The 72,089-nt window shown below is 34.8% G+C and overlaps 5 protein-coding genes and 1 long non-coding RNA gene across 13 annotated transcripts in view; 3 read left to right on the forward strand and 3 right to left on the reverse strand.

The window, feature by feature from the left end:
• Positions 1 to 2,507: 2,507 nt before the first annotated feature.
• Positions 2,508 to 11,412, reverse strand: LOC140827597 (serine/threonine-protein kinase CTR1). The gene is made up of 16 exons (XM_073190325.1): positions 11,296 to 11,412; positions 9,908 to 11,151; positions 9,383 to 9,681; positions 9,160 to 9,304; positions 8,496 to 8,611; positions 7,336 to 7,526; positions 6,541 to 6,927; positions 6,403 to 6,443; positions 5,994 to 6,062; positions 5,245 to 5,345; positions 5,064 to 5,148; positions 4,894 to 4,992; positions 4,720 to 4,788; positions 3,929 to 4,060; positions 3,691 to 3,785; positions 2,508 to 2,957 (listed from the first exon to the last, which is right to left on the reverse strand). Exons 2-16 carry the CDS (start codon positions 10,781 to 10,783, stop codon positions 2,861 to 2,863), a joined length of 2,802 nt encoding a protein of 933 aa, XP_073046426.1. The 5' UTR covers positions 10,784 to 11,151; positions 11,296 to 11,412; the 3' UTR covers positions 2,508 to 2,860.
• A 5,580-nt stretch (positions 11,413 to 16,992) lies between these two features.
• On the reverse strand, positions 16,993 to 18,464 carry LOC140827598 (uncharacterized). The gene has a single exon (XM_073190326.1). It carries the CDS (start codon positions 18,366 to 18,368, stop codon positions 17,322 to 17,324), a length of 1,047 nt encoding a protein of 348 aa, XP_073046427.1. The 5' UTR covers positions 18,369 to 18,464; the 3' UTR covers positions 16,993 to 17,321.
• A 3,149-nt stretch (positions 18,465 to 21,613) lies between these two features.
• Positions 21,614 to 23,047, forward strand: LOC140828498 (uncharacterized). Its single transcript, XR_012117241.1, has 3 exons — positions 21,614 to 21,912; positions 22,269 to 22,592; positions 22,902 to 23,047. It is a non-coding gene; the product is annotated as an uncharacterized lncRNA (long non-coding RNA).
• Positions 23,048 to 24,176: 1,129 nt separating this feature from the next.
• On the reverse strand, positions 24,177 to 27,445 carry LOC140827599 (uncharacterized). 2 transcript variants are annotated; one of them, XR_012116995.1, is made up of 5 exons: positions 27,302 to 27,445; positions 25,717 to 26,399; positions 25,501 to 25,643; positions 24,440 to 24,588; positions 24,177 to 24,349 (listed from the first exon to the last, which is right to left on the reverse strand). XR_012116995.1 is itself a non-coding variant. In XM_073190327.1 (5 exons), the coding sequence occupies exon 3, from the start codon at positions 25,455 to 25,457 to the stop codon at positions 24,762 to 24,764; it is 696 nt and encodes a 231-aa protein (XP_073046428.1). In that variant the 5' UTR covers positions 25,458 to 25,643; positions 25,717 to 26,399; positions 27,302 to 27,445; the 3' UTR covers positions 24,177 to 24,349; positions 24,440 to 24,588; positions 24,725 to 24,761. The 2 variants fall into 2 exon arrangements, 1 of the variants encoding a protein (XP_073046428.1); XM_073190327.1 differs by having other exon boundaries at positions 24,725 to 25,643.
• Positions 27,446 to 28,054: 609 nt separating this feature from the next.
• On the forward strand, positions 28,055 to 51,901 carry LOC140827600 (probable ubiquitin-like-specific protease 2B). Of its 7 annotated transcripts, none has more exons than XM_073190331.1 (16): positions 28,055 to 28,439; positions 30,054 to 30,285; positions 30,454 to 30,497; positions 30,667 to 30,716; positions 31,641 to 31,838; positions 31,934 to 32,006; positions 41,776 to 41,893; positions 44,910 to 44,978; positions 45,539 to 45,670; positions 46,106 to 46,306; positions 46,415 to 46,470; positions 46,561 to 46,651; positions 47,184 to 47,274; positions 48,217 to 48,336; positions 49,666 to 50,025; positions 50,743 to 51,898. In XM_073190331.1, exons 1-16 carry the CDS (start codon positions 28,301 to 28,303, stop codon positions 51,460 to 51,462), a joined length of 2,694 nt encoding a protein of 897 aa, XP_073046432.1. In that variant the 5' UTR covers positions 28,055 to 28,300; the 3' UTR covers positions 51,463 to 51,898. The 7 variants fall into 7 exon arrangements, with proteins under 7 accessions (XP_073046432.1, XP_073046430.1, XP_073046429.1 ...); XM_073190330.1 differs by having other exon boundaries at positions 28,056 to 28,439; positions 30,054 to 30,364; positions 30,455 to 30,497; positions 50,743 to 51,897; XM_073190332.1 differs by adding an exon at positions 29,785 to 29,943 and having other exon boundaries at positions 28,301 to 28,439; positions 30,054 to 30,497.
• Positions 51,902 to 66,727: 14,826 nt separating this feature from the next.
• The window catches only part of LOC140827602 (kinesin-like protein KIN-4C), a 9,988-nt gene continuing 4,626 nt past the window's right edge, over positions 66,728 to 72,089 (forward strand). The window contains exons 1-17 of the mRNA XM_073190336.1: positions 66,728 to 66,835; positions 66,919 to 67,059; positions 67,194 to 67,340; positions 67,441 to 67,593; positions 67,675 to 67,925; positions 68,148 to 68,317; positions 68,653 to 68,777; positions 69,430 to 69,466; positions 69,610 to 69,701; positions 69,848 to 69,964; positions 70,215 to 70,415; positions 70,513 to 70,699; positions 70,900 to 71,000; positions 71,292 to 71,390; positions 71,494 to 71,607; positions 71,679 to 71,795; positions 71,875 to 71,955. Coding sequence (XP_073046437.1) covers positions 66,940 to 67,059; positions 67,194 to 67,340; positions 67,441 to 67,593; positions 67,675 to 67,925; positions 68,148 to 68,317; positions 68,653 to 68,777; positions 69,430 to 69,466; positions 69,610 to 69,701; positions 69,848 to 69,964; positions 70,215 to 70,415; positions 70,513 to 70,699; positions 70,900 to 71,000; positions 71,292 to 71,390; positions 71,494 to 71,607; positions 71,679 to 71,795; positions 71,875 to 71,955 — 2,112 coding nt within the window. The 5' untranslated portion in view covers positions 66,728 to 66,835; positions 66,919 to 66,939. The remainder of the gene's footprint in view (positions 66,836 to 66,918; positions 67,060 to 67,193; positions 67,341 to 67,440; positions 67,594 to 67,674; positions 67,926 to 68,147; positions 68,318 to 68,652; positions 68,778 to 69,429; positions 69,467 to 69,609; positions 69,702 to 69,847; positions 69,965 to 70,214; positions 70,416 to 70,512; positions 70,700 to 70,899; positions 71,001 to 71,291; positions 71,391 to 71,493; positions 71,608 to 71,678; positions 71,796 to 71,874; positions 71,956 to 72,089) is intronic.

Consider the following 72,089-nt stretch of genomic DNA (forward strand, 5'->3'; position numbering starts at 1 on the left):
GCAAACGTACGAGCGCGACCTGGGCGCGTCGAATGTCGGACCGATCAAGGCAAAAATCATCTAGCAGTCTATGCCATCTTTTGTTATTTTTTTTGGATGAGACCTTTCACATGCCCTTGAGACTTTTCACATGGCTTTGCTTTTGATGCTTCATCTCACCAACTCTTTGTGTTTCATCTACCATCTTTTAAGGCAACCTTTGGCCTTTCATATGGATGGTATTGACATGTATAAATAGGAGATGTGCTTAGCCAAGAAAGATGAGAGAAAAAAAAACACCTACAGATTCACTTTCCCTTGCATTTTGTTCTCCATCTTGCTGTCATTCTGCTGAATTTCTGGTTCTGCTGAAATTCTGCTACAGTACTTCTGCATTGTTCTGCTACAGTACTTCTGCTTGTTCTGCTACAGTACTTCTGCTCCAGTCCTGCTTCTGCTCCGTCTACTGATAAAGTTCAGGTACTGATTCTGTTCGCATTAGCATAGTGCTTTGTGCTGCAACTCTGCTAGTTTGCCCGTTGTATCCTGGGAAACAGACGTCCGTTGAATCCTCGGAGCACATACCGGAGGGGACGAATCTGTTTTAAGGAAACTGTACAAGCTACAGGCCTCGGTTTGATTTAATTAAGCATTATACTATTGTTTTCTTCAAGATATATTTTGATCAACAGGAGCTGATTCTGGAATGGGCCACTCGGACCAAACTCATCCTCCTATACACTAGATATAAGAAAGGTGTTTAATTATATACAACATATATATTTCCAAACCGATGGATACAAAGAGTAATACAACTCTTTCATTTTCATTCTCTCAAATGAAAGAGAGCATAACAATTTGTCACAACGTATACAACATGTTGTATATAATTGACACGTCATTCTGGCAATAAAGTTTCATCTTTTATTTCGTAATATATACATTTTATATCTTGTATTGTTATAAATGAATATGATGAAATATTATTTTCTTCTATTTAAGGAGCCATAAAACTTTTGAATAAATGGATTGGCCATTTATGTTTCCACGCCTATCTTATTTGATGCTGAATAATTTTAGACATCAGATTATCTTTTTCAATCCATAGTCTAAGTTTAGGATCTCGAGTCTCATTCCGATTTTCTGCTTCCTTCAATGATTTTCTTAAAATTAATATACAAAGTATTGCATTCTTGAGCAAAGAAACTACTTGAATAGATTTATTCAGATTCATACGTTTAACATAATCCTCGTGGTTCATAATTTATAATCCTTGTATTTTCCACAGGAAATTGAACATAGTCGTAATTTTTTTTATCAAATTATTCGAAAGAACATCAAATTAAGGACTATTACAAAAAGAAGCAATTAAAATTTCAAAACCTAGTATTTAAATTCAACGATTCACAAGTCGTGATATTGTATTGTGATACTGTCTAATTTGAAGTCATTCGTATTCATTGTCATACATCTTCAAAGTTGCAAACCAAAAAAGAAGAATCCAAATAATAGCAAAATTCGTCTTAAGATTGTTGGTGGGGATTCTCCTTATCACCTTCATTTGATCAGTAACATATATATAACTAAACTCTTGAAAATATGTTTTAAAGTCGAAGCATGAGAAAACTCTTAGTCCTTAAGACAATTTTGCCCCACACATGGTCTTCACGGGATATGACAGTCATCTCCTGATATTCAGCGATTTCCAACTTGTGATAGTAACACTACAAATCACAAGTTTCATAACCATAAAATGAAACAAACTTCTTTTTGAGAATAAATGCTAAATGATCTTCATTTGTTTGATTATCTCAAAGTTGATGTTATATTGTCTCTCATTATGTTAATTTATTCAGATGGATTGATATATGAGTCACAAATCTCGAAAATTTAACCGATAAACAATTTTTTTTTGTGACAACAATTCCCATGAAAAATCGCAACTCTTGATAAACAACACCTCCGCCTCCGCCTCTACCTAGGAATTTCCAAGGCAACAAAACCTTCCTGTCAGCCTTGGAATTTCCAAGGCAGCAAAGTAATGAAGCGCCTCTTTACAGGTGCCTCAGCACCTCCGAAGGCTAAGATACTTTAAGACTCTTCTTGTTTAGTCGATTTTTCTTTTTGTTTTCTTTTACTTAATTTCTATTCATTAAACTCCAGCATTTAAACAATATCATTTATAATTACTGCACATTTCAATACAATGAGACTTTCAAACTTCCAACCAGAAACAGTAGAGAATATATCACCTGAATGCAGAAATTTTTTGCACGATGTATCCTACACCATATTCAGAACGATTCACCGGACGAAACAGTGACCAGAATTTAACATCAATTATTTGCAAGGTAACCTGCCCATCCGGATCCAATTCGAGGGTAATGGCTCCACCCTACTCGAAAAAAGTATTTACAAAGTATGCCTCTGTCCAAATGTATGGGTTACACTATGAAATCGTGCACCAAAAGTAGTAACAGTAAATAGAGAAAGTGATAACTTCCTGCGGTGTATCCTACAGATGCATATTTCCATAGCAGCAAACTCAGAAATTGTATTAAATATACTGGTGTATCCTCGTATAACATGAAATGAAATCAGAAAACAGAGAATATAGTTGTATTCATATAGTCATATGGTCCATATGCAGTATGCTATTACTGTTCATTCAGGAATCAAAGTTTTTCCTAATGCAACTAGGAGTTGTCCGCAAACAACAATGATTATTTCTAATTATTTCCTTGTACGCCTTTTGCCATGCTATATTAGCAATTTATGTACAAAGATTGCTTAGTAAAAGCTGTAAGCTTGATTGAATCTTCAAATTTGTAAAGAAACGGAAAGGAGAGCGTTCCGGGGTAAAGATATGCTGGATGGAGTTTCATGGTCTTCCCATTCGTATGGACTGTACCGGAGATTTGAGCAACTTCTTCAATGTCCCAACGATATCAGCAAAAGAAGGACGTTGTGCAGGGTCGCTGTAAAGAAAGAAAGTTTGGTTACTAATTTCAAAAGGATGTTGGCTAAGAAAACAGATTCAAAGATGAACTTGCTCATATTGTCCATCTATCTTATTAATTAGCGCAAGGAAACACAAACCTTAATTACACTTGGTGATCATCAAAACAAACGGCGATGTAACTAGTACCGGATCTTAGACACTTGGTGATCATCGGAAGCAAGCAAAACAAACAGCGATGTAACTAGTAACGGATTCATATATCTTACTAACGCCTTCTAGAGTTGCAGTTGAAGAGATACTATTAAATCAGACTTAATACCTCTCATCAGAGAAGGACCATCAGGGACCAAGGGTTAACCGCTCAAATAAAAATATCAATCTTTAACTATAAATTTTCTTCTGCCACCAAACTATGTTATAACACGGACTAAATTCACGAGTTCACCTTTAATCCTATCCCACAAGATTAATGAATATCTGCCTCTACACTCCATCATGCATTTACCATCCTAAAGAACATATCATTTTCTCCAAGATATCAAATCCATTCAAATGTGGTCTTTCATAGCCTAAGCATACATCTATTTAGTTCAATCATCAAATTAGAGCAATTATTGCAACTTCAAGTATTATCCAAGTAATATTTACACAAATCATAGATGACTATAAACCAACTTACTTATACAACATATTTATTGAAATGAATCTTAGAAGGTAAACGATAACTCAAAATGATAGCATTGTCTTACTCAGCCCAACAAGACTCCATCAGGGACGCCAATATCGAGCATGTGTTCTGGGGAATAGAAAGCCTCCTGTTCTGGAAAGCAACCGCTCCAACCACCTACGTGTTTTCAAAGATCATGGAACATAATCATGAAACATAAAGAAGAGCATTAAAATATGGATAACCATTAAAAACGTATGAAAGACAATAAATGTAAAAGTTAGATTATACGTGACTTGTAATACTAAATTGGATGAAACCTGGGCAGGGCTAAGTCCACTCCAAGGCTGTTGCTTTGTGACAAGCTCCCACAAAATCACCCCAAAACTGTACACATCGGATTTTTCATTGGAGGGCTCCCCACGAAGAAATTCAGGGGCCATCCATTCAGGCTGAAAGGAAATGGGGAAGAGTCACATGCAGAATGCATATTATGCAATACAGGAAAATGTTTGAACTTTGAAGTACTAAGAAATAATAACTGATTTGTTGTAGGCATGTCGAAGTCACATTTGAGAGCGTGAATGCATTCAAATATCATCTGGCTGGCACACAACTTTGACTCAATTGTGTTTTATTCATCATTTAACTCTTAGTGATTGACGCAAAAAAAAAAAAAGATGACACAAGTCTTCTGATATATTTTAACCTTTATTATTACATTAACCGGTTCCTAATCATTAAACATTAAAAAAGAAACAATTTGTTTTGGTGAAACAATGAAACAACAAATCATGATAACGAGGGAGTGTATACCACAATGGATAAGGGAATAATTACCTAAGGGCATGTAAAAGTTTTTTCGATGACCAATGAAGCAGCAACTACACAGAGACAGTATGAAGAATGAGAAACCAAAAAAAAATCTTCATTTCCTAAAACAATCACATGATATCGAATTTCCATAATCTTGAAACTTTATTTTATTTACCTAGCTGTCTCTAAATGAAATACACTTGTACCTTATATGATTATATCATACAATTTTAATCCACATTCCTCGGAGTTTGTTTAAGCTGTTAGCAACAGAGGGACGGAAAGATAGACTTACTGTTCCAGCAATGGACTTCGACGATATGAATGTGTTTGCTTTGAACCTTGACAAACCAAAATCACATACCTGAGCCAAGTCATAAGCAATTATTCAGCTATATACTTCTTTTTGTAATATCCAGATATAGGCATGATGGGGTAAAAATTTCCCAGAGCAATAAGAGAATATTACCTTCACAGTCCAATTTTTATCAACCAATAGATTTGGCGATTTGAGGTCCCAATGGACAATAGGCGGCGTCAGACGATGAAGATAATTGATACACTTTGCCTACAATGCAACGTTCATCAGAAAACTAACTGTAAACCACAAAATAATATGAAGAAACAATCAAAACTAACCACGTCTAGAGCCATCCTTAATTGTCTCCTTTGATCTAAAATTTCCCCTGCAGCTGGTCTGTGTATAAGTCTGTATAGACTGCCTCTGCTCAATGGGAATCAATTACACAAAACTTAGCTTATATAAAGTCCCCTTCAATATCATCTTCATTTTGTGTTAGTGGAACCAAAAAAGGTATACCTTGGCAGATACTCGGTTACAATAGACAGATGTGGACGTTTTGTAACTGCGCCCATGAACAGGACTACATTTGGATGACGTATACGTTTCATAATAGCGACCTTCAGACAGTCACAAAATATAATTTTAAGTTTAAATATTACAATACAGGGAAACATAAAATTACATCATACAATGCAATATTGCATAACACAGCGTAAACAAGCAATGGATCCATGAAAATAAAAAGTATGTGCTAGGGTCAATATAACTGGTGAGACTAGAACTTTTAAATCAGAATACATAGTACGATACAACCCACAAGCTATGTTTGTTTTCGTCAAAAACAATTTCTCATCTTTATAAACAAAAATAACATAATTATCTCATTTTGCACTCACATGTTTTAACCATAAAAACAAACAATAAAATACTTGTTCAGGTAGCATTATCCTAGGGGCCAGGTTAATTTTCACAAGGCATTAGTTGTCGAAAACAAGATAATGTTTCCCACAGAGTATCATAGATCCCTTTTCTGCAAAGGTATTGCAAACAGAAAATGGTAAGACAAGAAATCTAGTAAATCTAGCCGACAACTTACCAGCCACAAATTATCATCCAAAGTGTATAAGTAAAGGTTCTAAGGACATTAGTTAAAGGACAAATGCAAACAAAAAATAATCTTGTTATGATTAATAAATCCATTTAGGTAAATAATGTCGAGATAAATATCCAAATGAAAATGCTTAAATCTAGTTTACAATTCATACCTCTCTCAGGAACTCCTTCAACTGATCATCATGAAAATCCTGAATGGTTAGAACCTTAACTGCCACATCCTGCAATGTCAGAAGAATTCATAGGTAAGTAAATGAAAGGAGAACCCAAAAAAAGAAACCGAGTGATTTTCAATTGGCTGTCACCCTGATGAGCAAACATTCGATAATCGGCATTCTAAAACAAATGGGACATTGACAAAGCATAACACACCTAAACCGTGTATCATTTACTCCTTATTTTATTTCTTAATTTATTTGGAGTGTGTGCTAGTGGCAGAACAAACTGACAGATCATGAACATTGACTTTAGAAGTAACATAAGCATAAGCACAATCAAAGTTCAAGAATAAATGCTATAGAATTAACTTAGTCATAAAAGCGAAAGACTTATAAAACTAACCGATCCATGCCATTCCGCTCGATACACAGTGCCAAAAGACCCTATAAGATTAATGACAGATGTATTACAACCCAAAAGTTTAAGAAATCAGCATCATCCAAATAAAAGAAATTCTGACTGCAAAAATCAGAGAAGTACCAGCACCAATACGTTCCTTAATGTGTAAATCATCCCATGAGATCTCAAGCCAATCCATTGCAAGAGAAGGCTCCAGACTCAAGTACCTCGGCATGGTTGTGGCAGAAGGTTTCCCATGATTGCGAAAAGTGTTTTTCATCTCCAACATTTTTTTGCTATCAGAGAAGGTTACATTGGGAGGTTGGCTGTCAGCTTGACTTACAACTGCATTTTTTAATACACTAATCTCCTTCCTGGACGTTTGTCTTGGGACTGTTGTGTCAACCCCTGGTTTAGAATAATCATCTTCATATGTTTTAGTACCAGTAACACCAAAAACTTCTGTTCTGCACCCATTGTCTTTTGCACTTTCCAGCAAACTAATACCCTTCATTTCATCCCCACTACCTGAAAATACATCCTAGATGGTTAAATGGTTCATAATTGAAGAAACATACATTGAAATTCAATTACTCATTCTTCTCCTACTTTTCTCTTTGTTATTTTATTTAACTATTATTTTTTATATGTTTCCCTTTGTTATTTTAGTTTACGAATCAAGTTATTGCATCTGCAGCCTTGAAAGAGACTGATGAACTGATCTCTCAAACGGTCCTTGATTTTCATACAGCAAAATCAAGTAAGATAACACATTCAGCATCAAGGATGACCTTTCTTCATCACCTACTAACACAATCCTCACGTGATTGATACCAATGCCAACATTCACAACACGCCCACCAATTTTAGATAACACTCACTAATTGTACGGAACCTGAATAAAAGTACTGTAAAGACAAGTAAAGTATCATGAACCTGAATATAAAGGATTGTTGGAGCAACATGCATGCTTTGTCTTTACTGATTGGAACTCATTGATTAGATCAGGTCGCTGAAGGTGAGATGCTTGAAATGGTGAAGGCACAGAAGCAAGTATACTTCCATTTATTGATGAATCTGGGCCATGGACATTCCCCGGTTCTCCTACCAGATCAACAACAAATTCCCTGATGAAACATTAATGTGTTAAAACAATAAAATTGAAAAAGATAACTGGAGAAATATATTACTGCTAAAAAATATAACTATGCCAAAACATTAATTAACTTATATGAAGTTCTGGCCTAATATATTTGTGGTGTTGCAGTGTGTGTGACTATGTGCATCACTAAACTAACAGGTGTGAGGAATCAATAATAACAGAAAATGATACAAGAGAACCTAGTTCGATGATAGCCATGCACAAGGAAGAGGAGAAGAAATGCCAATATATGGAGGAGAAAATACAGATAATGGCAGGTTAAAGAGAAAATACGAAGGGGCAAAACGAATTGGGTTCAAATGAGATATAGCCATTTTAAAATATTCCAAGATTAAGGCACGTATGAGATTCTCGCAACCACTCTGACATTTTAGGCCAAAAATATGAATTAAAAAAATTGAGGCGCTCAAGACGTCAAGGTGACGCCAGGTGGCATGTATGAACAACCACCCCCCCCCCCCCCCCCCCCAATGGACCACAATAAAGCATAGCAGTAACCAATTTGAATCATAAAATAAACATAAAAATAACAAATTAGCTCCTGATTATGAGCTATCAATTGCATGCACCACAATAAGTTTTTAAGATGTTGAACTCGTTTTAATTGGAATTCCCTAATGATAAAATGGCATTCAATTCGTTAGAGATGATGATTTCCTCTCCTTGCGGTTAAGTTAACGACTTTGGGCATGTCCAAAGAAGAGTGGTAAATGGTATAAGAAGAATAAGATATCATCACTCAAACATGAATTGGCACCATTCTTTATTATATTTCCATTTTCTTTCTTTCTTTTTTTTTACAATCCAGTGCGGTGATTGTTCTGATAGATACGCAAATCTCAATCACATCAAATAAAAGGTAAGTAGGTCTTTAATCTACTACAACGGCATAGGTTATGAGAGATTATAAATATATAGAACGGAATTATTTTACCTGAGAAGCTTCCTTTCATCCTCAATTTTGACAAGACAAGAAGATCGATGGTCTGAAACACAATACTTGCAACCTTGAGCAATTCGGCATGGCAATCCTACATAGTCTGCTAGTTTCTGAATGCAAAAGTTAGCCTCACGTCAAACACAAAAGTACTGATAATTATTAGCAATTTTATCATGGGCACAAATAAAGATGTTTGCAATGTATCTGAATGGTTCGTCAGCTCACATTCCTTCAAGAAAAGAACCCTTGTACTATCATACCCCAGGGTTATAAACAGAAGGACGCGTCTATTTTTACTTGATTTGTTATACGAAGAATGCCTGTCCATATCACACGATAATTTGGTAAGGCAAGAACCGACAGAGTGTAGACAAGAAAGCTATATGAATCAAGACATAGTCTCTACTTGGTTTTGTAAACATGTCATTTGAAGGTATAATTGGCCGACTTCCCCCTGGAAGAAATTCTAACCTAAAGAACACATAGTTGAGAACACGTAGGTGTCTTAGAAACTGGAAGCTTCGTCCCCTGAAATTACAATAAATCCCTAGTGGCTGATACACAACACCTTTAGATCACACGCTTCTGAAAAGATTTAACGCTAAATAAGATTGCGAGGAGGGTTATGCTTGTATACTGGAGTTGGATATACAATAACCTTGAACAGTATAGCACGGTGCCTGCAAAGACCCATGGAGAGGTTACCAATTGGAATCACTATGCATTTGTAAAACTCTTTGAATCTCTGGGTGACTGATGTCCATCCAAGGTGGAGGTCACCTTGCTCTAATGGAAAAGATCCCCTGAAAGTTCACAAACTTGATTAGCATTAGAATAAGTATACAATGTACAAACTTTTAGAACTCTATGGTTAATCCCACCCCATGTAGAGAGCAACAAGTTTTCCAAGTTTTTCTGCCAGAACTAGTGTACTCTCCGCAGAAAAATAAATCTCTTGAGCTTTATCTTCAAGCTCTCTGAGCTGTGAGTCTCCTTGTCGATCAACCAGAATTACCTCCAGTGAAGCATCATTTTGTTCGACAGTTTTTAGCGCCGCCAAGGAAGGCATCCTTCTACCTTCCACGGAGTCATTGCACATCAGCCATAGATACGGCTTCATTCCCAAAATATTGTAGAACCCATCTGAAATTTTGTCAGAGTAAGACAAGCAACCAGTTACCTGAAACGAAGAGATAAAAAAAAAACACAAAATTATATTGAAGTCGTTGTTTTTCCACACTAGAACCTTAGAAACTTATTTCTATACACTGTGACAAAGGACTAACTTATAGTACCTTTAAGAACATCAATAAACAAATCATCCATGAAACATAATTTCGTTAACTTGAAGTAGTTTCAATACGAGTAATCAATTTCTTGTCAAAAAGAAAGCAGTATAATAATACCCAGAGCCGATAGGAGACTCTTTCCATATCAGAAGACCCTCCAACAGTTACTTCACTTGTGCGTTCTTGCGGAAGTAAAGGCTCCGCAGCAAGCGTCGCCTGCTCAATAATCCGTTTGGCCAGCTTAAGCTGCAAGCAGTAGCCTTCTTTGTACATTTGCACCAATCCACTATCGGTGTTTTCCTTCCTCCTACCACCCTCGATCTCCCCCTCCGCATTCTCCTCCTTACCTGTATTTGAATCCTGAGGGGGTAGTACTGCAGAAGTCAATGACCAATCCCCGTCCAAAGTAGTCCCCGAAAACAAGCTCCCGCTGTAGCTTGTGCTCCCAAAACTAGACAATCTCTGCAATGAAACCTGCCTCTCATAGTCCCTTCCCTTCCCTTGCACACGATCATTACTATAGCTACTAGCATCACTCAACTGCCTCTGCAATGACAACCGCCGCCAGCCATAGTCCCCTATAGGTTGAGCTGGCTCAGGCTGCAAAAGTAGCTCCCTCTCATCATCTTCAGTCAATCTGATCTCCACAGGATCGACGTGAAATGATGATTTTTTAATCTTTTTCTTCTCAGAAAGCCAATCCACGAAGGCTGCCGACTGTTTCCCGTGAATCTTATCACCCGTGAATCCATGAGAAAGTCCTACTTTGCAGTCCTTATCACCGTAATTTTTATCAGCACCACGCTTGTCATTACTACTATTATCATCTTTATGAATTTCTTCGTTGACGCTGACCTCTACGAGCTCACAGGCATCTGACTTTCCGCCACCAATCACACATTTCTTCCCGTGATCCGAAACCAACTTTGAAGAGTCGTTAAAATTGCGGTCAGGAAACTGCCTCGGGAAAAAGTAAGTAGTTCGATGCGGCATCTTTTCTCACGTGAAAACAAAACACACGAAGTTTTCACAAAAATCCCAACCCCCAACAAATTTCTGCTTCTCTTTTACTCTATTTCTCTTTCTATACATCCACATCAAACTTCATCAACTCGACCCCGACTTCCGTGAAAGCGATAATACCTTAAAAAGTCCCATCGTCAAAAAACGAACCGAAACCCATTTCAACCATAGACACAACGACGTAGATCAATCATCGGAACCGCCATCAACCGAAATCCAAGCTCGAATCACTACTGCCCTCAAATAAAACACATGAAACGAAACGAAACGAAACGAAGAACATATACTACAACACAAGGTACGCAGGAAGCGGTCTTCTTCTTTTTCAGTGGACCATTCTGAAACCCATAAAGCACCGAAAATGAAACAGAGAACATGCGCGTGTTCCACGCAGAACATAAAATAATAAAATTAGTGACAGTTTAACGCCATTACAACATAAAAATCAGCAAAAAGAAAAGAAAAAGTATCGAATATCGTACGAGGAACAAAGCTTTTCTTGATTTAGTACGAGAGATGGAAGAACAACCAAACATAAAAAAAAGAAAAAAAGTGCTGTATTATTTTAAGCAGCAGTGGGAAATAACAGTCAAATGATCTGCGGGAAAAAGATTGGAAATTTATACGTGCGGCACGAATATCTAACGTGCGCTGGTGGCCGTGGCGTTGCATGCCCACCTCTTGGCTGACGCCACGTGGACTTTTATTTAGCTCCCTGGTCGACACGTAGGCTTGTTGAGGTAAGGGTGGAGCCACATGGCCCACCCGGCTGTAACCCGCACGGCCTTTATATTTTTATATTAAGATTTTGATGCAAATTTATATTTAGTATGGGAAACAGAAAATTAATGACAAAAATATAAAAATTTAAATTTTGTATTTAGTTCAAGTAAAAAAATGAAGATATATTTCAGTAAAATTAAAATTTTAGTCCAAAAAACTTAATTATTATAAAATTAATTTACATATATTATTTTATATTTTGTAAAAAAAATAGTTCTATTAATATTGAATTTCAAACTCTGTGACGGGTTGAGACACCTGTAAAAGGTTCTCCACGAAAAATATATATCTACATATTATATTTTTTTTGAAAATTTAGTGTCCTTTCAAAAATACAACATTAAATTAAATCAGTCTTTGTCATATTTGAAACGGATAGTTGCTCCTAAACGTACAAAAAATTAAAATATTGTATGTATCAGAAATTAATGTTGTGCTTTGGTGATGTCAATATGAACACATAACATGCAGTAAAAATTGATTATTTCACACACACGTAAACTTTTAATAAATAAACATCAGATTTAAATAATGCAGAAGTACGAATAATCGTACGATGTCTGATGGCAAAAATTTACTAGAAAATTGTGTAAATCGTTTACACATAACAATACTAGTGAGACTAATAAAACTGAATTCCTTGACACTCCAAAGATTAAACAGCATCAAAATAAATAAAACTAAAACTAGATACATAAAGCAAAAGAGGCGTGTTGTTCGAAACCAAACGAAACTACTCTTCATCCAACACTTCATTCGGTGTTGTTCTAGAGTGTCGTCAACACCAATCAACAACACGGTGATTATGTGAATCAATCACACAAGCTCTTCTCACGAATCTTCAATACCGAGCTTGTGCAGGTTCAGCAAAGCTCCAGCGACTGTAGCGAATCTCTCTATTCAAATCTAGGATGTTATATCTTAGAGATAAGTTCCTAAATTAAATCATGTGAGATCAATCTTAAGAATAAAATTATCTAAGAATAAATCTTATCATCTTAACCAATTAAAATTAGTCTAAAAATGCAAAATTCTAATATTTCTAATTAGATAAGATATGGATTAAATAAAAATAAGATATTCCTTTCAATATCATCTTTTCGACTCGTATATATAAATAAATAATATATTAATTTATTTTTCATGAACTTTATTGACTAAAAGTGGTAAACTAACTGTCAGAATCATAATTTTGAAAATTCTATGCATATTTATGAGATGTTAATTTCTTGATATTTAGCTACTATATAAATATTTAATATATTATTATTATGAAGCAATATAATGTATTATATAATATATATTTAATATTGTGAATTTAGTTCCATGTGTTGGCGGACCGCCAATGGTCAACCGAGAAAGAGCCATCCATGAATTGAAAGACAAATTCGGCCTTTTCGCATGCAGTTCTCTTAAATTGACGTCTGAACTTAAATTTGATGCTTTAGAACATGTATTTTCGTATATACTAACATCTGGTACTTTTCGGTTTATATTGGATAAATTTTTGAATTGATGAAGTTGTTTACAGATCACGTTAACCAAATAAATCGTGTTTATAAAATCTCGTGTGAGACATGTTCGTCCCAGAAATATGATGATTCAACTCATTTATAAATCTAACTAATAAAAATTAAATATTCCAATATTTCAATTGATATAACATTCGACGACGATAGTGTACTGATCAACCAAGACAAAAAAAACGATTGGCTCAGAGGTTACGAGCATTCTGTTGGAGCGGGTCATGTTAAATATGAGCCTACACTAGTAATAAAATTTCACTGATATATCTAAGAAATTAAACGAAATGATAGACATATAACTATTGAAACAGATGTATATGAAGTGAAAAGTGTGGGGACTCGGGCTCTAACTCAATTCTTTTCGGGATTAATCGGATCATTGTTCAAAAATACGGGTCAAAATTTTGCTTTTAACATTAAATCAAATGTATATAAACAAGACATGTTTGTATATTTATGTTTATTGAAATAAAATATAGAACTTCCTCATGCTTGTTTCTATACATTTGATTTAATGTTAAAAGCAAAATTTTGACCCGTATTTTTGAACAATGATCCGATTAATCCCGAAAAGAACTGAGTTAAAATTTCCTACCCTACTGGCCATTAACCGCGGGTGCACTCCTTCTAGACCGCGGGTGCACTCCTTCTAGACCGCGAGTGCGGTGACTCTACTGTAAAAATGGCAAACTTTCTGTTCATGCATCGCGGGTGCAGTATCAAAAGAGGCACGGGTGCGGTCTCTTTCTTTAAGCAACACCTCATCTTTTCATTTTACCCACATACAATCTAGGCCATTACAAAAAAGGTACTATTTTACTTCACATTAAAATTGAAGTTGTATCCAATAAAAAAAAAAAAACAAAGTCTTTGGTCAATCCGAGTCTTAGATTTTATACTTCAAATCATGTATATCTAGAGATATATGTATTTATCCGAGAAAATAAAACAGATTGAACTTAGGCAAGCCGTAAAGTAAAAGTAGGATTATGGATTAGAAATTTGGAAATTAGGATTTGGGTTTAGGGATTCTAATTTGAGTGAGTATCATGTGAGACCGTCTCGCGGATCTTAATATGTGAGACGGGTCAACCTTACCCATATTCACAATATAAAATAATACTCTTAGAATAAAAAGTAATACTTTTTCATAGATGATCCAAATAAGAAATTCGTCTCACAAATACGACCCGTGAGACTGTTTCACACAAGTTTTTTGTCATTATGTGTTTTTTTTTCTTTCGTTAATGTAAATATTTTATAGCTAGGAAATAAATTGAAGGAATGGGTTCGCTTATTCACAATTCCATGTGTAGAAGTTATCTAGTGGGGAACCCACGAGGCTGACAGAAGGAAATGCAGGAGATCAAGATTCAGGTGGAAGAGCAGGATCGTTTAATCTGAAAGTTACATGTCGATAGTAATGATGTAACTCAAATATTTTAAATCGTACAATTAACAGCTCAAGTATCACGTGACGACTGCTCTGCTAGCCGGAGCAATTATTGCACACAACGAATAAAAAATTGAAAAAAATATATTATTCGATAAATACGATTTGATGCATGTATGAATAACTAGAAGCCAGCATTTCGTTTTGATGCATGTACATTAGTCAACTGCGGTGTACAAGTAAATAAAGCTTCATATGTTTAATGTTTCGAAATACTGACATAACATCGATTGTTATGTGATAAAGTAGATCAAATCACGTGAAGGATGAGTGCTTCCCAGTATTTAGTTATTGAAATTAAATTTGGCCAACCATTTTTTTTTTTGAAAGAAAAAACGACCTTCCTCAAGTGTATTGAATTACACTAGGAAGAATCCTTTTTCGAAATAAAAGATGACCAGATCTAAATAACTAAATGTCCAAACATGACACTGCACGTCCGATAAATGCATCAAATGGTTTTTATGTAAAATTTATAGTAATTTAAAATAGAATTAAAATCTATTTATGTCCCACGTATGTTTAAATAAAAAAACAGATCTCTTGTGATACAATTTTACAGGTTTTTATTCGTTATACGGGTCAAATCCGTTCAAATTTACAATAAAAAATAGTATTTTTACATTAAAAAAAAAACATTTTTTTAAAAAATAACTCAAATAGAAATTTTACAGTAACGTTTCGTACAGGTGAAAATAAATTTCGAAACACAAAGTAACCGAAATTTTGAAATTTAATAATTTAAATATATCATATTTTATTTGTTGTGAGATTGTCTTATCAATTTTTTTATATATTTAATTTTATATTGAATTTCATAATTAAATCAAAACTTCCTTAACAAATAAGTACAACTTGTGTGTCTAATAGCTAGTGTGTGTGTCTATATATATATATATATTTGTCATTATCGTTTATTATATTAATAAATATAGGCAATAAATCGTTGTATTATAACCTATGAGTTGCGTGAGCCCGAGAGTCATACTCTGAGTGGGTGGCTGACACATGATGAGTATGACATCATTTGCCAAATTACTGCTAATTACTATTTTTTATAATAATAACAAAAAAAATAAAAATAAATAAATAAGAGTGAGTCTCATGTGAGACCGTCTCACGGGTCATAATCCGTGAGACGGGTCAACCCTATCCATATTCACAATAAAAAGTAATACTTTTTGCATAAAAAGTAATACTTTTTCATGGGTGACCCAAATAAAAGATCCGTCTCACAAATACGACCCGTAAGACCGTCTCACACAAGTTTTTGCCAATAAATAAAGTTTATAAAATGCATTTGGAAGCTTGGTAAACCTCAAAGATAATGTTAACTGGAGCTGCACTATTTTGCCAAATATTAGTATTAAAAATTATAATAATATTTAAATAATAATATAATATTTTATTTTATTATATTAATAATTAGATATTTAATCATATAAATTTAAATATAATAATTGTTGATTTTTTTTTTAAAAAAACTATTTATTTATGTTAATTATTAATAATTAAGAAGTAATTTGATTTAATGATTTATAATTAATATAATTTTAATACAAATGTAAAAAATTAACATGACAATATAATTCATAAATAAATTGAAAAAGATAATTGAAATACAAATACAATTTGAAATACATAATTCAAATACAAATATAAAGACAATAATCGAATACATTAAATAATAAAACACATATTGTTATTTAAATTTATTGACAGTAGTCGTAATTAAAAATATATTAAATAAAATATAATAATCAATATATATAAAATAAAAAAAATATTTCAAGAATATTTATTTTTTTTAAAATTCGAAATAAATGTAAAATAAAAAGAATATTTCAAGTCAACGATTATGGATGTTTCTGTTCAGTTTCAATTCTTTGGTGCACAGTCTCGAACAAACTCTCCGACTAGACACCACAGTTAGTGGCTACGGGCACTCCCACCCATGGCTAGTGAGCACTCTGTGGAATGATTCATTCCAAGGTAACATCACATCTTTTGCCCAGGCAAGTCAGTATTCATATTAATTAATAAATCCTACGTCCCTAGTGTTTTTTTCCCAAGCTCAGATCATTCGATAAGCACTATATTTGCCATGTTATATTTGTGTTGCAACTTGCAAGAAAAGATTTTTCTCTTGGCAACTGCAGACTTCAGACTTGCCATGCTAAATTCGTGATGCAAGAATAGAGTTTTGTCTTGGCGCTTGAAGACTGAACTTCTAAATACATCAGCTCACACAAGTCCAACTCAATAACAAACAAATCGCAATTCGCAACAGATTTCAAGTGAGTAGCAAAGGAAGTTAACAGCTTTACACACCAAGTCATACAACTAAAAACTATGCTTCCACTACACAAAAAAAATAGCGAAAAGGGATGAGACAAATAGAGACTAGAAAGTCGAACTATTATATAAGCATCCATTTCGTAAGAAATCAAGTTAAAGCTCCATACATACAAGAAATAAGCCAAGGGAGATAATGCTTTTCCTTTTTGGCCACCAAAAACCAGAGAAGGCAGCTCCGTTAGACTAGATTTCTACATAAATGCTGCTGTCAAGAAACATAGCTCGGCAAAATTGTGCATAAAGCTAAGCAATCACACCACAATATGCGATAAGGACGTCAAATTTCTACAGAAACTAACAGAAAACACACATGGGGCAGAGGATCATTCTGTCAACTTAATGGTGAAAGACAGAATGTACGAAAAGATGAAACCTTAAGCAAAAAGTGCTAACCTATCTTTCTAGGCCTTCCCCTTTTCCTTGTCCCTTCTGTCGAGCCTGAGGCTCTAACTGCTGAAACTGGCATCGGCGCGGGAATATTACTCGTGGGTGGCGGTGGCTGTGGGGGTTGGGGTGGAGGCGGCTCCGGCGCACCAACTTCCTCAGCATCAGGTGGCGCGCCATCCTCAAAAACTGGTGGTGGCATCCATTTCTGAGGCGATTCCACATTCCCGGCCACAAAACCCATAGGAAAGAACCCCCAGCAGCAGTAATAGGCCTCCTGCCCCGGCACCGTGGGTGGCAGCGACAAAATCTCAGTTGCAGTAAACGCCTTCTTGCAATTCTCACTATCACACCTCAAACAACAACCCTCGTAAGCCCTGGGATACTCGTACAAATTGTAACAATAAGGACACGCCGTCCAAAAACTAGGCGACAACTTGGGAGTGGGAGTTCCGCTGGTGTTTTTCTTATTCACTTTTGTAGCACCAGAACCTCCGACTCCACCTCCGCTGCCCGCTTTGGCATTGCGTCGGACGGGCAATTTCTGGTGGGAATTATCTTCTTTCGTATGCTGCGGCTTCTTCTGCTGTTGAAATGGCTGCTGCTTCCTAGAAGCGACCAAATCAACCTTTGTGAAACGAGTGAGCTCGCCCTCGTACACATCTTTCTTCGCCGGATCGGAGACAACGGCCCACGCATCAGCAACGAGCCGGAAAGCTGAATCCGAAAAGGGTAGCTTGTTCTTGTCCGGGTGGAGGAGGAGACAGAGACGCCGATACTGCTTTTTAATCAGCTCAAAATCATGGGTTCTCTGTGGAGGGACTTGAAGAATCGAGTACCAATCGCTGTGATTGTTGACTTGCTTATCTGCGGCTAAAAGAACCTCGGCTATCGCTAAGATCTGTTCGGACCCTTCGAGAAGAGGCTCCGTTTCCTGAGCCAGAATGGCGAAATCTCTGCAGCCGCTCAAATCCTTGTTCCGGAGAAGCTTTTCAGAGATTCCGAGGAGGCGTTCTGCCTCCGTCCGGCTGGTGGTTGTGTGATGCTCCATGGGTTTCTTGATTTCTTCGAAAATGGTGAAAATTCTTTCGGAATTTGTACTGCGTGTGTGAAACACAGACGGCCGTGAAAACGACGATCCTGGTAATTGGGGTTACCCTTAGATTAAAATAATTACATATTGGTCCCTGTAAATATTTTCCTTTACAACTAATCCCCTTATGCAATAAAATTTTGAAATTAGTTTATATAATATTTTTCAATTAATAAGCAAACATTAATGAAATAAGAATGATAATTAACAATAATATTGTTTGCGAGCTTCTATCGTGAATTTTTTTTTAAAAAAAATTCACATATTTCTTGACAAAGGACAGACAGCCCTATATCCTAGATAAGTCTTGTGGTCTTTGTGGTACTGTACATGAAAATGCACAACATGTTTTCTTTGAGTGTACAGCTTCTACACAGCTTTGGGTTAGATTGTGGGAGTGGTTGGAAGTTCAGTGTAGGGCGCGTTCTATGACAGGTTTACTTCGTCTTCTCCGCAGGAGATTCAGAGGTACTACCATGCGTGCACGGAGGTGCCATTCGGAGATAGCTGCATTGGTTTATCACATTTGGAGTGCTCGTAACAGGGCACTTTTTGACGGTGAGAGGCCGGATGTGGAAGCTATCTTTCGGAAGATTTTGATTCATGTTCATCGAACGCTGGCTGCTGGATGATGTTCATATTTTGTCTCTCGGTATTTGGATTTCATTCTTGGGATGTATCTATTTTTTGAAATAACCATTTTCTTCGATTATGATTTTCGAACACTGATTATGTGATCTCTGGGTATACCCAGCGTATTTTGTATTCTCTTTATTTACCATCTATGTTATGTGTTCATATCAAAAAAACAATACAGAGTTTTTTGCACCAAATCCTACCAACCTGAAATACGAGTTGTAGCAAATTGAATTTTTCTCATAACTGTTTTGTTAGCTAATCATTTTTATCATTAGTCTTAAAATATCATCAAAATACTTAAGATAGCCAGATTTTAAACCGGTACAAGGGGTGTTTGTAACTTTTATTAAAAAAATTAAGATCTAAAATATCTATTTAATTCACATATAAAACAAACATGATTTCCGATATCGCAAAGTGGGATCTGTTGGGGGAAAAACCCAGTAATATATAATAAAATTTATCTAATACTCCCATAATTTGATTTCAAAATATTAATGAGAATCATTTTCATTTATGTCTCCTTTTACATTTCAAACAGAAAACAAATGTTTGAGCTAAAATATAGGACTTCCCATTATTATCCATGGATGTGAGTAAAAATTGTAACGTCAAATTAATTCGGTTTAGAACCTAAATTTTACCAAATATGATGACATGATATATAACATTTTCTATCTAGGTAGGAAGAAGTCGTATTTTACTAACATCAAAATACACTAATTTTCTACTAAACCTTCACTTTAAATTTTAATCACAATAGGTATATAATATCTACTTAATCTATCTTTTTTTTTACTATATTTAGAATTTCAAAACAAATTTTCACTTAGCCATATCAGATTTTAGTTTCAATCAATTTATATAATTTATACTTAATCTAACTTTTTCACTATATTATTAATTTCAATTCTTTGAGCCTATAAAATTTTATAATGTTCTTATATCTAGTGTAATAATTTAATTAAAAAATTCGTGATTGTAATTTTAAACCTTATAGAATTTCAAGATTATAAATCATAACATAAAGAAATAAAATTTAATTGTTAAACAATAAATGAAACAAATTATTTTATCAATTATTCAATAAAATTTCTTTCAGGATTATAGCTTAAAATATTAATTTTTTTTAATCATATTTGTTGCGAGAGTATTCAATTATTAAGAATTAAGCGACAATATTTTTTTTGGATCATCTTTTATTATTATTGAATATTATGTTAAAAATCACAAAATCAATTATAAAATTTAAAATTTCACATGATATTAAAATAAAAAAAAATTATTAAACGAGCGATCAACAAAAAGACAAATGTGAGTATACATTATGTGTGTGCAAATATGTGTATATATGCCGATGTAACTTTTTATGAAGAGGGCATTAAACAAAGCAAAAACTTGTGTGAGACGGTCTCACGGGTCGTATTTGTGACACGGATCTCTTATTTGGGTCACCAACGAAAAGTATTAGTTTTTATGCTAAGAGTATTACTTTTTATTGTGAATATGAGTAGGGTTGACCCGTCTCACATATTATGATCCGTGAGACGGTCTCACATGAGAGATTCCCTTAAACAAAAGAATTAATCAAAATAAGCTCTAATTTATTAAAATAATATGTTTAACAATGTTTAAAATCCAAATAACCGTATATATAAAAAAAATTAAATTATAAGAAATAATTTTTAAAAATATAAGAAAATAATCAAATAAAAAAATCTAACAAATATTGAACCGGTCTGACCAATTTTAAACCGGCTCACTTGTTCTTAATTGGTCTGATTGTAAGAACGGTTTTTACGGTCCGGTCTGATTTTGAGAACAACGATTTGTATCGTCATATGTATGTCTCAAATTTTATAATAATTAAAATTAGCTATCATATTTATTTTTCAGTTCATTGTTTCATTCTTAATTTTATCCTACAAGTCAAATGATGTGCAAAGATATTGGTTTAGATCCTACAAAAAATTATAATAAGATAAGTTGTAAATATTAAAGGGTACTTATGTAAATCCCAGCCCATGTTAAATTGATTTGTTTAATCCAATGTTTTCATAATCAGACTGATGATCGAACTAAGATATCTTATAAAATATTTCAATCGGACGGTCGAATTAGAAAAATGATATATTTTATAAAATAATAAAATAATATAATTAAAATATATTTAAATTTTAAAAAATTTATTTATATAAATATTTAAAATATATATTAAAAAAATTAGAATCTAAACAACACATTATAGATATAATTATATCTATATTTTTTTAAAAAAAATCAAAATAAGCTTTAATAAATAATATAATAAAAATATATTTTAAATTTTAAAAAAATTATTTATATAAATACTTAAAAAATATATTAAAAAAATTATAATCTAAACAACATATTATAGATATAATTATATCTATATTTTTTAAACAAAAAAAATCAAAATAAGCTTTAATACTATTAAAAGAGGGGCAACTGTCCTAAAATCCCGAACATCATTTTAAAATTTGAGTTCAATCCCTAGTTTAGATTTTATTTCTTCTCGCTCTCTGACAAAACAAACCATAGGTTCTAACTCCCTAATTCATGTGTTGTCCTTTTTATTCAATTGACCCACTTTTACCTTTTTTATTTATTTGTTTAAACATTAGATCTCCAGAAAAAATTTCGCTTTTGGGGCAAACATGAAGACTTGCCCTGAAACAAACATGAAGACTTGTTGTGCAGAAGAAATTTTTTAAATCCGTCATGTTGATAAGAAATCCGTCGTGGTGAGAAGAGCCTTGAAGAGATCGTGTTGATAAGAAATCTATCGACCTTGAAGCGGACAAAACCTTTGAAGTGTAGTGTTATTGAAGACGATTTGAAAGTGTGTTTCTTTCCTCAAGCTTTATTTTTTTTCCTTAAAATTACATGTTTGTGATTTAATTTTGCTTAATTTGTTTCAATTTTAATATTGTTTTTGTTATTGCATGATTTTGTGTAAATTCCCTACATTTGTGAATTATATCGATTTCATTTCTAATGTTTAGGATTTAGTATTATTATTGATTTTGTGTTTCATGTGTTTCAATTGTGAGTTGATTATCTGGAATATTGCCTCGATTTGTCGTTGTCTATCCTCTAATTTTACAGTTTATTTCTTTATTGTAGAAGTTGTTAATTTTTTCTAAAATTGTCTTGAAATTCTTTACGGTATTAACTTTGTATGTTTTTATGTATTAGGTGCAAAATGGAATCTGTAAGTGGGGCTTGCAACCTTTCGTTTTTGGGTAGTTGTAAGTGCAAGAAACAGTTGTTTGTAATTTCAATTTTTAGTGGTTGTAGTCTGATGGATATATTTGTGAGGCTTGGAAAGAAATGTGCAGAGATTACTCCTGAATCCATGATTTTGCAATATGTAGCTCCACAGCACAAGATGTACGTGACTTTAAATGATGATGATGATGTCTTAAATATGATTCATCTTCATATGTGCATGAAGCTCACCATGATTGAATTGAGAGCAGAGAGTAAAAACGAACATTTCAGCAGCCTAAATATTGGGAGGTAAAATATATTATATTTCTCTCCTTATTTTGGTTTGATAATTTTTTTTTATTTTACATGTAGTAAGCTTGAAATTGTGAAATTTTGAAACTGGTGTAGTTTTATAATTTTTGCTCTAGTATTATGATGTAAATACATTTTTCTGGCAGATTATTGGTTAATAATATGTAGTTGGACGCATATTTAGGAGAATTGCAAATTATATGATTTGACAATACTAATATTATTTACATTTGATATTTTATATTTTGTATGTTAAATAATTATTCGTGTATCTTGCACTTAACAAGTTTATATCAAATTGGTAAGGGTTGTTGAGGAAGACAGACAGTCAAATAGTGATAATGAAGCCGATCAGGCCTCATTGGGCAATACACTAGATGCTTGGATTAATTGCATCTGTGGCGTAGGTCAATCATTTAAGGATGCTGCTGACTTTAGACGATGTGCTAAAAATTATGTTGTTGTGCCACAATATAACCTCATCCAGAAATGAAGTGTCTTAGCATGATTATATAACCAACTCTATGTGGTACTCGATCGAATACATATCGTACTCGATTCATGTATAATGTGTCCTCGATTGGTATTCAACATTGACTCGTGTTTATTAGCATGATTATATGACATATTTTACGTGGTGCTCGATCAAAGATAAATTGTACTCAAATCATGTGTACACGTGCTCGGTTAGTAAACTATTATACTCAATTCATGTACAGATATAACTTATTCACAAGGATTATGTACCGATAAACCAAGATCAAAAAATAAATAAATACATAGCAACAATCATTTGTTCGTCTTCATTACATAATTTAAACCAACAAAAAGACATACACTTGCAATGTTCAAACTCCAATACTACTACAACTTCTTAACCATAAGCATAAAGCAAATTATTAATTACTCAAACTTGTTTTTCGACAGTCCATTTTCATCAGATAATATTGTGGCTGTCATACGAGCTCGATAAGTGTCCATATTAACATCCATTGCATAGCTCTAGATGTCATCCGTGTCACGAGCTAGACACTCCAACCACATGCATGTATAAACACCACAATCGAGGGTCGCACCTTGTTGACGACAAGGTTCTCTTAACACTGACTCACTAACTATGTCGAATCCTGATAAGTGACATATGACACCGGCCAAAAACTTTGTTTGCACAAAACAGTACTTTCATACTTCAATCTTAAATTGTATTTAAATATATTATGGTTAAACTTACATAAACTTTTGCTGTCCCAACTGCGAATGGATTATGCATGGAGTTCCACAATTTAAACATCCCTTCATGCCGTTTGTAAACCAACAAAAACCAATGACATCTATCATTCATGGGGAAAATAATATATCTGCATCTTCTAAATACATTTTCACTCAGTTCCTGTAGTTTACCTATCGTGAAAGATGTTATATCTGCAAGAAAAGCTCCATAATCATTTGTACCATCCTTCTTTTCCCAAATTCTTGCAACTTCGTAAACACTTCGTCCCACAAATTTAAGACAACATATATACTCATGTATCTTCATCCAGAAAACCCAAAAAAAAATGACCAAAACTTTCAAATTGCTACGAACCTGCACAATCATGTCCATGCAATAAATTTCAAACCCATGCTCGAAATTTTGCTTTTGCATAATTCTCATGTAAACATTAATTATCTCTGACGCAACAGGATCACCAAACAGAAAATGACAGAATATCGGTCCAATTAACCTCATGAACTTATCTTACCAAACGACAACACTACAATAATAGAAAATTCAATTCCATTAAATTTTTTTTGAAACATTACTACGAAAATAAGAAGAAGAAACATATGGAAGATCAACGTACTCCAATTCTTTCCTAGCAATAAAGTTTGTCGACAATTTCCTCTCTTCATCAACTGCTTCTTCATGACCGCAAAAATCGGATCTACCTTTGAATTCATTCATGGAAACTTTGCCAGGAGTATTGCCTTTTTTCTCAACATCTAAAAATTCCTATCCAAAAGTGGCGATATATTTTGTAATATAACGAGCAAATCCAAACATCATTAACAATAATATAACTAAAAAACGAAACATAAATTAAACTTTAAATAATCAGTAGTATGAGATTAAAATATGCTCCATTTACCTGTTTTGTCACCTTCCTCTTATGTCTTGGTGTTGAGCTAGGCGGGGTCAAAAACATAGACCCTTTTTTTCTTCTTCACACAATCAGCCCTAGTCCTTACATTGTCCACAGTTGAAGATTGAAAAACAGTACGCTTCTCTACTTCTAAAGTACCATCAACAGTACCACCATTGCTCTCATCACCTGATCTATTTACAGAGTCACTTCCTAACACGTTATTGTTTTCTTCTTTTAAAACATCGTCACTATTATGATTCAATGCATTAATTTCGGTACCAAATTCCATCTCATCAATTAAAGCATTCAAAGAACGAGATCCCTCTAATTCTTTGTTTTCTTTCGCCATATCAAAAATAACTTCTTGTACCACTACATCTACAAAATCATCAAAGTTAGAGGCTGCATCATCTGCTAACTCAAAAGTAACTTCCTTGGTTTTATCAACATTCTCCTCATCTTCAACAATATTGTCACATTTTTCACTCACAAACTGTTTTCCCTTAATTCTACGTCTCACATTTCCACCCTCTAATTCAGCACACCTCTTTTTCAACATCTTTATCTCATCCATTTGTTTCATGACAATATTTTCAAATCGTTTTGCTTCAGATCTACCATCTTCTTGCTTTAAAACAAGCTTTATGTCCAACAAAAAATTCTCCTCCTCATAAAATGGATGTATCGACAGAATATACTCACAATTAAAAAATAAAATGTCAAACAAACCAACCATAAAATTTACACAACTACTTAATAAACTGAAATAATACAAATACCTGAGTTGAATCAATGCGTTTTAATAATGATTCAGTGTCAGGGACATTCAGTGGGATCTTGCTTCTCCCCCACCCAAACAACTGAGGGTAAATATTAAACCACGTCGTACTCCTAAAACTGAGACAGTCTCATACAACCAAACCTAAAACCTAAAAAAATTGCTAAAAGTTATTGAAAACATACTAAGATCATAATTATTAAAGGTACATACTAACCATCAATCCAACCGTGCACCCATCAACATAAAGCTTTCTTCCAATTTGGCATATTTCTCGGTACAAAAATCGGAATGCAACATTTCCCCAAGCATATTTAAAAAATATTGTAAGATCACTGAGATAAGGAAATATAAAGCCATGACTGATATAACTACTAGTGGGGAATATTATGCAGTTAAAAATGAACAAAATAAAAACTCTAACAAAATCATCAACGACACTCTATTCATCACTTCTTGCAAGTAAAAGTAGTTTTTCATAAATAGCTTTTCGGTTGGCATTGGTGACCTTCCCGTCAAAATGACTTGTCAAAAATATGGAATCCAGTTTCAGGTCCAAGTCAATTGGTTGACCACTATGATGTAGGCCTAGAACAATAGAGAAATCAGCGGACTTGAAATGGATGATAATGTCATCACTAAAAACAAAAGAACATGAATTAGCCTGAAATCTGTTTAGAAAATAATCAATCTGGCCACTACTAATCGCAAGAACGGACATATCAATCCATTTAGCGAAAGGAGTATCATTTATCCGACTCCTCTGCTGCTCGCCTAGGATTGCCTTCAATTCTCCCATAACAATTCTAAAATAAGGAGGGAAACATCGTGAAAAATATTCCTTCGCACTCTTCTTCTTCTCATCATAATCATTATCTGGTTTGTCTTCTACAACAATTTCTATACCAAAAACAAAGTTATACAAATAATTAGTATAAACACAACTACGGAAAAAAAACATAAATCATTTTAGGAGGCCCTAATCAAATGACTATAGATCGAACGTGTATTAAATGAATGGAATTGGGATATGGATGGAATATAATGAAATAGAGCCACAATAGGGCTGTTATGCTCATTACTAAACTTGTTGAAGAGATGCAATATAACCAAGATATATCTTTTTTATCAGAGGTTGAATCGATCATCATTCGATCCTGGCTCAGGATGAACGCTGGCGGATGTATGAATATGCAACAAAAAAAAATTAACATTACACAACTGTCTTCCATCTACAAATCCAGCCGATATTATTGTGGCACATCATATATACCAGAAAAAATTTGGATTCTACATTCCAAATGTTGATTGTGCTACAAATAAAAATCTTTTTGATTTCAACTCATTGAGTTTGCTTTTCACCACTACAAAAGCCAGTCGAAAAAACACTAATTTTTCTCGTACCACGGTAACTAGTAGCCGCTCAAAAAATTAAATAATAAATACTCACTCTTTTCTTAGCTTAGCCGAGGAAGGGGAGAGTGGCCAAGAATGGGACAACAGTGGTCCGCCCTTAAGCTACTCTTGATATTGGATTTAATTGTACATAACAAAAGAAATTTGGAATAATCGCCTCAAAATCAAACACTAAACCTAATTTCTGAATTTCAGTAGAGATTCAAAAATTCATTTCCCTAAAACTAAACAATCAATTCAAAAGCAATACCAAGAAAAAACCAAAGAATTTAGGAGAAATCAGTTACCAATAGCTTATAACAAACAATAACAGTTTCAAAACTCCAAAATAAATTAAACAAATATCAAACCATAGAAATCGAGGAAAATTGGGTTATTCTTCGTACCTTTCTTCGATTTCTTCTCATTTATAGTTGTTTGGCATTTCTTCTTCGTTGTATCTTCTACCGATTCTGAATTTTTTTTTCTCCTTTTCAAGCATCTCAGTTGAAACATTCGTTCTTCTTCGTCCCATTCTTCTTTCACCCGTCCAAATGAATTGTGGGGAAATGGGGAGTGAGATAATAATAGACATGATATTATAATAACTATAGGGGTATTACTGGGTTTTAGTTAAAAACAAGAGCAATTTAGTACTTTCCTCTTCATTAAAGAGTTAACACAAAGATATTGATTTTGTCTTGGAGCAATAACACATATATTCTTGGTTGGGGACTGAATGCAAAGTTCAGATTGTTAGCAGGGATTTTTGGACAATTCTCTATTAAAGAGAATCTTTTTAACAAAAGTTAAATTCAAATAATCATATATATATATATATATATATATATATATATATATATATATATATATATATATATATATATATATATAACTAAAAATATAATTTAAAATATAAAAAATAAATTTTTAAAAGAAAGAAAAGTATCCAATTCTAAAATAAATTTAGAAATCGGTGAATCCGTCATATTGATTTAACCGGTTCTTGATCGGTCTGATCGATTGTTGACAGATTATGATCTGTTTGACCTTAAAAATAATTTTAAATTAGAACTGATGCGGATTCGCATGTTGCGGTTTTAAAAACATTGGTTCAATGTAACTCCCTGCATCTCGTGCCGCACGCACTCGTCACTTACGGAGGCTTTGCGCTGCAATGTGAACTGTGTTCTACTAAAATTGGATAGAGAGCGATCATCGAACATGCCCGGACCCCCAAATGTTCGGGATTTTATTATTGTCTGAACCCTAATAATCCAAACCCACAAAAATTCCCCAGTAAATGGCATTGTTCCAATCCCAGTCCGACAGATTTGCATTTCAATCTTTATGTCCTCCATCTCCACGTTTGACACATTAATTTAGAGTCATTCGAAGAAAAAAGTATGAAGGCTTCGTGCAAATCCATCGACGTTTTCGAGTTCAGAGAAGAAGATGAGCTGACTGAGATGACCGCCAGAAGTTTTGCGAGCAAATTTAGAAAGTCCCATGCACCTGATCACGAGTATTTTTTTCTCGATTCTGGTAAATAGTAATGTCTGGCTTTGTTTTGAGTTTTTACGGGGGATTTTCTGGAGTGTTTCTTTTGGGAGCCGACATGATGCCATATGAAATTGCGTGGTAATTCTGGATGCAGTATTTGGATAACTGCGCCTTAAAGCTTATATTGTATTGTATCTCTTGTTTTTAGTTCGTTTATAATGTTTAAGTAAAACTCTGTGAAACAATTATTTGAGTGCTGTCAATGTGTTCACCGCATTGATTACAATCTCAAGATCGAAGCAGTTATTATCTAAAAGTGATGGGTAAATTGAGATCATGTCAGTATTGTGGAAAAAGATGGAGGTTACTGGGTCAGTGAAGGTTAACTCAGGCACTGACTTAAATTAATGGGCATGTGGACCAATCAAATGTCAACAATAATTACCCTTGATAGTACCGTCCACGCTCGAGTGGATCCTCATATTTGTTAATTTCGGCCTGCTTGTGAAGACTTGGTTGATAGCTTAGGAACATGCTCACTACGGAAACAGATCCCTGAAACTTGGAATATGACTTAGAAATCTGATATTACTCTCGTTAGTCCAGTAGTTTTCAATTAGTGCTACGCTTTTGTAAACTTCTATTTCAAGATATCGTATATCTTTCTGGAAAAAGTTAAAGTCAATCAATTCATGGAAGTATGTGTTTCTTAATTCTTATTACTATGTTCTTATCTAGATTTTGTTGCCAATCTGGCTTGCAATTTGAAGTCGGTTTTCTAGTTTCATGCAAAAACTGCATGCAACAGCATTTATCTGCTTCCAATCATTTTCCAACAAGAAAACAGTGTACAAAATGATTCCATTTTCGACAAACTGGTTTTGCTTGTGCCATAAGATGCAACTCAAATATACTGAATCTGGATTATAAATATGAACCCTTTGAAAATTGTACACAAGCACCTGGGAACTGTGTAAACAAAATATATTTTATAAACCTTTAAATTGTTATCATGAGATCAGCGGCCTTAAACTGCTAATTCTTGTTGCCATGAGATGCAGTTTAAAAATATTTCTGAATCTAGATTAAAAACACAAAAGGCTTTGAAATATGTACATAAGTAATTGGAGATTGTGTAACCATTTACACTTTCCGTACATTTTCAACTTTGAAACGCATTAGTCAAATTACCAAAAGAAAAAGAAACCAATTACACTAAGAAAGCATACGTATCAAATATCCAACTATATTACCTGAATAAAAACATAAACTCTTTAGTTTTTGAATCCTCTAGTTACTCGATGAAGAGGAAGCATAATTTTGTATTTATCAAGATTTTCCAGCAAAGGCCCTTGCTTGTGAATATTTTGTATATTTTATCTCGCAGTTACCAATCAACAGTAGAGCTGACTGGTGGTGGAGTAGAAAAATGAAAATCTGTGTTATTGCAATGCATATCATGAATTTACGGTGGGGTTTCCTTTGAGTCAAAGTAGGCATTTAAGCAACTTATGTGGTACCTGTAAGATACTAAGATTCAGTTCAGGTTAGAGCCTTTTCAAACCATTCATGGAAGTTAAATCAAGTTTTGTCTTTTCACAACATTTCCGTTTTCTTTTAAAATTGCTCGAAAATTATTTTGGTTTATCATTGTAGTTAACTGGGGAGCTGAAATTCATACAAAGGAGATGTGTGAGATTGTGGATGCTGCTGATGTTGATCAAAATTGTGCAGCTACTGGTTCATTCAGTCCTTTGGAGATTGAAAATCTTGACGAGGAAAAGATGTCTGGATCAAGAAATGATTTGCACAATAATTTTGAAACCCACGAAAAAGCGTCTGAAATTAATTCTAATATTCTCGAGCCTGAAAGTGTCTGTCCTGTTGTGGAAAGTGCCTTAATCCCTGTAGCCACTGCTTGTTCGAAGGACCAGTCAAAATTTCCCTTTTCAGAGTCTTCGTTTGATGTACTTTTTATTTCAATTACTTTTAAATTGTTTCCATGCAAGAGCGAGTGCTTCCTGACAGTGGGTCATTCTCTTTCGAAATGTATGCAGGATGAGTTCGTTCGCTTGGCTTCAGACACTGATGAAAACCAGAGTGAGGGATCTTCATCTGCTACATTTCGTTTCTTGCCTCACTTAAGCCTTTTATTCGTTTTCTTCTTTTGTTTGTTTGTTTGTTTGCTTGCTTTAGTGCGATGGATTGTGGTTTAACTATGGGCATTCTGCACTTCCATTTTCTTACTGCATTTATTGCATATTCCCAGCTTTTTCTGATGGACCGTCGTCTGCTAAGTGCATCGGTGGCTGGGATTTGGTAAATGTCTTCTCATTTTTCACTTTCCCATTTGGTTCTGTAACTAGTTAAGAATTCATTTCATACATTTTATATCAAGGGACAAGATTATACCCCAGAAACTGCTGAACTTCCTGGGGGATAACATTTGGTTTCACTAGTCCAAGATTAATGAATTTTGAAATGCCAGAATTCTTACTTTGAACCTTTTCTCTAGTGATTTTCTTTTCTGAGTTTTGAAAGCATACGTAAAACAATAACACACTTGTTAAAGAAAATTTTGTACTTAGAAACTGATGGAACCTCCTCTACTTTTTCAAAACTGAAAATTGTAAAATATCTTCATAATTGAAAATAGAGTAAGATCACTAAGATATTTGAAGCTATATTACTAAATATCTTATACAACCTATCACTCTTTTGCCATTTTTCACTTGGTAGGGGAAATTTGAGGCCAATAACGGAAAGTTTACTCGATCAAATTTGGCAATTACAAACATATATGTTTCTTTAATCTTCATTATAAACGTTTGTCAAACTATTACAGTTCAGAAATGATGCCCGTTGAATTGACATTGAAGTGGTCTAACTTGTGCATGGACTCCGCTGAGATGGTGTTACTCTAAAGACTGCTTTATAGATTCCATATCATTGCTTATTTTAGCCAACTGATTTAAGCTTGACGGCAGTTAAAGAACTAAGCCATCCACATTGTCTTTCTCCGTAGTCGAGTTCTCTTTTCTTATTGGGAGGGTGATGACAGGGTGGGAATCGTTTTAAACGCTGATTATACATCTTACAGTGGTGCATGCTATCGAGATTCTGTTGTGAAATTCTTTAAGATTGCTTTATAGATTTCATGATATTACTTATGTAAGCTAACTGATTTAGGCTTGGCATCAATTCAATAATGAAGCCATCCACATTATCTTTTCTTATTTGCAGGGTGATAACAGGGGGGGAATCGATTTCTTCACAGATTATATGTATAACCAGGGTGCACTCTATCCAGATTCTGCTGTGAGCTTTTCTAGAAGTTCTGTTGAAGTTACAAATAAAACCGTTCACGGAACCAAATCAAGTCTTCGTTTTCAGTTGGGAATTGATGATATTGTCAAAATAGAGTCTCAATGGAGTGCTCGGGTTAGTTAAGATGTGCTATAGTTCATTCTTTATGTTTTTCCAATAGAATATTGCGTGAAGTTTGAGTTTGATTTTGGCATTTATGACCTTTTCAGCTTGAGACCGGGATCATTAGAATATTTTTCATCTCAAAAAGCATAACTTGTGATGAGACATCTCACGATGCTTCAGTTTTGTTCAGCTTGTTTGCTTTACGGATATCACGTTCATTTTTTATATCTGATCGTGTTAATATTGTGTTGATTTACTAAATTCCTATACAAACGCAAAATATGTGTTCTCTTGCAAAGGAAAATTTATATCCATTGATTCATCCACACTGCACTCTTCTCCAAAATTGTTGAGATACTGCTTATAGATAAAAAAAAATTGTTCTGGAACTGATCTGCTTATGCTTTCCTTTCAGAGCTTTGTTTATCTACTTATTTCATTACATCACTTGTAGGGTCTGACCTAACCATCATCTCATGACTTTGTTTTCCAGCACACCCTTGAAATGATAATTTATTTACATATACACACAAAATTGCATTTAAAGATCAATGCATTGCAGCTGTGGTGTTGGTAACAATTTAATTCACACAAAGTGACTTATGCTAAGAGAACGGAAAATAGATATGGATTTTGTAGTGATATATTTGCCCAAAAGAGGGAAGAAAAAGAGGAGAAAAAATGTGTAAGACAGAAGAGACCTAGTTACATTGTGCAAAGCTTGACTTGGACGCAATAGATATTATAAATCACAAAAATGAATGTTATATAGTGACTTGAAGTGACCTAGTTACATTATGCAACACTGTGGGACTTGAAGGTGGATTCATCAATAGTACCATGCAGATAATAACTCATAGAGGACCTATGGTTGTACGCATTGTTGTGGATTCGGTCAACATAGTACTGTATGACATCTATGAAAAAAGATCTTATGCACAAGTGGTGGTCAATGTAGCTAGAGTGATGGCTGGATGGGAAGATCAAAAGGTCTCATTGGTGTAGATAGTAATCTCGTACCCAGTATTGATACTCACAAGACAGATACTGCTGATCCCAAAAAATCAGCAACCACGAGACGATGAAGGATTTACTAGCCACAATAAGAAATGTCGAGATTTGAATATGGAGATCAAGTATCACTCTGAAGCTTCTTCTAAGGAAGTTAAGTTTGGTAAAAAGTGTTTCATAAATGGAGTAGAGGTCATTATCAACAATATGCAGGAAAATGTCAAGAAAGTACAAGGGGTAAATTTAATGCTCATAAAAAGCTTGGACAAGGTGATCCGTTGTCTTTATTTTTGTTTAACTTGGTAGTGGATGTGTTGGAGAGGTTGGTTGATAAAGTTAAAGACAAGAATTTACTCAGAGAGATCGAGGTTGGTAGAGACATGATAGAGATATCTCATATTCAATTTGCGGACGATACACTTTTCTTTGATAAGAAAGAGGATCATATCAGGTTTTTGGTGGAATTTGTGAAATCATTGTGCGACATGTATGAGTTAAAAATCAATTGGGAAAAGAGTGCTTTGTTGGGTATCCATTGTGAAGATGAAATTGAACTGTTAGCTCAACAAATTGGATGTCGTAAGGAGAGGTGGCCGATTAAGTATTTGGGAGTGTCTTTAGGAGGAAATCCATTACAAGTCTCGTTTTGGGACCCATTATGTCTAAGATGTCGAAAAAGTTGGCAAGTTGAAAGAGAGCTTGTCTGTCAAGAGAGGGAAGATTAACGTTGATAACATCAGTTTTAAATGCACTCCCAATTTAATATGTGTCTCTTTTTAGGGTGCCAAAAGGAATAGCGAACGGGGTGAGAAAATTTCGAGGAAATTCTTATGGGATGAAGCTGATGGTGATGCACAGTCATTTGGTTGCCTGGAAACATGTGTGCAAACCTAAAAAAAATGGCGGATTGGGTATTGGGGATATTGTTTTGAGAAACAATGCTATATCGGGGAAATGGTAGTGGAGGTTTTATGTGGAAAATGGGAAGTTGTGGAAGAAGATCATAGTGAATAAATATGGGTTGCAAGAGAATGGGTGGGATGCGTGTTTAGCAAGAAATGTGACATTCAGATGCCCACGGAAGTTTATTCCCGATCTTACCCGACTTTTCTACAATTATTGACTGTAAAGGTTAGAGGAGGTAACAAGGCTAGGTTTTTGGAAGACATTTGGTGGCGGTAATTCTTTCTTTAAAGATTTTTACCCTTCTTTATTTCAGCTTTCCGCAGTTCATAATATGCCAATATCATATTTTGTTCACTTTGACAATTTGTCGTCTTCCCAATCACGGGATTTGCATTTTCGAAGGTTTGTGAGAGATGAGGAGTTATTAGAGTTGACTGAGTTATTAGGTGTTTTAGATAGTATTGGGTTGATTGAAGGGGTAGATGATAGTCTAGTGTGAAGTGGGGTTCCTTCTGGTCTTTTCTCAGTCAAATCCTTCTTTGAGTCATTTTTTCCCCAAAGTAGCTTTCCTGTTTTTCCATATTCCTATGTTATACAGAAGATTCCAGTTCCAACAAAGATCCAGGTATTCTCGTGGACAGCGATTCTGGGTAAGTTGCCGACCTCGGAGATGATGCAAAAGATGTGGCCCTCAATTGCTATTTGCCCCAATTGATGTGTGTTGTGTAGGAATGATATGGAAACACAGGATCATATGCTCATTCATTGTGCATTCACGAGCAGCTTGTGGGATTGAGCTTGAAAGAATTGGACTTGGTTTGGGTGGTGCCGAAGTCAACGAATGATTTATTCGCTATGGATCTAGGACAGCTAATTGGCAGTAGAGGGATAATTTTTCGGCAAGTGGTGGTTCACGACATATGTTGGTCAGTGTGGCCAGAGAGAAATCGAAGAATTTTTTAGAATACGGAAGACAACAATGACGAGTGTGGGGATAAAATCAAGATCAAAGTTGCTACGTGGGTTGATACTCATGAAGAGTTTAGAACGTGTCGATCTCAAATGTATTGATATATTGGGCTTATGTTTATTTATTTTTTTTTGATAAGAAACATAATTATATTAATTAGAAATTTATCATTTACAATTAGTGGACTAGTGGTCCACCGAAGAAAATATGAAAATACACTTTAGCAATAAACATAAGTCAAATCCCTAAGGAGATCTAATATTTTCTCCCAACACTCATCCGCACTGTATTCCACTTCTTCAAATATTCTTTGATTTCTCTCTAGGCAGATGCCCCAGCACATACCATGGATCACTACCCTCCAAAAAACTCTTCCTCTTTTTCCAACGCATTGTCCCAAATCCGTATTGAACAAATCTGTTGTTGTCTTCGGTAAGACCCAAACAAACTTCAATTCTGTCAAAGCCCTTGACCACAATTCGTTGCTAAACGTACAGTGAAGCAGCAATGATCTTGCGATTCCAACCCATTACGACACAACACACACCAACCGGGAGCAAGATCACAATTAGGCCATCTCTTTTGCATCAACTCTGAAGTCGGTAACTTACCAAGAATAGCCGTCCAAGAAAAAATTTGAATCTTGGAAGGAATAGGAGTCTTCCAAATGATTTTGTGAAATGCAAAATTATGATTGTGGAAGAAAGAACGAAAAAAAAGACTTGACCGTGAACTTCCCCGACGGATCCCCTTCCCAAACTTTAAAATCATCAACCCCTTCTACAATCCTAACCATTTCTAATATTCCTAACAAAGACGCTAACTGAACCGCCTCCTCCTCGCGGAGAAGCCGACGAAAATGCATGTCCCAAGAATAAGCATTTGACACAATGTCAAAACTGTAAAAATATGATATTTGCAAGTTACTAGCTGAAGTTATACGAAATAAAGAAGGGTACAAATCACGAAAAGCAACCTCCCCCCCACCAAACATCCTCCCAGAACCTGATTTTATTCCCCCCTCTAACCTCTAATCTTACTAGTTGGTGATAAGTCGGGTAAATACTTGAGATAAATTTCCACGGACATTTAAACGTCACATTCGTCGCCAAACCTGCATCCCAACCATTATCTTGCAGCCCATATTTGCTCAATATTATTCTTTTCCACAACGGGTCGTTTTCCTCGCTAAACCTCCACCACCATTTTGCCAAAAGCGATATGTTCCTCAAACAAATGTTTCCTATACCCAATCCTCCTTTCTCTTTCGGTCTACAAGCTTGTTCCCACCTTACCATATGACAATGTGATTCATCCTCGTTCCCATCCCACAAAAAATCTCTCATTATCTTTTCCATCTTCCCCGCCACTCCTTTCGATACCCTGAAAAGTGATAGAAAGTATATAGGCAAAGCATTTAACACCGAAGCAATCAATACACTTCTTCCCCCTTTTGACAAAAACACCTTTTTCCACGATGCCAATTTTCGTGTAATTCCGACCAATATAGGATCCCAAAAAGAAGCTCTCAGTGGGTTACCCCCTAAAGGAACTCCCAAGTATGTGATTGGCCATTTATCCCTTCGACAGCCAAGCCTCTGTGCTATCTCCTCCTCTTCGAGTTCATCTTGACATACACCCAATAAAGCACTCTTATCCCAATTTATCCTAAGTCCTGACATATCACAAAATGACTTCAAAATTTGGACCAAAAATTTTAAATGTACCTCTTGTTGAACAAAAAACAATGTGTCATCCGCAAACTGTATATGCGATACCTCCACCTTATCTCGGCCCACCTCGAAACCTTTTTTTAATTTCGCATCTTTTGCTTTGTCAATCAAACTCCCCAAAACGTCAACTACCATGTTGAACAAAAAAGGTGACAACGGATCTCCCTGACGAAGCCCTCTACTTGCTTGAAATTTCCCCCTTGGTCTCCCATTAATCATGATCGAAAACGAAACATTAGATACGCATCCTCTTATCCATCTTCTCCATCTCTCTCCGAATCCCTTCTTCCCTAGCACGAAGTCCATGAAATCCCACTCCACATTGTCATATGCCTTTTCGAAATCAATCTTAAAAACCCACCCCTTCTTTTTCTTCTTCTTCCCTTCTTCCACCAACTCATTAGCAATCAAACAACAATCCAAAATTTGCTTACCTTCTGTAAATGCAGTTTGAGACTCTGACAAAGTTTGGGTCAAAACTTTTTTCATCCTTGTCGCCAACACTTTAGCGATTATTTTGTATAAGCTCGTTGTAAGACTAATGGGTCTGAAATCTTTAACTCTCAGTGAGTCATGTTTCTTTGGTATCAAACAAATATATGATTCATTTGTGATTCCGTTAATGATTCATCCTTCGTAGAATTCCTCGAAGACCTTCATTAAATCCCCCTTGACCACTTCCCAACAATCCTGGTATAATGCAAATGTATAACCATCCGGCCCCGGTGCTTTGCATCTATCACAATCGAAGATAGCTTTCTTAACTTCATCCTCTAGAAATGGTTGTTCAATTTCTGCCCTCATATCAGCGTCAATAGGCCTCCATTCTACACCATCAATCCCAAATCCACGTATATCTCTCTTGCTGTACAATTTCTGGAAATATTCTAAAATGCATTTGAATATTTGACCTTCATCCTCTACAACCTCCCCGTCCTCCATTTCCAATCTACTTATTATACCTTTGCTTCTCCGATGAATAAGCATTGAATGAAAGAACTTGGTATTGTGATCTCCATCTTTTAACCAATTTAGCTTTGCTTTTTGATATAGCATTTGATTTCTTCGACACATCAACTCTTCCAACTCACATTTGATCCTTTTTTTTTCAATCACCCCTTCCGCATTACTCCTCCCTTCACCCTCTATCTCGTCCAACGCAATAATTCTGTTTTTTTGGTTCGGCTTCCCTCATCTCAATCTGCCCAAACACCTCTCCATTCCATAACTTGATATTTTCCTTAACAGATTTAAGTTTTCTCATAAATTTGTAGCCCTCCCAGCCTTGACATTGTGTATTATTCCACCATGTCGAAATATTTTGTTTAAAACTCTTATGTTGCAGCCACATGTTCTCAAATCTGAATGGACTCGGCCCCCATTTCATTTTTTGTGTATCCAAAACAATTGGAAAATGATCGGATGTTACTCGCGGCAGAACATATTGTCTATGGACTGGGAATAGCTCCATCCACCCTCCCAAGAACAAGAATCTGTCCAGTCTGCTGCATATCGGTATAGCCCTCAAATTTGACCATGTAAATTTCGCATTCAATAATATTGGATCAATCAATTCTAATTCCTGCACCAACATATCAAAACAATCCATACTTGTTGTCTGAGTGTAACTGTTCATTTTTTCATTCAAAGATCGCACCACGTTGAAGTCTCCTCCCAAACACCATCTGTTTCCACACAAGACTCGCAAACCCGCCAGTTCATCCCAAAAAAAATTCCTTAGTCGTGCTTTACATGGGCCGTATACTGCAGTAAACCACCAACTTCCTAAGTCTTTCTCCTTTTCGATACAAACTGAAACTGTAAATTCCCCAATCATGTTATCTTTGATATTTACCACTCTTGGATCCCACATCACTAAAATCCCGCCAGATCTACCAATGGAAGGTAGATGAACTCACTCAACGAACCTTGATTTCCACACACTGGATATGAAACTTCTTCCTACAATTTACTTTTTTGTTTCTTGTAGAATTACTAAGTCAGGCTTTTCCTTTCGTAACATATCTCGAATGAATCCCCTCCTCGTTTCCGAACCTCCCCCTCTTATGTTCCAAGAAAGAATTTTCATCTAAAAACTATTTCTCCCCCTGCATTTTTCCCAACCGTCTTCCATCCATCCCCCAGTTCCACCATGTGTACACCCATCATCTCCAAACATCCCACATCTTTTTCATAATCAGAATTTATCATCTGCCCCTCACTGTTGTTTTCAATGTCGTGGATTTTGATCTCTGCCATACCCGACTCATCACCAACCATCTTATCTACCCTACTCTCTAATTCCCTCCCCTGCCCAGAGACTCGATCGAATGCAAAAGAAGAAGAAGGCTCAAGTGAAAGATTGAGTACCTGGTTATGAGACTGAATGTTGTTGTTGTGTACCTTATCAGAGTTGGATGCGAAGAGATATGCTATGTCCTCCACTCCCAAACAGGTGTGTATTGTCGCGTCCGAGCTTTCTGAAATATGAGTTTCGACATCACTGTAGTCGCTATCCTCTTCCAGCTCAATTTCTCGATCCGTTGTGAGATCTCTGTCCTCCCATGAACCATTCTTTTCTATATGCAATGACTCATCATCCATCCGCTGTGTGTTGATCTTTGTCACATCTGCATCCTGTATAGTAAAACCACCATAATTCTGCCTTGACTTTTTCCTTGAGTAAACCACATCGAATGCCCTTTCTTGTTTGCATGTATCATGTGAACAATCATTCTGCTGTACATTTTCCTTGTGGCCTCTGTTCATTGACTGCACCAATCCTTCATCAAACTGTTCCACCCCTTTCGGACTAACCCTTTTGATAATGCTGATGTGTTTTCCTCCACACATTGGTTCAGACCCAACTGAACTAACTCCCCTTGTCCCTTTCTTTGTCAATTTTTGGACACTTTCGTGTTGTTTTCTAACAAACACTTCCATTCCTTGAATGACACGAGTGTTGTCGTAATCCCTTTTATTGTATAACGAAAGATTTTCTCCCCCCAAAACCATATCTGTGCCCATTGCTGGCTGTTGTTCAGTTACTATTTCATTTATATTCTGCTTATAATTTGTTTTATCCTCCGAATTCTTCACTTCACAATCATTTTCAAGAATTCCTTTATCATTAGCAACAGGTTTTCTCACTCTTCCCCATCCAGCTATAGTTCTTACACCATCAACTACTACTTGTGCATAGGAACGTTTTTCGTATATCTCATACGCTGAAATGTTGATCGAATCAACATAAATGCGAATCTTCAGAGTACCGCGTGGTGTCTGAATCACCAAGGAGGTGTTAATGAAACCCCCTTCTAGTCCCACCACTTTAATTTTAGCAGCTGCCAGATCCTTGAAGAAAGTTGTATCTTGACTGATATCCACCAATCCACCACATCTCTCTCCTATGTTTTTGAACACCTCTGTTGTCCACATATCCCATGCTAACCCAATAATCCTAGTCCAGCTATTGCAACATTCCCAGACTTCCTCTTCGTTATTGATGTCACTCCTCCAGCTTTCAAAAGTTAAGTACATCCCCTTTTCCAGAAAGCAGCTCTTAATTTGCAAGTAGAACTCATAATCCTCTCTGCTATTTGGCCAACACATTGCTTTATTTGCCTTGAAGGGGAAAATCTCAACCTTCTTCTTCACCGCCTTACCAATTGCTTCTGTTACCATTTCCCAAGATATATTAACGCGATCTCTCGAAACAATCAAAGCTTTATTCCACTCTTTACTCGAACACTGGCGAAATTCTGACCGAGCATCAATGTCCCCTGACCTTGTATAGCTTTGATTTGTCTTACCACGATTCATAGGCTGTTGAATTTGTTGTTTACCCATCGTTTGGTATGCTGCTTTCATTTTTGTGTTGCTCAGAAATCTGTCAAAGTAAAACACCATGCATCTCCAGCCCTCTTCATACCTTCCACTCGGAATTATAATACGCTGTCTCTTGTTCAACCTGTCATATCTTGACACTTGAATATAGCTCCCTCTGTTATTGGCAAATTTCTGCACCAATACAACAGCTTCGCCCCGTCTGATTCTGTTGAAGGTTTTATATGATTTGGGGTTGATAATGTAATCACACATTATTCTCCTCAACCAGCAAGCACTCTGACGGTCTAGCTCCAGCATGTAGCTCGCATTTCGAGTTCTTTCCGTCACACGGATAACATCATCCCTTTTTCCCACAGACACTAAAAATAATTTTTGTTCTATTCTCACCTCTTCGACAGCCTTAGCACCCTGGTACTTACTACTCTCCCACCTTGACATTTCTGATTTTTGTAAAAGACGGTAAAGATAGGATCTGATTTGGTCGGAAGTTTTGATGAAATAGTAGCCGATTATATTTCTTTAGGATCCACCCATCGGAATAAACTATCAGAAAAGGTACGCATTTTGAATTTTATGAAAGGGAAGGAAAATACAATCGTCGCCGGCGATCGGCGGCCAGAGGCCGTCGCCGAAGGTTGTGGACCTGTGGATCGACAAATCTCAGTAAATATATGTGAAGCTGGATCGGTGGGGGAACCCTAGTTTTCGAATTCTGAAAGATGGAGGGAGCATTTTCAAATAATTCTCTCTCTATTGCAACTTACACCTGGCTTATGTTTATCAATGATAGAGCATCGATCTTATGTAGCTTCTGTTGAAAATGGATCACTAGTCCACTGATTGTAATTAACATCTATTAAATTATTAATAAAATTTCGTTTCTTATATAAAATAAGAAGATATTATAAATAAAAAAAATGAATGTTATATACATGTATGAACTTGGAGGTTTTAGGTACTTGCACTTTTCTTTAGTTCTTCAAAGCACGTTCTCTTTACTTATTGTGTATATTCTCGAGATAATTGTAGTTATTACAAAAGAGTAGAGCATATTGTGTATGGATCTCAAGGAAATTAAAGACCTCTATGACTATCATGAAATGAATGTTAAACAAAAATCTGAAGCGTCTTCATTCAGCAAATTTTCACCAGAGAAGATGTTGAATGTTTTGTTTGTACATGTGACAGAAACAATATATCATATATCGTGGGTATTGTCCTTCGATACGCATTATATTAATCTTTGTTCTTATGATTTTCTTTGTATTGAACAGGATGATCTTCCACTTTATATTAACCTGTAAAGTTTTGAAACATTTTATTGCCTCTAATCTGTAGTTGAAAGGCCTGGTTCATGAGAAAAAACCTCGACTGATATTAATAATTCGTGTTTGAATAGAATTTTCATTTTTTCTTGTGGTCCCTCTGGTGTTGTGTTGCTACTTGAACTGTTCTCGTTCATGTGATGCTTTATGTACAGTTTCAGGAGTTCATGAGTTGAAGTTTACATCTGTTGATTCTAATTGGTATGAAAAGAAGAAGGCGATTGCATCTCTTGATGTAAAATACAAGGCACTATGGGATACTTTGCTTGAGTGAGTCTTCACACACACTTTCTTCTCTTAAGAATACCCCAGTTTCCATGCGACCTGACATATTTTGTTGAGGAGTTGATTAACTAAATTTCATCATTATTAGGTTTATGTTTATAGTCAATAATGTCGAGGTGTTGATTGATTAAGTGTTATTGTTATTAGGTTTATATATATGTTTATATATTTAGAGTGAGTTTTTTTGTTGAGAAAAAATCTGCCATTAATCGTAATTGTAGCTTAGTGCTGATGAATTTTAGGTTCTAAAGACTGATGCCCATTTCTCAGGAGTCAATGGTGGTTCTTACCACGTCTTGATTTCAATAAGTTACTAGTGGTAGTGCATATAATCTGATATACGAAAATGTCATAAGATTTTCCTATTTCCGCTTCAGACTCAAGTAGCCTGCATTTTAGGCTTTCTGGATTGACTGCAGAAGTTTTTTCTTGGGGGGTGGGGGAGTGTTCTGATTTATATGTTTTTGCTTGGTTGTGGTTTTAATGGTTTGAAATGGGACGGATAAAATGATATTAAATTGGGTATTTTGAAATTTTATTTGGCTTGAGATTAAGTTCTGCTGAGCACTTTTTAGGTTAAAATTTTTATAGTTTGTCTGGTTCATTCTTCATTTGTCTCATGTTTTTACAACTTGACGATAGTGTAGTAGTCGTTGTGGGGTGCTTAGCGGACTTCTCGTCCGCCTTTTTGTAACTTTTTCTACTATTATAATAAAATTATGGTTTTAGATAAAAAAAATTAATTCCCATTTTAGAGAAAGCAGTTGAAAATTTCTCCTGGACATTGAAGCAAATAAGGCCATTACCCCATTCTCTTTGATTACATCCTTTTTTTCTACTTTCTAGTCCACTGAAAATCATTTTTTACTTAGCAGCTTTCGTAGTATTCGCACATTGTTATTATTGATTGGAATTTGATTTGCTAAATTTGGATGGAGGTTAACAGAAATGCTCAATTAATCTCTAAATTATCCCCATCTAATCCAATTTCTCTGATACCGCATAGGACATTGGCTGTTGTAGTTTGCTGACTGTAGATCTGTTATATTTAAATTTGTATTGTCCTTTTGTATCAGAGCAGAAATCCATAGACAATTACCTTTCCTGTAAGGTCCAGGAATTTAATTAGCGTAACCTAAGTGCATGCAATCTAAGATTTTTATTTTTAAATGTGCTTAATTATTTTATGCATAATTCATGCATGATAGGATTTAATTCATGAAATTTTAAAAGTTCATGCATTAGGGTTTATAGGTGTATTTCACGTTCGATCGAGGATCGGAGTCCGGAGATTTCTCAGGAAAATTATTTTATTACACGATTTATTTTATATATTAATTTTAAAACATTTTAAGTGTATTTTTCAAAAATGGGATTTTATTTGGGTATTTTTACCCGCAGTGTTTTAGTTTTTACAGTACGCAAAATTTATCGAGTCGGGGGACTTTTTAATAGTTCGGTTAATATTTTCAAAATCTTTTCAACACGAAATATTTTTCGGGAGTGCGTTGGGATTTAATGGACCTATTTTTAGGCTTGTTGAGCTTAAATATCGGTTTTAAATCTTTAAAATAATATTAGGGCCCATTAATAGATTAATTAGTCAGTTAATTGTTATATAATGCAACCTTAACCCTAAACCTAGCCACTTTGCACCTCTCAGCAGCCGACACCCCCACTCAAAATTTCCTCCCCCTCGGTTTCAGAGAAAGCACCAGCTGAAGGCCACGTTTTTGGCTTCTTGTTGCAAAGAAAAAAATCTCCGGCTCCCTCAAGTCATTCTTGTTCTTCCACGCATCATAAGGCACGCATGTATCATTTATTTTTCCTTCATACACGCCATATATTCGCTGTAAATTTCAGTATTTTATGAAAAGATTACGATCTATGCCATGCTAATATCTTTGAAGGAACTTTACATGAAAACTTGCATGTTTCATTTTCTTCCTAACGTTTTTTCCTTTCTACTGATTTCCTGGTGCGAGGGGCCGCGGTTCTTGAGTATCTAGAGGTTGCTAGTGGTGTCAAGTCGCTGGTATGGGGTTTAGAAATCTGCTGGACGTGTACGAGTGGAGAGCCGAGAGTTTGGAGCAAGAGGGGCGATCGGGTCCTACGTTTAGTGTGCAGCCGTTTTATTTTCTTTGAGTTTGGTTTTAGATGAGTCACTAAGGTTCTAATAGTGTGTCTTGAGGGCTGGACAGGTGGTGCTGTAGGGGAGGACCGATGTGTGAGGGGTTGGGCCATGAGTAAGTTGGTGATTGCTCAAAGGAAGGGTGGCCGAGAAAACCATTTATTACAGCAGGTTTAGCCGTGGGTTAAGGGGCTGATTTTGGGGAGATTAGGGGCTGTTAGAGTGTGTTTTAAGGATGGGTTAAGTTTGGGAAAATTTGGTTTAGCTTCGGTTCAATTCGGGTTAAAACCGGGACCCCGGTTCAAGTTTTAAAACGAATCGGTTAAATTGTATTATGAGCTCGAGTTTACGTCTAGGAATACTTTTAATTATGTTTTGGGATATTTTAAGGAGTTCCGTAAGCTTCGGGTCAATTTTAGAGGTTCAAGGTTGAATCGAAAATTTTTGGATTTCCAGGGGCAAAATGGTCATTTTGCGCCCGGACTGAGATTTTGGTCATGGCAGCGCCCTGAGCACAAATTATGATATTTTAAATGTTTATGCATCATGTTTAAAATTTTCACACAATTATGATAAATACGGTGCATGCTTGGTTTAAAGAATTTTCACGTTTTTTAATCATTATGTTTACGTTTGATGTTGGCCATTTTTAACTGTGACATTTTATTGTCAAATAAATACGATTATTTTAAGTGTGATTTTGTAATGGCGAGCTTTAAAAAAAAAAAAATTTACTTCCGCATTTTAAAACGAGTAGACATTACGTTTCCCTTTAGATGTACTTCTTCACAAGCTTTTATATCTTTAAATTTGTTAGCTTTGTCACGATTCTGATGATGTTAGTGTATTTTCACTTGCTTTCATCCGAAGCATTGGAATAGAGAAGTGCTCAACTTTACCTAACTGGGAAGCTGTGTTCAGAAGAAGCTATTTCCCCAAGTGAGTGACAATGCTCCCTGATGTTTTCATTTTTTCCTCTTATAATTTGTGTGATTTGTCATCTGTTTTAGTCCCTGACCCCTTAACTGAATCTCTATGATTAGTCTGATTGGCACATTTCCATTGTTTCGAGTCATATTGATATCCCACTTTTACCACGTCCCTGGAATCAATTCAGATGTATGGAAAGAGCTCTTTTAACATATTCATTAACAGCATTCAGTATGAAATATCGCAGTTCAAACGAGAATTATTTCCACTTTGGGTTGTTGGTATTGCACAATATCATTATTATTATGTCAAAAGATGTAGCTTACAAAATGGGGCAAAGAGTTTAGGAGCTGAGAGCCTGATAACTACTAGTCATTTTCTCTATAAGGTCTATTATTGATACTATATTTCGACTTCAGTTTAAATATCCTCACTTCCCACTACAAAAAAGACGAAAACGGGAGTTTGTATTGTATTCTAATGGGAGAACCAAAAAATACTACGTAAAGTGTATATATTCTTCTTGCCTGTTCTATCACTATCTGAACTTAGTTTATTCAAATATGCAGTTTTGATGAGCCTTTTTACGAAGTGATTTATCCAAAAGGTGATCCAGATGTTGTTTCTATAAGTAAGAGAGACATAGATCTCCTGCAACCGAATACTTTTGTGAACGATACAATCATAGACTTTTATATCAAGTAAGTTCTATATATTTATCTTCATTTTGGGGTTGTACAATTCACATAAAAAATAGCTGTTTGTTGCTAACTGCTTACTTAGTTTGCAAAAGGGAATGAAATTAATGGTAAAGGACTACCTGTCTACCTTGGTTATCCTCAGCTGATGATGTTAAATTGGTGAATAAGAGAAAATTGTAAAATAACAGTTTACCTTGATCTGGTGGTTTGTTTCATTATGATTTTATTCCTCTGGACTATCGCCTGAGGATTGAGTGAGGACTGAGGTAAAGACGAATCCTTTTTAGTTGGCAGTTTGAATCGATAAAATTGGTCTAGTGGCATAATAATTCTTATATCTTATTTGGTTCTCAGTTTCTTAAAAATGTTAGCTGCAGTTGTAAGTTACTCATTTTCTCCTTCATTTGATTTGATTAAAGCTTAACCTCGTAACAGATACTTGAAGAATAGACAAAATGGAGCGGAGAGGGTCGCGTTCCATTTTTTCAACAGTTTCTTCTTTAGGAAGCTTGCTGACATGGACAAAGATCCATCCAGTGCTTTTGATGGCAATGCAGCTTTCCAGCGAGTTCGTAAATGGACCAGAAAAGTGAACTTGCTGGAAAAGGACTTCATATTTATTCCCGTCAACTACAAGTAAGAAAGCAGTAACTATATTACCAACCTTTTCGCTTGATTTATCGAGTTCTAATTTCTGGTATCAGGATATAAGAAATGATGGTTTACCATTTATTTGTATGACAGTTACCACTGGAGTCTTATAGTGATTTGTTATTTTGGTGAAGTCGCAAAGAATACAGGCAAGTAGTTTCCCGCTGACGTTGACGGCTTCTTCTAAATTTGATTTTTTATGCTTTGACATTTTTCCCTTGTCCCTTTGTCAATTTTAGATGTCGATGACAAGTTGGTTAGAGTTCCCTGTATATTGCATATGGATTCTCTAAGAGGAACTCATATGGGCCTCAAAGATCTTATGCAGAGGTACATTCTCGTTCAGTTATTAGAGATGGTACATTAATGCAAGGACTTGAGTCATACAAGATGGTGAACTTGGACCAGTTTTACATTAATATAAACCTTAACACGACTGACATATTTCATATAGTGAAGGTATCCGTTGTTTCAACTCCTATACTTCCTTTTAGAGTCTAATCCATTTACTTTTCCGAAGGATAAGAATTGATTCCACTTAGTATGTACTTGTTTGAGATACACACACACACAGTATTTATATGTAAATTCACGGAAGCGTAAGGTGAAATTTTGTGACAATATATAGTGCCTTATGAAGGCCAGTTCTTGGGAATGACTGTTCATTGTCCAAATACCTGCAAATGCAACAAGTTATAATTAGTTGGATAATTTAATTAGCCATTCTGAATCTCTCGTTATATGTTACAGTTTGGTTCAACACCTTTAACTTTCACTTTTATTCAAAATTTCTATGCTTGCATCATTTCGTATTATTTTGAAATTTGTAATTTTTTTGTCAATGTATATCATTGTACGACAGTTACTTGTGGGAGGAGTGGAAAGAAAGGCAGAAAGAGACATGCGAAGATCTGAATTTAAAATTCAGAAACTTAAAGTTCGTCTCTCTCGAGGTACCTTTCTAATTCTACTTGAATACATTGAACAACGAGACTTCACAAAATATTTCGTAAGCTTCCGCTCTCTTAAATAGGCCGCCCTTTCCTCCAAACATCTGGTTGAGATAAGTACTGAATTAAAACTAATATGCTCCAAATAGAATAAATTTGTTCTAATACCTTGATTGTCATCATCATTTGTATTCTCATTTTTGAAGATTACTAATATGTGATTTTAATGATTGTATGACAAAGAAAAAAATCGCAGTTTTTATTAATGTTTCATATTAATTCTCAATATGTATTCTGGAAACTGTAAACACAAAAACCACCTTTGTGTAATAATGGGATGTTGACCAAATTCTATTCAAGTTCAATTCTCATTTTAATTGTACTAGTTATTTTATCTTAAATGCTAATAATATATACGCTGGATTTAAGTAAACGCTATCAGTTAATACTTCGAAAACAATCACTACTACATGGTTGTATTCAACACATCAAAATAAGTGTTATATTATTCATGCTACTCATGTTCTTGACTTCTTGTCACTATTTTAATTTTAATTTATTTTTTACAGTTTCACATTAATGTGGTCCTCACATTTTTATTCTTGTTTCCACCCCACCACCTCTCTCTCTAATTTATTCACTTAGTTGCACCATTTTTTAAAGTTTGATGCTATTTGAGCTTAGGCTCACTAAATTTATTGCAGCATTGGTTTATGTTCAACTAACATCCACTTGTTCAGCGTTCCATTCTACTTTGCATTGGACTCTTGCGTATCTTTTATTTAACATATATAATTAACATATATTTTATCTAACATATTATAATTAACGGATTTGACTACATTTTTGTCATTGATTTAATAATATGCTAGTATAGAATTGATGATGTGCCTCCATGTATTATGGGCAATGATTTGACCTTTATTTCATTTTTTGACTCTGTAGCTACCTCAGCAGCAAAATTTATATGATTGTGGCCTTTTCTTGCTTCACTGTGTGGAGCTTTTCCTGGAGGAAGCCCCTACGAACTTTGATGTGTGCAAGATAACGCCATCTTCCAATTTTGTGAGTATAATGCTTTGTTCTGACTCTTGAAGCAAACACACGAGCTTATAATTTCAAGTAGTAAAATCATTCCTCTGATTGGTCAATTAAACTTCTTCTATGGCATTGCAACCAGCAAGACATTAAAGCCTAGTACTCTACTTAGACCCATGTCCTCTTGAATGGACGTTCAGGATTTTTCTTTTTTGTACGAATCATCTGGTGGAAATGACCTGATCTAGAAGACAAAAAGTTTATATGGTCATGTTTATGTTATATTTAGCTTAAATTGTGGGCATTATAATTTATTATTCACTTCTCTTCTACTTCTAATTAATATTTGTGCACCTTTTGGGTTTGACATTGTTGCGTACTTTTTGCGAGGAGGGTTATATTGTTGAAAGTTGAGAAAGGTTATTGGTTCAAGAAATTGTGAGTTATCTTTGAAAGGTTCAAGGCTTCAAGCCATTGACCATATCCATTTTTTAAGTACTTGTAGTATTATGATAATGGTTGCAAGACCTAGGATGATTATTTGTTCCATTGTCCCTAAAGCCTTGAAATTCTATGATCCCTTTTTCAAAGTCAAACCAGACTTCGCTATGTTTACCACCAAAGACGAAGCCTTGAAGTATTTCTTTTGAGTATTGTTTATGAGAATGATCCTGAACTAAGTGTCGTCCTATTTTCATTATATTTTGTCAAATCCCCTTTACGTTGTTCGTCCACCCTGTTTCAAAGGAAATGGAGATCATAAACATGTTTTTTTTTCTCTTCGATTACACAGCAAATTGTCAAGATTCTAGATGGATTGATATTGACATGGTAATAGAACTCCTTGGAAATTATATTCACTCTTGTAAGAATATCAAGAGAACTTATATAGTACAGGTACGAGTGTAAAGAAATTTACCTTTCAATCAGCTTTTATTGTCCGACTTAGTAGGGGCTATATACTATTCATCAAGTTTAATTTACCTTTCAATCAGCTTTGTCTGAAGTTTTTTTTTCTGGATATAAGGATTTCATGTCTAAATTCCAATTTCTTATCTGGCCAATTTTATAACTGAAAAAATGTCATGCCCTCACTGTTGTCTTGTTTTCATGGTTGAGGAATGAGCTGATCACGATTTCGCCGACAATCCTGATAATCTAGTATGCAACTGGGGTCATTTTTGTTTTATACTAGTAATCTGGTGTTTCACGAGATAAAATTATTTTTGGTGTCATTATTTCATTCGCAGGTTAATGGTTGAATTTTTTTCTTTTTTTGGAATGTCCTTTGCAACAAAGAGCAAACAAATGGCACAATTTTTTTTATGCAAAACTGACCTGGTGTCTGTATTCCAGCTTCAAGCAGATTGGTTTCCACCTGGCGAAGCATCAATGAAACGGGCTTGCATTGAGAGATTGATTCTTGAGCTCCTTGAGACTTCTGAAGAATGTTCTTCATCAAGTGAAAGTGACACAAATCATTCACCTAATGCTCCGACGACTGCTAATTTCAATGAAAGTGAACATGAAATTGAGACGACTTTACTCCGAGCTGCACAAATAAGATATATCCAATGCACGAGAAATTCAGGATTGAGTTTAAAGAAATTTTTTGATCCAGGATATGTGTCAGGGTCATTTAATGGCGTGCATTCTTCAGCTTTTGAACAGATAGAGTCTATTGATGAGTTGAGAAGACCTGTTTCTCTGACCAAGGTACTTTAAGACATCATCAGTATTATCAGGTGTTTAGGTTTGTTGTTCTTCACCTTGGAATATATTAATGCCATTTGAAATTTGGTGTATTGTGCATTGTCTATCGAGAAATACATAGATATACATATTTGCGCATCTTTGATACATAATTTGTTTGTGTGTTCTACTATATTTTATTTTGAGATGGAAAGTTTATGAATAGAAGGCTGCTGTGTGTGTTTATGAATTTGGAAATTTGAGATTTATTCTTGAAAATAGGACCAAGCCATTATTCTAATGTTTTTTTTTAGTACTTGGTAATTTTTTTTTACCAATTACTGAGGTTCATCATCATTAATTTTCAGAAAAAGAGAAATGTTTTTTTTGGGACTAGGAATTGCTTGTTCCAAACTTCTCAATTTCAATTTTGCCCTACGATTTGGACCAAATTTTTTTTATTGAAGATTTAAATGGGAGAGTCAGTCATGTACTTGCCACCTTACATTCTGTTTATTTAGTTTTTTCCAATTATGAATTCTGTTCTTGAGTATCGACCACTGCAAACAGATCTTTCCCTCTTAAGTCGTGTCTTGGGAACCAGTCTCTATTGCATTTGAAACACCGGATGAGAGCTTTCATGGTTATATTTTGTGTTGGTAACTGTCTCTCTAACTCTCTTAGGTCAGTTGCTCTCAAAACACTGAACTTTTTCCCTTGATCATTTGTGGTTTTTGACAGGAAGAGATAGAAGCTGGCAAGCATTTTGTGCATACTGGATTAGTGGAACCCTCCTTCCAGCATGCAGATGGATTGATCCCTGGAGCAAACGTCTTTCCTTACTCTTCTATAGAATTTAGAGAGCCTGATCATGAACCTATGACAGAGGATGCTGCCCTATCTTCTGCACCATCAAGCGGTAACTCTGATGATGTCTCAGAAGTAGATGCTGATGAAAAATGCCAATCTTTCGAAGCTGTTGGATCTTATGATGAACTAGATCGGCCAAAATGTATATTATCCGGAAATATTGATTGCTCAACTGTTCGCTTTACCTCGGTGTCAGGAGAATTGGTTGATACATCAGAGTCTTGTAGTCTAGTAGGGTTTAGTGAACACAATGAAACCTCCTTGCTTTTGAAGAATTTGCCAGAATTTTATGGAGAAACAAATCAGATACAAGGTAATGGTACATCATCTCTCGAAATCTTGACTTATGGCCCTCCTGCTTCTGGTGGCACATCGAATACTACAGAGCATTTCGGCCGGTATCGAATTGTGAATTCCACCGATCAGGCATATCCTCCTACACTTGACATACCTATATCATTAACCGATAATGTTGATGGTGCATCACTTTCAGAAGCGTGTGAGTTTCATGCTGCAAAAAGAATGCGGGTTTCCCATCCCAACCAAGCTGAGGAACTAAAATGTGATTTATCGAAGGACCTACATTTGTGACTCATTTGGGGTAATCTGCTGCACTTTTGGTCATTTAAGATAGAAACTGCTTAGACTACTTTGATGGGGTTCTATGCTAGTTCATGATCCTAGTAAATCTTAGGACACAGCTAAAAGCTTCTCGATAGACCGAGCTTCATACATCTACATATATTATTATGTCTATGATGAATTGATAATTTGTGAATCAACTTCTGGATACGATGCAATGCTTTGAGTTGCTATTTGTGTCCGCGCATAGCGAACTTTATCGTCATCTGCTGCTTCTTTGCTCCGCGGTTTGTTGTACCGTTCGGTCTCTTCCATCATGTCATTATTATCGGGGCGTCGTTTTTAATCGTGTATATATCTGCCTATCATTTTTAGAAATTATTATGGAGCAGTTTTTTTTTTTAATCCCGTATATATGTGTTTGTGCATATAGTTCCAACTATCCGTTTTCGTCCTTGTTGAAATCGTTCAAATATCAGGATTGTGAAGGATCCAAGTGAATTACCTTTTCCAACCAATATTTATCAACACGGTCTTAAATTTCTCTATCTGCAGCGATGCATCACGTCCAAAGAAACATAGGCCTGGCATGGCCATTTTACGAACTTCACAGTATGCCACTTATGTCCATTATATACTGATACCATCTGAGGCTTGGAATCAAAGAGGAATCTGATACGTGGCATTGTTTTACCAAACTTTTCCTTAGTCCATTTATTCAATAATTCCATTTATTCAATAAATCTAAATTTTCAGGTAAATCATATTCTTCATTTAAACTGTTATGAACAGTTTCTTTTAAACTGAAAATATTCATTTGAATAAAACGTGTTAAATTATTAACCAGACTATTTCCATCTGAGGCTTGGAATCAAAGAGGAATCTGATACGTGGCATTGTTTTACCAAACTTTTCCTTAGTGGCTTTCTCACACATGGAGATTATTGGTTTCCAGCCTATATACCATCTTCAACTCAAATTGAGCTAAGAAAAGGAGAAATTTAAACTCCAGAATAGTAATGAATATAAGATTCTTATTTGGAATTTTACAAAACATAAAAGGATTTACGAAAGATATTCCAAAGAAATTAAACAACAGAGGATTTATCGAGGGCCCAAAGAATCATAAATTCATAAAAAATCACCCATAATAGCCTTAAACGCCATTTCTCGGCTAAGCAGGCTGAAGGGCTACAACATGAATTTACTTTTCCCGGATAAACTCGAACCTTGTGTTCACTATTTCCTGGTTCATCTTCTTACCTTATGTTCTAACCAAAGACTCTTATATTACATTAAATTCCAGAAATTTAAATAAATCTTTTATTATATCAACCTGATTCCAAGTTACAAATAAATATAGATCATGTCATAGTAAGGAAAATAATTTAACACAAATATCTTAGCATGTCATTCAGGCTAATCTCTGAAATATTAAATTAAAAACAAAAATAAAAACAAAAAATAAAAACAGTAAACTTACAAGGTTGTAAACAGAACTTCAAACTTTTATTGATTTACTTCAGAAGGGTTGTATACAAGAGAGAGTAGAGAGAGGGGAGCAAACTCAACCGTGTCCTTCTAAGAACACAGAAGTAACCTATATATAGATAGAAGAGCCGAACCTCAAACCCCGGATTCCATCTTCAAATAAAAATAGTGCATGCTTTATTAAAGCAGAAGTAACTTTTGTTACAAAATTCAAAAAGTAAATAGTGATATGCCACCCACTTTTTGTCACGATATTCCATGATGTGTTATTCCACCAACTCTTGAATAGTGAGATTCCACTATCAACATCTCTAGTCATCTTTGATATTATCTTTTAGAGATTTCTTCAAATTTTCAAATATATCATCAATTTGAGATAATTGAGGAATATCCTCATCTGGATCCTGTGCATCATGCATCTTCATTAGACGTATGAATTGATTTTCACTTGATTCGGAAGCCATTGATTTATCTGATTTTGAATCTGAGCATCCAATATTCTGGAAAAGATCTTTTTTCATTTCTTCAATATATACTTCAATCATTTTCTCTTTAGAATAAATCTCAGAGTATTTATGAGTCAGAATCTTAAAAGGACTCATGGAGTCTTTCTCTTTTTCCTGTTGATTCTGGAATTCTTTCTGATATAAAGAAATCTTTTCCTCCATATTTAGAAGAGTTTCATGGCCATGAAGTTTTCCAGTTGCTGGATCTTCGCGTAACATTTTATCCCAAAATTTAGTATAACTAACTCTTTTTAAGCAAGGGATTCCTTCCTCAGTGTAATCACATTCTGGTTGCCATCTCCAGATCCATGGAATTCCAAATTCCATGAAGAATAGACATAAAGTCTTGCCGTCAATCCAATGTTCAGAAAATGATTTCTTTATACATGGGGCCACGTTTAACCATGTATTCATAGGTTTTATAAAAACCTCTGGTAAAATCTTTGCAGATGGACCAAATATTTTCCACCATATGTAAAACCAATTTGGAATAGGATGGTGAAAAATGTTTTCACAAATCTTCAGAAACCAAGTATGTTTCTTCTTTTCATTTTCATAAAATAAAGTTTTATTAAAACTTTCAACATAATCCCAAAAATTGAATTTGAAACTCATTTTATGAGGTTCAGAATAAAATTCTTTTTCAACTAATGGAGATATATCCCATTCTTCAATAGATATAATCTTTTTGATAATGAATTTTGAAAAGTTATAACTTCCTTTTTGTTGAGTATTACTGAAAAAGTGAGTTATATCAACACTTTTTGTAGAAATGAGAAGATTTTCATAAAATCATCTTTGCTTATAAGCATCATATACATATGATGTATTGGTTGAATATCTGTCCATGATAGTCCATGGAGCTTTTTCCCATTGGAGATCTTTTTCTTCTATAAGAAGAATTAATTCACGATGTTTAGTCTCTGTATAAAGAGCTGAATCATTATCATCTTCTTTGATGATATTAGCATATGATGCTGAAGACTGAGAATCTGTATTATTCCTCTGTTTTTGTTTCAAGAATTCTTGAAACTCATTATATAATTCAGTATCATGCTCAGTATTACTGGCTGATGAACTAAATAAGTTCTGGGCTATTAGCCTCTGTTTACCATGCTGGGCAATAATATTAGGGGGTTTTCCCCTACCACCTCGCCCTCTATAAGAGGACTTTCCTCTGCCTCGAGAGTACATATCTGTAAATGAAAACATTAAGATAAATATTCTCGAGTTAAAAAATCTGGTAAGTGATTATCTTCACCTTTTTTATAAATAATTTCAAAATCAAAAGGAGCTAAATGAGCCTGCCATCTTGCAAACATTTGTTTAGAAACATCATGTTTGAAATCTTTATTAAACATAAATTTTGCAGATTTGCAATCAGTTTTTATGATAAACTTTTGATTGTATAAATCATCTTGAAATTTTAAAATACATCTAACAATAGCTAAGATTTCTTTTGCTACTGTGGAGTAATTTTTCTGGGCAGTATTCCATTTCCCAGAATAAAATCTTATAAGATATTCCTGTTTAGTTTGGGGATCTTTTTGTTTCAAAATTCCACCAAAACCTATATCCAAAGCATCTGTTTCTACAATTTTATCCCATAAGGGATTTGCCAGCATAAGACAAGGAAGATTCTTAACCTTATTTTTAATAATCTGAACAGCTTTAGTATGCTTATCTGTCCAAGGTAAATGATTTTTCTTAAGTCTATCATATAAGATAGCAGAATCTTTAGTAAGATTTTGAATATAAGGAGAAATATAATTTAAACTCCCTAAAAATCTTTGCAACTGAGTTTTATCAGTTATTATATCAGGAAATTTTGATCCAAATTCTATACTTCTTTGAATAGGAATAATTTTCCCTTTTTCAATCATATGACCAAGAAATCTGATATTAGTTTGAAACAAAATCATTTTAGATTTTGAAATAACTAATCCATTTTGAATAACAATATTTTTAAACATTTCTAAATGTTTAAAATATGTTTCAATATCATTAGAAAATACTAAGATATCATCTATATAAACAATTATAAAATTGCTATAGTTATAAAAAATATCATTCATAATTTGTTGAAATTCTGAAGGAGCATTTTTAAGGCCAAATGGCATTACTGTCCATTCATAATGTCCTATAGGAACATTAAAAGCAGTTTTATATCTATCAGATTCTTTTATTTGAATCTGCCAAAATCCTGATTTTAAATCAAATTTTGAGAATATAATTGCATGAACTAATCTATCTAATAAATCTTTTTTATTAGGAATATGATGCCTAATCCATTTTAAAACCTTATTAAGAGGTTTATAATTTATAACCAATCTAGGTACTTGTAAGGCCCGAGATGTTATCATTTTGTGAGACCCCGAAAAGAAAATATTATTGATGGCATTTTTGTAATTAAGTGGAAAAAAAATACTTGAATTAAAGTTGATGGCACTTTCGTAATTATTGAGGGACCAAATTGCAAATAGTGGAAAGTTGGGGGACTAAAGTGCAAATATGGAAATTTTGGTTGGAAACTTGTCTTGCCAAGCTTATTAACGTGTAACCCTTCATCCTTGTCACATTTTTCAGCATGAAATTCGAAACTCCATGGATGATATCTCCAAGTTTTGTTGTTTTTATCATAGAAAATTGATTTTGCAAGATCCGGCCATCCGATTTTCGATCCGAGCATAGTTCTGCGCTCCTCTCATCAAGAGCTACTATAGGATGTAAGTTTCATTGAATTCCAACATGTTTCAAAATCTAGATGTTGGAGGAATTGTGATTTTATTATAGATATGTATTCTTGAGTAGCTAGAGATCATAACGCCGTAAACGAATTGATTATCGGATGTCGTATGCAATTGTTGAAAAATCCAGCATGTTGGCCGAAATTACATGGTGCTGAATTATTGTGTTTTGGATGGGTATTGTTGTGGATTATGAGTTGTTGATGTTAGTGGATTGTTGTTTGAGTTATCGAGATACCGAAATTGCGTAGTTATGTCGCCGAATTTGATATAGAATGAAGTTAATCAATTTCATGTCTTGAGTTGAGTTTGATATTGATAATGTGAAGTTCGAATTGTGCTTGTTCAGAATTGGTGAAGAAGATTCGGACTTGAGATCGTAGCTTCAAAACCCGAAGAAAAGGAAGGTATAAGTCAATGTGGTATTGGGAGATCGACTTGAGTCGGTTAGACTTGAGTTTCCCTAAATCACATACTTTACTTTATTGCAAGAATTGGGACAGAATTTGAGATTGCCACGTACGAAGGTTGCATGTGATATATATATATATATATATATATATATATATATATATATACATATATATATATATATACATATATATATATATATACATATATATATATATACATATATATATATATACATATATATATATATATATACATATATATATATACATATATATCCCCTTAACAATTCTCAAGGACTGCATTTAGAACCAGGTATGGACACTATGAGTTTATTGTCATGCCTTTTGGTTTGACGAATGCACCGGCGGATGGTATCATTTTGTGAGACCCCGAAAAGAAAATATTATTGATGATATATTGATATATTCAAAGAATATGATTGAGCATGCTAATCATCTGAGGACTATGTTGAGCACTTTGAGGACGGAGAAATTGTATGCTAAACTGTCGAAATGCGAGTTCTGGTTGAAACAGGTGATATTTCTAGGACATATTATATCAGGAGACGGGATATCTGTTGATCCCAGCAAGGTTGAGGCAGTGATTTCTTGGCCAAGACCGATATCTGTACCAGAGATTCGCAGCTTTATGGGTTTGGTAGGATATTATCGCCGATTCATTAAAGATTTTTCGAGTATTGCCAAACCGATTACACAGTTGACTCAGAAGAATGCTCCATTTGTGTGGACAGAAGACTGTGAATCCAGTTTTCTTGAATTGAAAAAGAGGTTGACCAATGCGCCTGTGTTGACGATTCCTTCAGGCACTGGTGGATTTGTCGTTTATTGTGATGCATCTCACCGAGGATTGGGTTGTGTTTTGATGCAGCGAGGGCATGTGATTGCTTATGCCTCAAGACAGCTGAAACCCCATGAAACTCGTTACCCAATTCATGATCTTGAATTGGCAGCCATAGCCTTTGCTTTTAAAATATGGCGGCATTACCTCTACGGTGAGAAATTCGAAATCTATTCTGATCATAAAAGCTTAAAATATCTGTTTTCGCAATCAGAGCTGAATATGAGACAGCGGAGATGGCTGGACTTACTGAAAAACTTTGATTGTGAAATCAAATATTATCCGGGGAAATCCAACGCAGCAGCAGATGCACTGAGTCGGAAGGTATGTGCACTATCCTTATCGACGATAGGTGTTTCGAATTTGATAAAAGACTGCTGTTTGTCTGGATTAGTTTTTGAAACAGATTGTCAGCCTCTGAGATTATGTGCGATTCGAGCTGAACCGGCATTGATATTGAAAATCAAAGAGGCACAGAAAAGTGATCAGAACGTACAGAATTCGATTGCCACGGTTAAAGCGGACATCGATCGGAATATCAGGTGAAAAATGGCATTTTGTATGTGAATAATCGTCTGGTTGTGCCGAATGTTTCGGATTTGAGACAGCGAATACTGACAGAAGCGCACAACAGTCGTTTTAGCGTTCATCCTGGTGGCAGGAAAATGTATAACGATCTGAAGACACAGTATTGGTGGAAACAAATGAAATCTGATGTGACTGAATTTGTAGCCAAGTGTCTGAATTGCCAACATGTGAAGGCTAAACGAAAGAAACCAGGAGGATTGTTACAGAGTTTGTCTATTCCTGAATGGAAATGGGATCACATTTCCATGGACTTTGTGACACAGTTGCCACGTTCCTCCCGAGGTTATGATGCGATTTGGGTCGTGATTGATTGATTGATCAAATCAGCATGCTTTATTCCATACAAGATGACATATAGATATGATCAGATGGCCGATATCTATGTCAAGGAAGTGGTGAGACTGCACGAAGTGCCAAAGTCGATTGTTTCAGACCGTGATCCTCGGTTTACTTCGCACTTCTGGCAGAGTTTGCAGCAAGCTCTCGGTACGAAGCTACATCTGAGTACCGCATATCATCCACAAACTGACGGACAGTCAGAACGGACGATCCAGACATTGGAAGATATGCTGAGAGCTGTAGTACTTGATTTTAGTACTAACTGGCAAGATACATTTCCACTTTGCGAATTTTCGTACAATAACAGCTATCAAACGAGGATTGAGATGACTCCATTTGAAGCGTTGTACGGAAAGAAATGCAGATCCCCTCTTTATTGGGATGATATCTCTGAAGTTCCTGAGACTGGACCTGATATGATCAGAGATATGACCGAAAAAGTGAAATTGATTAAGAAGAAAATGAAGGCAGCCAAGGATAGACAAGCCAAATATGCCAACCTCAGACGACGACCGTTGGTATTTGAGGTAGGACACCGAGTATTCCTAAAGATTTCTCCTTTTAGAGGTGTTGTCAGATTTGGCAAGAAAGGGAAATTGTCTCCAAGATATGTAGGTCCTTATGAAATTCTTGAAAAGATAGGAGATCGTGCCTATCGACTCGCATTGCCGCCTTCATTATCTGGAATACATGATGTCTTTCATGTATCAATGCTGCGGAAATATCTCCCTGATGATTCACATGTTATTCAACCAGACGAGACTGAGCTGGATGAGACATTGAGTTATGTCGAGAAGCCGATCCGGATTATCGATCGTAAAGAAAAACAGCTCAGAACGAAAATAATTCCGTTGGTGAAAGTACAATGGACTCGTCATGGTGTTGAAGAAGCCACTTGGGAGACTGAATCTGATATGAGACAAGAATTCCCAGCATTATTTCACTGATGTAAATTTTCTTCGACTTTAAGTATATATACTCCTTAATGATACGAATGAAATGCCTGTGATATGAGTGCTGGAGATTTCGAGGACGAAATCGTGTCTCAGAGGGGGAGAATTGTAAGGCCCGAGATGTTATCATTTTGTGAGACCCCGAAAAGAAAATATTATTGATGGAATTTTTGTAATTAAGTGGAAAAAAAATACTTGAATTAAAGTTGATGGCACTTTCGTAATTATTGAGGGACCAAATTGCAAATAGTGGAAAGTTGGGGGACTAAAGTGCAAATATGGAAATTTTGGTTGGACACTTGTCTTGCCAAGCTTATTAACGTGTAACCCTTCATCCTTGTCACATTTTTCAGCATGAAATTCGAAACTCCATGGATGATATCTCCAAGTTTTGTTGTTTTTATCATAGAAAATTGATTTTGCAAGATCCGGCCATCCGATTTTCGATCCGAGCATAGTTCTGCGCTCCTCTCATCAAGAGCTACTATAGGATGTAAGTTTCATTGAATTCCAACATGTTTCAAAATCTAGATGTTGGAGGAATTGTGATTTTATTATAGATATGTATTCTTGAGTAGCTAGAGATCATAACGCCGTAAACGAGTTGATTATCGGATGTAGTATGCAATTGTTGAAAAATCCAGCATGTTGGCCGAAATTACATGGTGCTGAATTATTGTGTTTTGGATGGGTATTGTTGTGGATTATGAGTTGTTGATGTTAGTGGATTGTTGTTTGAGTTATCGAGATACCGAAATTGCGTAGTTATGTCGCCGAATTTGATATAGAATGAAGTTAATCATCATGTCTTGAGTTGAGTTTGATATTGATAATGTGAAGTTCGAATTGTGCTTGTTCAGAATTGGTGAAGAAGATTCGGACTTGAGATCGTAGCTTCAAAACCCGAAGAAAAGGAAGGTATAAGTCAATGTGGTATTGGGAGATCGACTTGAGTCGGTTAGACTTGAGTTTCCCTAAATCACATACTTTACTTTATTGCATTGATTTGATTGATATACTTGTTCTCTTGATTATAGATAGCAGGTATTAGACGAGTAGTCTTATGACAGAAGTGCCTGATAGTGGTGGGATCACCACGGGCGCATTGCACGATGTCATGAGATATTGTACTGGCGGAAGTGCCGTCTTCTGTCGCTGGATAATTGGCTATCGATGTGGATAGAATTATAGCTCATTCTATTACTGGTGATCAGTATTGTATCGATGTGGATAGAGTTATAACTTCTTCTATTACTGTTGATCGATGTTATATCGATGTGGATAGAATCGGAGTTTCTTCTATTACTGGTGATCGATACTATACTGATGTGGATAGAACCAGAGCTTCTCTATTACTGGTGATCGATACTATATCGACGTGGATAGAACTGGAGTCTTTTCTATTACTGTTGGTCGATATGGAATGCCAATGTCTGGAAACCGGGATCCCTAGACTAGGATTGAGTCTAGTCTGAAACGTGGAGTCACGTATATGTCGACAGTCTATGATTGATTATGTTTCAGAGTTTGATACATATATCTGTTACCTGATTACATGCTTTATATTTGTTTATATGATTGCATGTTTCGTTGATTTATACTGGGATTATATTCTCACCGGAATTATCCGGCTGTTGTCTTGTCTGTATGTGTACATGACAACAGGTGGGACAGGATCAGGGTCCAGGAGATGAGGAGAGATCGTGATAGAGTGGAGACTTCGGACTTTGATGTATATAGGGTGTGACACTTGATATATAGATGTTATACCTTAGTTTTACTGGTTTGTAGACGGTACAGGACATGTACTTTATTTTATACTGATATGTATATGAGTTTGATTTCACTACGTTCCGCATTTTTAAAAAAAAATTTAGACCCTGTTTTTAATTGATTAATTAGTCCCAATTATGATTAAGAACTTGATTAGCGTCCGGGTCCCTACAATACTCCTCTTTCCTGCTCAGAATGTTTATTAACATAAAAAGCAGTACAATACCAAGGAGATTGAGAAGGTTTTATTAAACCTTTATCTAACAAAGAATGAATTTCATTCTTACATAATTCTAAATATTCAGAATTCATTTGACAAGGACGAGCCTTGGTTTGAATATTTCTTTCATCAAAATTCTTTTCATATGGAAGAGAGATAATATGCTTCTTACGATTCCAAAAAGCATTTGGTAAATCATTGCATATTTCTAATGAAAATTTATTATAAATAATTTTTATTTTTTCCTGTAATTTAGGATTCTGTAATTTTTCATCAATTGTAAGAACTTTTATTTCTTCTTTTAAAGAATTAATTTGAAAGGTTTTTCTTTCAATCTGTTCTTGTAATTCATTTAAAATTCTATGAACAGGTTTAGTTATAAACTTAAAGGAAATAGGATTACCTTGAAAAGTTCCTATCATACCTGTTTCATCAACATGAGTTAAAGGATAAATTTGATATATAAAAGGAAGACCAAGTATAAGTTGGCTAGAAATATCTTTTGCTAATAAAAAACTGGTTTGAATACAGTTTTTATCTTTGCAAATATAACCTTTAGGTAATTTATAATTTATTTCTAAAGGTTCTCCTCCTGCATGAGAAAGAGAATGAGTAGTTTTATGAAAATATTTTGTAGGAATTAATCCTTCCTGTATAACATTTAAATCTGCACCACTATCTATCATAGCAATAAAATTCTTTTTATAATAATTATCAATTAATAAAGTAATATTAATATACCATTTTTGAGATATTATCATACTCAAAACAGATAAATGTTTCTGATTATTATCAGGAAATGAAATATCTTGAATATTTTCAAAACTTTCAGAAATTAAATTATTATTATTTTCAATAACTGAAATATGATAATTTAAACTATTATTATTATTATGTAAAATTTTTACTTGTTCTTTAAGATTATCAATCTCTTTAACTAAATCATGTATAGTAACTGGATTTTGTTGACTATATTTTTTCTGTAAAAGATTTTTTACTTCTTTCATAGAATAAGCTTGTTCTTGTTTAACAAGAATGTTATTTTCATTGTTACTGGTTGAAGCATTATTTTCCATTTGATCAATAATAGTAGATTTTAATATTGGATCCTTAATCATTTTAAGGAATTCTAAAATATTATTGTTAGTTAAAACATTAATATTTAAATCTTGAAATTGAGACATGAGTTTATAAAATTCATCATTTTTATTATCCTCTATAGGATTAATACAAGATTTTCCTAGTATACAATTATCGCATTCTTCTAAATCTGAAATATCAGATTCAGTATCAATAATTTCTTCTGAATTATAGGATTCTGAAGAATTCTCAGTTTCACTGTCAGAATTATGGATAAATAAAATAATAATTAAAATGGTTAGAGTCGTTAAATTTTTAGATATTGTTAACATCGGTTCATTTGTTTAGAGAGAAGATGATTAAACACCAAACAAAATCTTCTTCTAGTTCTCTGAACACCTCACAATTTTTTTTTTGTAGTTCTAACTGATGAAAACCTCAACTGGTGTTAAAAGCTGAAGTTGTATCTTGACATTCAAAGTTTAGTACACAACTGAATAAATCAATACAGAATAAGCCCACTCGAACTTTGTGAACATGATGAAAAATAGTAGATCATAAAATAAAATACACAAAAATTGTTTCTAAAAGTTTGTATGTCAAAATCTTTATACTTTTTTCTTATTCTGTTTCCAAAAGGTATTCATTAAAACACTTTGGTTTTTACAGGTTTTGCAAATACTCACTTCAATGGGACTTAAACACTGACTATTGAAACTTCTAGCAACAACTTCACAAAATTTATACAGATCTCTGAACAAAAGAATTCTTTCTGTCAATTACATCAACTTACTCAAATATGAAAATGTACTGAAATATAAATGAGTATGAGTCAGAACGTATTGATCTCTGAAAAAATTTAATATAACTCCAAGTGTGTTCTTCAAAATATTTTCAGCAGAGCTCTGAATGAACAAAAAGTTGAAAACATAAGTGTCTAGAAATTTTGATGAAGATAACAATGGCTTTTTATAGATGATCTCCAATGTTCAATTTTTAATAGCTATAAATAAGTTGTATTATGACTATAATTGAATTCGTATAAGATGCCACATGTCATTCGTCTTGTTCCAAAAATACTATACAACAATAAATGCTTATGACACTGATTATCAACTACCATAATATTTTCCTTTTAGAATAATAATCTGAACATTATCTGAATGATTGATTTGCTGAAATAACTTGTGAGAACAAATTCGATATAGTAAATGGTTGTAGCATAATTAGGTAGCAAGTAGAAAATCAATAAAGGTTATTGTTTAAGTTCAGTGAAGCCATATGAGCTATTGAATTTGCCTGGCCTGATGAATTTTAATGTTTCTGATTTTGGTCAATTATTTAGGGCACATCACCAAAACTTATAATATCTTAACAATTTCCTCTTTTTTGTGATACAAAAATTCAGCAACTGAAAATATATGAATGATTCATTTTATAAACCATCAAAACTCAAATATAGATATAATGCATTTAAAAATAATTCCCCGATTCTAGGTTTGGACGGATGTCTCATGATTCTCTGGAATTCGATCTTTTTGGTGGTCTCTCTTCCATTTTTTGGCATCAACCTCTTTGATAAATGAAAAAGTTCAGAAAACTGGGAGATGAAGGAAGCCTTTAGATGATCAATCTTGTCGGAAAGTAATTCCGACTTGCAACAAGCACATTCTGTTTACCCAAAACAGAAGCATGAGGTTCCATTAATTTCCTCTGAGAAGAACAAAAGATTTTTGAAGGATATGAAGATCATTCTGATAAGCTCAACTTGATCTATGATTCTGTTTTTCAAAAGTTCCAAACTTGCTTGGTTATCAGTGGCACCATAATTGGTGTATTTGATCAGCAATTCAAGTGACGTTCCCAAGGCTTCGATATCTTCTAATTTGGACTCGATGGGAGATATATCATAAAATTCAGGAAATAGATTTTCATTTATGGCGATCCGTTCTCGCGTAGCCTGAGTGCTACAGCTCGTGCTTTTGCTGTGTCATCCGGATGAATAAATCTGGGGTCAGAAGAGGGACCAACATCAGCAAAAATCAGTGCAAATCAAGTATTGGGCTGAGGAACTGTTGAATGAACAACCAGAGCTTGAACATGAAAGTACTTGGAATTTCTTCATTCATAACATTTTCAGCAGCAGACACTTCTCCAGATGGTTGAGGAGGAGAAAAAACTGGATTAACAGGCACATTAGTAGTATCCGGAAGTGGAGTTTCAACCTGAATGAGGTCGTCTAAAGACAGAGGAGGTGAAGCTGAAACCTGCTCACCAATGGCTTGATCCTATGAAGGATCAACAATTATATCATTAGTGGAGTGGAGATAGTCACTTGAGCAATGGAATTCACCACATCATCAACATTGGAAATAACTAAATCTCGAGCCGGGAGGAGAGACGAGGACTGCTCAGGTTGAGCAACAAAAATCGAGGAAGGTTGCAGGTGTACTATTAAAAGATGCACACGAGTTGCATGTGTTATTATTATTTTAAATTTGATCAAATAATATCAAGCAATTAACACGAAATTATAGTCACACTCATGACCAATAAACTTTGTTTCCATTATAGTCACACTCATGACCAGAGTAGAGAGATCATTTGCTGAGTTGTTATATAACTGCAACATCGTGAAAGAGGACCGGACTCCGATAATCATAGTTGGCTTTGAGAGTAGTTAGAGTTTCGCTTAGCTTAGAAACTTCCAAATTTTCCAAGATACAAAGGGTAGATGTTGAAACCTGGACCGCGATCGATATTAATATAAATCAAGATACTCCGATTGATCCTTTTGTCGATGGATGCTCCTATTACACTCGTAATGCATTGTATGTCCCATAATAGGTCTCATTCTTCTACCCTTTCCCATTTCTTCTGACTCCTCAATGAATCTAAGAGCAGGAAAAATTGTACGAGTAATTTAACCAACAACAACGTCTCCTATCGAGATTTCAGCCGAGCTTTAACATTGTATCAAAATTTCAAATAAAAGATATTGATGAAATATGGTAATAGATCATATTCTATTGACTATCAAATTTCATATGCTTCATCTAATAGACATAACTCATAATTGTTTATTAGAAATAATTTTATTGAAATACCAGAAATATTTGAAAAATTTGCTCAAAAATTTATCCAGAAATAATCGAGTTTCCTTTAATACAATTAATAGATATCCAGTTCTAAGACAAACCGTTATACAAAGAAATCAACGGTTTTGTGCATGTAACTTATGTTGATAATATCGGTTCAAAATAAGGTTATTATTTAATATGAGTACACATGCACTTGTGATAATAAATACATGATGATTATTCGATTTACATTTAAATCGACTCAAATGGAGATGAGTGAGTCTCATGTGAGACTGTCTCACGGATCATAATCCTTGAGACGGGTCAACCTTACCCATATTCACAATAAAAAGTAATACTCTTAGCATGAAAAGTAATACTTTTTTATGGGTGACCCAAATAAGAGACCCGTCTCACAAATACGATCCGTGAGATCGTCTTACACAAGTTTTTGCCAATAAAGATTTATGGGTTGACATGTTCTTATTATCAATATTTGATTACATCAATATATCACTTACAAGTTACATTTTCGAAATATAGAATATTAATGAAGTGTACGATATCTTTGACATGAACATTTAACTTTATTTAAATTTATTATTATGCACATATGGATATTTATGTAAAGATGTTTTATTTGTTTATAGTTTTCGGTTCAATTATGAATACTCCAGCTAATATTAATGTCAAAATCAAATTTATTCTTATATTTAAAAAATGAATCTTACTTCAAGTGATGGTAATTGATCTAAGACCTCGAAATAAAGATTGATATTCTACATCTTTGATGAATATTAACACATTTGCTGAAAAATAGGGAGATGTGGAAGGAATCTAATTGCATGTGTGTCGGGATCATAACGAGGGTCATTACAGAATCATTCAAAGACACTATGTCAGAAATGTTTGTCGAGGTTAGGGATTCTTAATATTATTGAAAAAAATCGAGGTTTCTCAAGAATGAAAAATGACAAACTTGTACGCTCTTGATAAATATACTTTTAATGAAGTATAAAAAAAATTAAGAAATGGGAGGCCAAAATCCAAATTATATGTTAGAAAATAAACAAATTTATTTATTTAAAAAATAAAATTTATTACTGTAGGCGGTAGGCCCACTATTTTTTTGGAAAATAGGTCCACTGATTAAAGATAAATATAAATAATAATAATAATAAATAAAAAAGCGTTCCATTTGAATTTCGGACCTGGGCGGCGGCATTTCCTCAAATTCAAACCGTTTCTTCTTTTCATCTCTCTCCCCATCGAATTTCAAATCCAATCTCCGCCTCTCCGCCACCCATCGCTGCGCATTCTATCTCCACCGGTGGTAACTTTCACTCACCTGAATACTCCCAAATTCTGGATCCCCCATTCTTCTGTTTGTAATTTGTTTCTGAATTCGGGCTTCAGGTTTCTGGATAAGTACTTGTGATGGAGAACGGTGATTCATCGCAGAGTGTGAGGGTTTCAGTGAATATACGACCGCTAGTTACTCCGGAGCTGCTAATGGGATGCACAGACTGCATCACAGTCTATCCGGCCCAGAAGCAGGTATTGAACTGGTTGATTACACTGATCTATACATGGAAAAATCTGGACATGTTATTCATTTCATATATGCAGTCGTTGTGCTACATAGATTTGATTTATAACTGAGTTTTCTGCTCAATTTTATGTGCAAAAAGGTGCAAATTGGATCGCATGCCTTCACATTTGATCATTTATTTGGTAGCAAGGGAAGTCCATCTTCTTGCATTTATGATGAATGTGTAGCGCCACTGGTCGATGCGCTGTTTAGTGGCTACAATGGCACTGTACTTGCCTATGGTCAGGTAGCTTATTCACACGCGTAGTTTCAATTGAGTTATTTGTGATATTAAGTTAAAAACAATTAATTTCATAACAATGTTATCTTCTATTCTATGTTGCTAGACTGGGTCGGGGAAGACCTACACAATGGGCACCAATTATAATGGCGAAGGACACCAAGCTGGGGTTATTCCTAATGTGATGGATACAATTTTTACAAAAATGGAAAGCATGAAGGAGAGTACCGAGTTTTTGGTTAGGGTATCCTTTATTGAGGTACAAGATTATAAATTGGGTGTTTAATAAATATTATGTTTTGCGTCTGGAGTTGGTAACTTTTTGATTTTAATCTTACAGATTTTTAAGGAAGAAGTATTTGACTTACTTGATCCGACTCCGGCTTTTTCAAAAGTTGAGACACCATACATGGCAAAGACCGTGGGTCCAGCAAGAGTTCCTATTCAAATTAGAGAGACTGTGAGTGGAGGGATCACACTGGCTGGTGTTACAGAGGCAGAGGTGAGGACAAAGGAAGAGATGGCTTCTTACCTGTTGCAGGGTTCATTATGCCGTGCCACCGGGAGCACAAACATGAATAGTCAATCAAGGTACTCTATTTTTTTTTTGGAACATTTTTGTTAAGAAAACAAATTGTTCTGTCACCATGCCACACATATACACACTTTTCTCATTTTTAGGAAATCTGAAGGGAAATGAAGTGCCTGGAATCAACCTATAAAATTGATGGCACTTGCAGTGTTCAAGTTTTGCTGTTTGAACTTATAGAACAATTTATATAAAATCCTTCTCATACACCTACTTTTTGCTAGTCGATCACATGCAATTTTCACAATATCCATGGAACAAAAGAAAATAGCTCGATCTTCAAGTAGGGATGATATTGGTGATGAAATCTTGATTGCCAAGCTTCATTTAGTCGACCTTGCGGGCTCCGAGCGTGCGAAGAGGACAGGTGCAGACGGTGTACGATTGCGAGAAGGTAGTGCTTCATTTTCAGGGGAAGAATTTTCAATTCCGTGTGATAATTAGTTCTCTTATTATAATTTTTTTTGTATTATGTTTATTAATGTTCTTTTTTCCTTGAACAATAAATGATGTGGGGGTTAAGATTTGTGCATTTCAGTGTATTATGTGGATGGTTTCCCAAAAAGAGGTGTCTGTATCGCATAAGATTATTCGTTTCATATTTGTTTTGTATTGTCCTCCCTTCAACATTCTTCTTGTTCAGATAATGAATTTTTTTTTATCTAAAACCTTTTCTTAATTCTTTAATTTTGATGTTTCAAATTTATATAAATGTTTGTCAATGATTAGGAATTCACATCAACAAGGGGTTGTTGGCTCTAGGCAACGTCATCAGCGCTTTAGGTGATGACAAGAAACGAAAAGAAGGATGCCATGTACCTTACCGTGATAGCAAGTTAACTCGTATATTACAGGCAAGGATGTATTCGCTATTTCTGAATGTTTTCTTGTTATAACGGGAAAAGATACTTGCACAAGTATTTTATGGTCATGCACAAAATATGTTGTGGTCTTGCTATGGTCCTGAACTTAGAATGTCAAATGTTGTAATGTACATTTATTATCATTGAGGAAACAATTATCAGCTTTAGTTAAATCATTACCCTAAGTTCTGTTAGGCAATGATGGAAGCACATATTTGCATTTTATGACGTTAGATTTCCGGGCTACTTTAACTCTATTACCTTGATCAAACAAAACCTCAAGGATATTTAGCTGATTCTTTTATTAGGAATACACGGCTGAATGATGCGGAGAAGCCAAACACGTAGAAGGTTCTCACATAAAAAACAATAGTAGTAGAAATAGGTTGAAGAACTGGTATTAATGATATGAATCTACCTGAAAATCCCCACCTTTCAAATGAAAATGGCGTAGTGTGAGATTCTTATGTTCATCCGATTCCAATTTGCACTAATGCTGCTGAAAGTTGATCTTCTGTAATTTATTTTATTTTACTTGTATGTCAAAATTTGTGGCGGGCTTGTATTTTTTTTGATAAAGTTCCCCTTTATTTTATTTTCATGAACTTGATTATGGTACTGAATAGTTTTCCGAGCTTTGCAGGATTCTCTTGGTGGAAATAGTAAAACAATAATGATTGGTATGCTCTTCATATGGTCTCTCTCTCGTGTGTATATCTCTCTCTATGTGCTTACTAAATTATGATGGCCACACTATGTAATTAATAATATAACATTTTGTGAATTTTCAGATTGTTATGACTGTTTTTTTTAAATGTTATAGCTTGTGTAAGCCCAGCTGACACGAACGCAGAGGAGACAATCAACACATTAAAATATGCGAATCGAGCTCGTAATATTCAAAATAAAGCAATTGTAAGCTTCATCATTGATGTGTTAGCTTTTCGTTAGAATAGATTGCCCATGTATTCCATTGTAGTCCATTTATCAAAATTGATTTTTCATCATCACATGATAAGACTTAAAGCTATGGTACTCCTTTTGTTTCTTTAAACTTGTAGATCAATCGTGATCCAATGGCAGCTCAAACGCAAATGATGCGAAATCAAATTGAACAGTTGCAGGCAGAGTTGCTTTACTTTCAAGGCGGCACCACCGCACCATCAGAAGAAATTAAAGTACAACAGAGATTCTTATTCTTGATTAATGTGTCCCATGCATGAATCCTATGTGTCATTATCAAGGGGGCACCACTCCACCATAAAAAAAGGACTAACTTTGATTTCCCAGCCTCTTAGATATCTTAGTCTAATTGATATGTTTGTCTATAATGTTTTGTTCTACATATATATAATCTTAACATGATCATCCCACAGTAGTTGTTGTAGTTTTGACTTTTGATTTTTACTCCATTTGCTGGGTCTACAGATTCTTAAGCATAAAATATCTTTACTTGAAGCAAGTAAAATAGCTCTACAGGAGGAACTTCAGGACTGTCGAATTGGTTATGAGAATTTGATGCAGCGTGCTATTGATGCTCAGGCAGAAAGGGATACACTTGTTTTGAAAATTGAATCAGCTCAACAAAATGGAAAACTTTTGGATGATACCAACACTAAATCAGATAAGGTTTGATTTTAATGTTATGTACTGTCGTTCCTTTTATGTTACGATTTCTGAAATTGAGAAGTGTTCTTTTTTTAGTTTAAATTCTTTCATCTTGCAGGACTTTGATATGATCAAAAGCTACGTCACTAAAATTCAAGAACTTGAGGGACAGTTGCTACGATTGCAAAGTTTAGACGGTTCAAGACACAGTGATAATCATGAGTATCTTTCTTTGGAAGATGATGGGTCTCACGGAAGTTATTCATGCCTTTTTGATTCTGATTTACAAAATGTGGAAAAAGATGGTAAGCTATCATCAATTGTTGAGACATTCAAAATTTTTGGTGGCTTTGTTTTGACATCTTTTCCATGGTTTGAACAAGTGACACTACTACAATATATTTATGTAAATGCTATGAATACTAACTTGGTTCAACCAACTGATATTTAGACAAAATAACCCATTTCATGCGGATAAAATGTGTTCTCCATACAATTCATGCAGGTGGGGCAGAAGTTGCACAAAAGGAGATTGATTATTCTTCTCTTCAACAAAAATTGGATACAGAGCTCAAGGAATTGGACAAGAGACTTGAAGAAAAGGAGGTAGACATTGTTTTGGAATTTTTCAGCATACAAATTTGAGTGTTTAGGTTTATTGGAACCACTATACTTAGAAGATATTAACAAATAACATGAACATGATCAACAAATGGTAATCTCTAAAATAATTCCGTATTATCTAATGTACTTCCATTATGGAAATAAGTAGGTTATAATTGTTGGAGATTTTGTACCAATTTATCACTTCTGATCATTTTTAGAAATCTGAAATTTCATCTGTGTCTTGTACACACTTGCATACATTATTAGACTCTAATCCACTCTTTTTTTAAGGCTGAAATGAAGCGATTTACGGGCCCTGATACCTCAGTTCTTAAGCTGCATTATGAGAAAAAAGTTAATGATTTGGAACTTGAAAAGAGGGCCTTACAGGTATTACTTTCTGCATGTATTGCTTTTTTTTTATGAAAGCGTGTATTACTTAAATTAAGCTGCGAATGAAACATGTGCTTTCAAATACCATTGTGCATTGTAGAAAGAGATTGAAGGTTTGAGACAGAATCTCTCGGACATCTCATCCAATTCTGGCGACAGTGCTCAAAAGTTGAAGGAAGAGTATCTTCAAAAGCTCAACATACTTGAGACACAGGTAAATAATCTTGAAAAACATGTTTATATTTATATATATAATTTTTGTTGATGACTCCACTTTTCCTTTAGGTTGCCGAGTTAAAGAAAAAACAGGATGCCCAAGCTCAACTGCTGAGACAAAAACAAAAAAGCGACGAGGCTGCCAAAAGGTTGTTGGATGAGATTCAGAGGATAAAGACGCAAAAGGTTCTGCTTTGCTATGTGTCACTCTTGTATACAAACTTAGTAGTCAATTTTTTGCACTTATGCTCCTCGTCATTTGAAGGTTCAATTACAACAAAAGATAAAGCAAGAATCAGAACAATTTAGACAGTGGAAAGCTACTCGTGAAAAGGAAGTACTTCAGGTACTTCTCTACTTCATTTTAGTTTTCTAAGATTCTTGAATTTTCAAATTGAATTGCTTCAGCTTTCTTTTTCTAGCATTTTACACAATAGGTTAATTGCATTCTGACCAATGACAGCATGAAAAGTCTATATG

This window comes from Primulina eburnea, chromosome 3, assembly GCF_022965805.1.
Source record: "Primulina eburnea isolate SZY01 chromosome 3, ASM2296580v1, whole genome shotgun sequence".
In the NCBI taxonomy this organism is placed as follows: Eukaryota; Viridiplantae; Streptophyta; class Magnoliopsida; order Lamiales; family Gesneriaceae; genus Primulina; species Primulina eburnea.

Coding starts and splice junctions, on each gene's coding strand:
- LOC140827598 (XM_073190326.1), bottom strand. CDS start 18,368: ATGGAGCATCACACAACCACCAGCCGGACGGAGGCAGAACGCCTCCTC.
- LOC140827599 (XM_073190327.1), bottom strand. CDS start 25,457: ATGGTTGGTTTGTTTGACATTTTATTTTTTAATTGTGAGTATATTCTG.
- LOC140827600 (XM_073190328.1), top strand. CDS start 28,301: ATGAAGGCTTCGTGCAAATCCATCGACGTTTTCGAGTTCAGAGAAGAA. Junction 32,007..41,775: donor TGAGACATCTCACGATGCTT/CAGTTTTGTTCA, acceptor ATGCTTTATGTA/CAGTTTCAGGAGTTCATGAG. Junction 50,026..50,742: donor GACCTGTTTCTCTGACCAAG/GTACTTTAAGAC, acceptor GGTTTTTGACAG/GAAGAGATAGAAGCTGGCAA.
- LOC140827597 (XM_073190325.1), bottom strand. CDS start 10,783: ATGCCGCATCGAACTACTTACTTTTTCCCGAGGCAGTTTCCTGACCGC. Junction 5,346..5,993: donor TGAAGGAGTTCCTGAGAGAG/GTATGAATTGTA, acceptor GACTGTCTGAAG/GTCGCTATTATGAAACGTAT. Junction 4,993..5,063: donor TAAGGATGGCTCTAGACGTG/GTTAGTTTTGAT, acceptor GTTGCATTGTAG/GCAAAGTGTATCAATTATCT.